At 44.8% G+C, this 54,577-nt stretch overlaps 1 protein-coding gene across 6 annotated transcripts; it reads left to right on the top strand.

Moving 5' to 3' along the window:
- Positions 1-12,805: 12,805 nt before the first annotated feature.
- Positions 12,806-51,347, top strand: PWWP2A (PWWP domain containing 2A). 6 transcript variants are annotated; one of them, XR_005884559.1, is made up of 4 exons: positions 12,834-13,420; positions 35,396-36,348; positions 40,215-40,319; positions 44,928-45,263. XR_005884559.1 is itself a non-coding variant. In XM_040986584.1 (3 exons), the coding sequence occupies exons 1-3, from the start codon at positions 12,834-12,836 to the stop codon at positions 49,198-49,200; spliced, it is 1,554 nt and encodes a 517-aa protein (XP_040842518.1). In that variant the 5' UTR covers positions 12,806-12,833; the 3' UTR covers positions 49,201-51,347. The 6 variants fall into 6 exon arrangements, 5 of the variants coding, with proteins under 5 accessions (XP_040842518.1, XP_040842227.1, XP_040842388.1 ...); XM_040986584.1 differs by lacking the exons at positions 40,215-40,319; positions 44,928-45,263 and adding an exon at positions 49,187-51,347 and having other exon boundaries at positions 12,806-13,420; XM_040986293.1 differs by lacking the exons at positions 40,215-40,319; positions 44,928-45,263 and adding an exon at positions 49,187-51,347 and having other exon boundaries at positions 35,396-37,066.
- The last annotated feature ends 3,230 nt before the right edge of the window (positions 51,348-54,577 follow it).

Below are 54,577 nucleotides of genomic sequence, written 5' to 3' on the forward strand. Positions count from 1 at the left end.
ATTAGAACCAGCACCCATATGGGATCCCAGTGCATTCAAGGCAAGGACTTTAACCTCCATGCTATCATGCCAGGCCCAGTATTGTAATTTTTTAATTAATTTTTTTTAATGATGTTAGTTGATTAGGGCACAAAGGGTCAAGGGCTTCAGGAAAGCAGGCAACAACATTGTTTCCACACTAATATCATTTTTTTCCCCTGTATCTGGGGTTAGGGGAGAAACAAAGGGAAAAGCCTCACCCAGTTTCCCACCCGTCTCAGTCTCAGGTCCCCAATGTGAGGCATGCTCTGAGGGTCCTGCTCAAGCAGTTTTGATAGTTCAACAGGTCTGAATTGTTGCCAATCTCTGCTCCCTTCAGTTAGACAACTGAAGCTGCATTAATCTGTGGTTGATGCTATTCGTGATCATGTTCCCTCTCTTGCCACACCTTTCTGAGACCAAAGCACACACATTGTTAAAGAAAAACACAAGTATATTTTGTTTGTAACACAAGCGCCCAGCTTTGGTTCATTCCTTCTGCCCCAAGTGGCTCCCGAGGGGCCCGAGCCAGGAGCTGGGAGCTCAGTCCAGGTCTCTCAATTGGAATGAACTCTCATGGACAGGAATGTAGTGATGAGCTTCTTTATGCCTAAAGTTTGTTCTGGTTACTTTCCTAAAAATAGAATTTAAAAAGTAATGTTTTTCTATGCTCACATATTGAATAGCTTCTCAAAAAGGAAATTGCCATGGCTTAAGAACCTTCAGGAATGCCCATCTCGCCAGATCTTGTCCCATATTTTCTATTTTCACCTTTTGTAATCTTTGCAGTTTGTCAGGGACATCATGGTGTTGTAGGAAGTTCCATGGGAAAACATGGCAGCAACATTGTTTCTTGTCGGACACGAAAGAATTTTGCTGCAGACAATTCCATGATTTATTTAGGGAAAAAGAGAGAGAGAGAGAAAGAAAGAGAAAGAGGGCTCCTGCTTGGTGGCAAGAGGTGGCTCCAAGAGTCCAGAGGGGAAAAAAAACCCCAGGGGTAGCAGGAGGAAGGAACGGAAAAACCAAGTTAATGGCGGAGATGGTGTCTTATGCACGATCTCAGGGGAGTTAATTTCAAGGACAAAATCTTTCACAGTGGCACCTGGTTTCCAAACAAACCCTAGAAGGGTGGGATTGGTTAACTTCCTCTTCCCATTCTAATGATAAACCGATCATCTAGGTACCATCTGCTTGACATTGACCCAGAGCTGAGATTAGGCAGGTCTTTTCTAGAAGGTAAATTGATATGTTAATTCTGCTCCTGTGGCTTTGAGGAAAGAGAGTGTTAAGACTTGGGGAAGAAAATACAGTTTTATATTTAAAAAAAAAAAAAAAACAGGGCCTGGTGTAGTGACCTAGCAGCTAAAGTCCTCACCTTGAACATACCGGGATCCCATATGGGTGCTGGTTCTAATCCCAGCAGCCCCACTTCCCATCCAGCTCCCTGCCTGTGGCCTGGGAAAGCAGTGGAGGACGGCTCAAAGCTTTGGAACTCTGTACCCAGGTGGGAGACCTGGAGGAAGTTCCTGGCTCTTGGCTTCAGATTGGTGCAGCACCGGCTGTTGTGGTCACTTGGGAAGTGAATCAATGGACAGAAGATCTCTCTCTCTCTTTGATTTTTAGAATGTATTTATTTTCATTTCATTTGAAAGAATTCTTCCCTCTGCTGGTCTGCTTTCCAAATGCCTGCAAAACATTTGCTGGGTAGGACTGGTCATGCCAAAGCCAGGAGCAAAGGACTGAGTTCAGATTTCCTGAATGAGTGACAGGGACCCAAATGTGCTGTCTCCTAGCATTAGCAAGAAGCTAGATCAGAAGCAGAGAAACCCCTGAATAACAGACTTGAACAAAGCACTGTGTTAGATATCTCGTTTTTGTTTCAGTTGAAATTTTGGCTTTACATTTATTAGCAATGATATGATCTTACATAAATGAAATCACAGTTCTAACTTCTGTAGTGTAACAGAGATGGCTTGAAGTTCTCATGCAGCTAATACTGTCCCATGAGCTTGGGCAGGTGCTTCACTCAGCCATAGTTTTCTCAGTTGTGTGATGAAGACTGACCTCACAGGTTGTTGTGGTGGCTTAATGAGAATGTATTTGCAGAAACCGACCCAGTAGTGGTTTCTTGCGAGAGGGTCCAGTATGACTCGGATATTATTATGATAATCTCTTTTATGGTTGTTGCTTTTTTAAAAAGCCAGTTTCCCTAACCCCCGACCCTGCAAATTTGCAGCCCCGGGCTTTGACCTTGAAGTTAGAAAAGGTTAATGCAGTGCAAGTTTCCCTCACTGATAGAAGTTCCCTTTGGTTGAACTTCTAAGAGCCAGCTAGGACATAGAGAAGCAGAAATCAATTGTAACTTAGGTATGGGAGTTCCATCTTAAATTCCCTCTCTGGTGGGACAGAGGCTGAAGTGCAGTGTTAGCCCCCTGGTAGCCCCTGGTCTTGCAGGCATCGGGCGCTGCCTGAAGGATGCACATGAAACGTAGTAGGTGGAGTGGCTCCAAGTCCACTCTGGACTCCACTGGGGGCAGCTTGCTGACTTTGGATGTCAGAGCTATCTGACATTTCCCATCAGAACTGAATATGAGAAGGGCTGGGTAGGCAGAAGTCCCTCTTCCATGTTCATGTCGAATAAAGGCAGATATTTTAATTTCCTTTTAAACATAGGTATCGCTTCAACTGTAATTACCTTTTCCCAAATTCAAGTATGCACTGAGGTGGCTGGGCTGGTTCTGTTTTCAGTCCCGACTTCCACTGGAACCAATGGGTGTTGCAGTCCAGCCTGGTTCTGCCCAGCACATACTCGGCCCTCACATAAACAAGTGGGAGCTGCAGCCTAGTTGGAGCGACCCACAATAACCCCCACCAGGCCTGCCCCCTGCCCTGGTTTGCCAGTATGTGCAGCAGACTAGACCAGTCTGTCCCACAACCCATTCCATCCCTGCTGATGTCCTAGTTTTCATGCCCTCCCGTGGAAGTGGTAACCCAAGAGGGAGGAGCCCACTATTTCCCTCCCAGGCCTCTCCCACTCCCAGATTATGCACTCTCCAGATTGTTCTGCGGTTTCTAGCCACAGGTCTTTAAGCATGCAGATGGTTGTATCAACCCAGCCCAGCATAACCCATCACCCAACTTGGCCCTTGCATTCAGATGCTGCAGCCTGCCCTGGTCTGGCCTGCCCCTAGACCCAGCTCTTACTGGTGGGTGCTGGAGCCTAGCCCTGCTCAACCTGTCCCAAATCCTGGCTTTCATGAAAACTGTTAGGTGTGATAGCCTAGCCTAGCTTAGCATGGCCTGCACCCCATCCTAGCTTTTGCACCAGGCAGTGTGCTATGGTTTGCTGCAGCCGTGCCCATTCTGCTCCCACTGAGCCAACCCACACACCTGCTAAGTGAAGCAGCCCTTCTTGAACTGACCAACATACTAAACAGTGGGAACTAAGTCCCATCCAGGGAAGTTCTACAAGTTACCTATCCAACCCACTCCCAGACCCAGATCTCACACATACCAGCAGGTACTAGGCCCTTATCCAGCAGTATGCTCCCCAGTGTCAGCCTTTGTGTGTGCTGGTGGCTGTTACAGCTTGATCAACCCTACACCGAATTCTTGGGTATGCCTGCAAATGCTACAGCCTGGACCAGCCTAGTCTGTTCCCAATCCTAGTACCCTTGAGTGTTACTGAGTTTCATGGTCATCCCTGGCTCAGCCCATCACCTGTCTAAGCCCCCCAGCTAACCAGGTGGTATGGTAGTCCTGCAGAGTTGAGCCTTCAAATTCCCCCACAGAATCTGCCACCAGACCCAATTTTCTCGTTAGTTGGTTAGTGTCATGGCCTAGCCTGATACGGTCAACTCTGTGCCCCAACACTTACATGGTAGATACTGTGGTTGAGTTCTGCCAGGCAGGCCTCCAACCATAGCTTTTGTGTACACAAGTAGGTGGTGGTGATTTCCAACAATCCCAGCTCAGATCCCACATGGGCCAGTGTATTGGTTTGGCTCCAAAATGTCCTCCGGTTTCCCTACTCTAAGCTACCTGCTTTCTCAGCAGTCCTCCCTTGCCATACATCTCTAGACCTGCTTCCCTGAACAATCCACAGCCCCCCTTGCCCAGCCCCCTGGTGGGGTCCTGTGCCAGCCTGGGGCCCTGCCTGCCTACCCAGTGCCCACGCATTTTACGCAAGTTCCCAGTCCTTGTCTGTTGGTGTGCCAGTGTCTGCCCCTGTGTTTAAAAAAGGGGAGAACCCAGCGCAGTAACCGAGCGGCTAAAGTCGTCTCCTTGCACACCCGGAGATCCCATATGGATGCCCTGCTTTCTATCCAGCTCCCTGTTTGTGGCCTAGGAAAAAAGTCAAGGATATACCCAAAAGCCTTGGGACCCTGTACCCACATGGGAGACCCAGAAGAAGCTCCTGGCTCCAGACTTTGGAATGGCTCAGCTCCAGCCGTTGTGGCCAACTGGGGAGTGAATCATCAAATGGAAGATTTATTTCCTTGTCTCTCCTCCTCTCTGTATATCTGACTTTCCAATAAAAATAAATCTTAAAAAAAGAAAAAGAATAGTTGCCCATGCTGGCACACCGGCATAATTAACACAAGTTTGGCATTAACCAGGCCTAGGATGCCTCTCAGCTATCAGCTGCTTTTCTCCCAGCAATGTAACACTTGACTAGGTATAATGTAACCTGGGTGGTTGCCTACAGCTGAGAGCCAAATATTTTTCTTTTTTTTTTTTTTTAAGATTTATTTATTTTTATTGCAAAGCTAGATATACAGAGAGGAAGAGAGACAGAGAAGAAGATCTTCTGTCCACTGATTCACTCTCCAAGTGACTGCAATGGCTGGTGCTGAGCCATTCCAAAGCCAGGAGCCAGGAACTTCCTCCAGGTCTCCCACACAGGTGCAGGATCCCAAGGCTTTGGGCTGTCCTCGACTGCTTTCCCAGGCCACAGACAGGGAGCTGGATGGGAAGTGGAGCTGCCGGGATTAGAATCGGTGCTCGTGTGGGATCCTGGCACATTCAAGGCAAGGAGTTTAGCCACAAGGCCACCACATTGTGCACAAAACACCACTCTTAACTCACCTCATCTTCCCTTGTTTGAGCCTTTTATTTTTTTACTTTTGTTTTCTTAAAATTAAACTTATTTATTTTATTTCATTTTTAAATGTTTGTTACATAGGTGGGGGATTTCAGATCCATGCAGGTCTTTGGGTGGGCTGGGAAGGGATAAAGAAGGGCAGGGGGAAAGGCTACACCTTCCTTCTTGATGGTGTGGGGAGATGTTATGCTGTCAGATCACATCAGTGGGGACAGGGATGGTCCCTTAGTTTCATCTCAGGGACCCTGATGGGGAGAAGAATGCTATGAAGGTGTTAATTGAATTCTAAGATGGTATTGGCTTCATTGAGCCAGGTGTGAAATACCACTTCCCATACTTGTTGGCTCTGTTCCAGCATATCCATAGGCTTAGATGCTTGGTAGAGAATTTGGTCTGAGATATTTTTCAGCAGGCTCTTCTTCTTCTTCTTCTTTTTTTTTTTTTTTTTTCTATTTTCTGGTGAGACACTTAAGTTCCTCCATTTGAATCAGACACCAGCTGTCCTTGTCTTTCACATTCATCACAGTATAGTTGCGTCCCATGATCAGCAATAGCATGGCCTAGTACCACAACATGTGCACCAAAGCCAGATAAGTTGTCTGTGGAGTGGACTCATCAGGATGACTCCCAAGAGCCCCTACTGAGTTGGTTCCCAGATCTGGCTCTCTGGTGGGCCAGGGTCTCGTGGGCTGGTTGTAGTGACCCCTAAGGACCCCAAACAGGCCAGCCCCACATAGGACCCTGTGCATGCCACAGGGGAACTGTGAAGCAGCCCAGCCTGCTGGAAGACCCTCACTTTCACTGGCAGTGCTGTGGCTCTGAAAAATCAGAATATTCAAAGTGACTTTCAAGTTCTCTCAATTCACCTTGCAATGTCTTTCCAGAACTAGGACTGAGAGAGAGGAAGGCCTGGGGTTTTGGGTGGCTCTGGCAATTGAGTTAGATTTTTTGTTATTTCTTTGACCCCAGTAGGAAACTACTTCTGCATCTCCTGAAAATGGAAAGCACTAATTAAGGGCCTGGTTGAATGCTCATTGATTTGCATACTTAGCTCTGCTTAATCTTTACAATAGACCTGGGGAGGAGGCTCTATTCACATGCTATTTTAGCAGAGGCTCTGGAAAGTTAAGGGATTTGTTGGTGGTCCTACAGCAAGGAAGTGACTGGGAGCGCTGTTCTTCCAGGCCCTTTAGCAGAGTTGAGATTTTACCTTCACCTTTTTTCCTCCTCTTTTTTTAAGATTTAGTTTGACAGGTAATGTTACAGACCAACATAGGATTGAATCTTCCATCTGCTGTTTTACTGCCCAAATGGTCACAAAGCCCAAGCCAAAAGCCTAGAAATTCCATCTGGGTCTCCCATGTCCTTAGGCCATTGTCTGTGCTGTCCCATGGTAATTAGCAGGGAGGAAGGGTTCGGAAATGGAGCAGCCAGGACTTGAAGCAGTGCTCACCTGGGAAGGCTGGGTTGCAGGTGGTAGGATGATTCTGGCCTGGTCACCTTCACTTCTGATTCTCAAGGTGAAACATTCAGCCGCGCTCTGAAGTTTAAGATTTTTCACTTTCAGAGTAATAGCTGTCAACTTGTTGGGTAATTTTGAGAATTAAATGAGCTAATTTACTTGCAAGTCTATCGGAAATGAAAGTCTTCTGATTGTTATACAAGAGTTCTAGCTCAGGTCTCTCACTAGGAGCTCTGGATGTAATTATCATAAATTGTGGTAACCTGCAGTGGCAATCCTAGGCAGAGTGACCCCAGTGCTTGGCTTGGCACAAAGGCCAGACGGTCAGTCAGTGTGTCCTGAGACCTTGCATCCTGAAGGAGCCTGCATGATGAAGTCCACTAGGCTCCTGCTCTCATCCCAGCTTCCACTGGGAAGGGTTATGAGACACTGAGGGTCATCTCTGCAACCTGTGTAGACAGGAGCAGCATCCATCCTCCCATTCAATTCCTGGAGGAAACACAGAGCTTAAGGTCCCAGTGTGTCAAGCTACTGGCTTCCAGTGCCTGTGGTGCTGGCTTACCCAATGGGCGGAAACTCAGGGGGTGGCCCTATTATGAATGAATGTCACTGAAAACTTCAGGGCTAAGGCTTCAGACAGAAGTCACTATGGTGACCAAAGCCGAATGAGAGACTGCTGGCTCCAAGAACCCTCCAGAGTCTCCTGCCTTTCATTTCAGAACTCTGTCAGGCCCCCTGCACAACAGGCTCTGCTGAGTTGAGTGCTTCAAGGTCAAGGGAATAAAGAAAAGACAACTACATCAGGCTTCTTCTGTTTCTTGTCCGGCAGCCTCTGCAGGCCTACATAGAGCGGGACTGAGTGTGGAAAGGATTCAGGCTTGGACACAGGTGTCTGTTCACACCCGAGGGGCTCACCCCTGGAGGTTCTGGAGGGCAGGAGGCATGCTGTTTCCTGTGAGTGCCACAGAGCCAGCAAGACCCAGGCCCTGCCTGTCTCCACTGCAGAGGAAACACTACTAATAACACATTCAGAGTTCTTAGTAAACTCACCTTGGAGTAGCATTGCTCCATGCAGCAAACATGCCAGAGCACAGGGTGATGCATTATGACCCGAAGAAGGACAGAAAGTGGCAGGACTCTCTGATGGGAACTCCGCCCCTCTAGTTACTGAGTCACTCATGCCCTGCATGCCCAGGCCACAGAACCCAGGTTTGGGATCCACCAGTGACAAGGCTAACCAAGCCACATTTCATTCCTTTATGTATGCAATTTATTTGTTTCGATAATTTTTAACACCATCTGTCTAACAGATATACATTTATTCAACTTTGTGGTGCAATGAGCTAAGGATATGGCTTGGAGAGTGCTGATTCCATACCTGAGTCCTGGCTCCTCTACTTCCCATTCAGGTTCCTGTTAATGCATCCTGGGAAGCAAGAGATGATAGCTCAAGTGCTTGCGGTCCTGCACTTGAGAGTGTGGGAAACTTGAATGGAGTTCCTGGCTCCTGGCTTGGACCTGGTCCAACCCAGATTATTGCAAGCATTTGAAGAGTGAACTAGTGGATGAAAGACCTTGGTTTCCCTGCCACTCTATCTCTCAAGTACATGAAAATCAACAAATAAAGCATTACAAATAATTTTTATATATGAAAACATACAATTCCTTAGAGAAAAGTTAGAAAGGGAAGATAATTAGGAAATGTGAGTGGGCAAAGGGCAAAGAAAGGCCACAGCGATGTACCTTCTAGAAATGAGCATTCCCTTGCTTAGCCTCTTGTTTATGAGTTCTATAGATATATATATTTTTAAAGATGTATTTTTATTGCAAAGTCAGATAAGTCAGATACATATAGAGAGAGGAGAGACAGAGAGGAAGATCTTCCACGCCGGGTCCAATCCACTGATTCACTCCCCAAATGGCTGCAACGGCCAGTATTGCACCGATCAGGAGCCAGGAGCCAGGAACTTCCTCCAGGTCTCCCACATGGACGCAGGGTCCCAAGGTCTTGGGCCATCCTCGACTGCTTTCCCAGGCCACAGCAGGGAGCTGGATAGGAACTGGAGCTGCCGGTACTAGAACCAGCACCCATATGGGATCCTGGCATGTTCAAGGTAAGGATCTTAGCCCCTAGGCCACCACGCCAGGCCCAACACTTTTTTTTCTTAAGAAGTGACTAGGATGCAATAGCAAATGTAAAAGCAGGTGCCCGCTAGGAGCTCTCAGTGAGAGCAGGCCTCCTTCATTTTGCATTTGTGGCATATGATGTATGATTTGGGTCCCCTTGTTCTTCCCTACCTCATCTTACCTACTCATCTTCTTGCTCTTTCGTTTCCTACCACACTTGTTTTCCTTGTGCTTCCTGAACAGAAGGTCTGTTTTGTCTAAGAACTTTTAGCAGTTACTCTGTTTTGACCCAAATGCCAATCTTGGCTAAAATGTCCTGTCCCCAGAGAGGGTTTTTCTCACCATCTTATCTAAGGTACCTGTTCCCCAGCTTCTCTGTCACCTCGCCTGGATCTTACTTGTGGCAGTCCCCCAAGCTGTCATCTTTTTATTTTCTTCATTGTTTGCTTCTTTTCTAGCTCTGCAACTAGACAAAGAGGCCCCTGAAGGGTAGTTGCTAAATCTCTGTTCTCTAGTGCATGCCTTCTGCATTGCCTAACTTAGGAACTGACACATGATACAGCTTCCATACTTGTTGAATGAGTGGGTGCTGGAAAAAGATCCCTCACCAGGGCTCACCAGTCTTAGTGGAGTAGTGGAAGAGAGACCTGGGAAACAGGGTAAAAACGTGGAGCGGGCTTTTCAAGGGAAACAGATATACACAAACTTGTAATTATTCACTCTTTTTTTTTTTTAAGATTTATTTATTTCATTGGAAAGGCAGACTTACAGAGAGAAGGAGATACAATTTTAGTATATGTGCTGCTGAAGTGAGCACGAGAAGGACATACAGAGAGAAAGATCTTCCATCTGCTGGTTCACTGCCCAAGTGGCCACAATGGCCAGAGTAGAGCAGATTTGAAACCAGGAGCCAGGAGCTTCTTACAGGTCCCCCACTAGGATGCAGAGTCCCAAGGCTTTGGGTCGTTTGGAACATGAATGAACTGGCTCTGCATAGGATCCTGGGATCCTGGGTGTGCAAGTCAAGGACTCTAGCTACTAGGCTACCATGAGGGGGCCCACTGTAGCATCTTAAAATGAATTACTGTGCAAGGCAGTCAGGTGCTAGGAGGGGTCTTCTTGCTTGGGAGAGATTACATAGGTTGGACACTCAGTCTAGGAGTGTTATAGACATTCTGTTCAATTCATTGATTATAGTCAACTAGAGACAAGTGTCACCATGAAGAGGCTGCCGAGCGGGACCTTGTCTGCCTGCTGCCTGCACCTAGCCTGCAGCAGCCTGGCTGCTGAATGGAAGAGTGAGTGACAAGGTTATGTACTCAGAAGGACTAAGGACTTGGTTTAGATGGCATCTGCTGTTAACTAGCTTGTGACCAGTCAGCCAGCCTGGTTAAGGTTCACTTTCCTTATCTATAAAAGTGATACAAGATTGAATTTACAAGATTTTAAAAGAGAGGGCCTGGCGCGGTTGCTTGGCTAAAAAGTCTTTGTCTTGCATATGCCAGGATCCCATACAGGAGCCAGTTCATGTCACTCACACAGGTGTGGGGTCCCAACACTTTGGGCCATTGTCCACTGCTTTCCCAGTCCATAAGCAGGTGGTGGGAGGGAGATGTATCACCAGGGACAAGAACCACTACTCCTATGGGATCCTGACAGAAGCAAGGTGAGGATTTAGCCATTAGGCTATCCTCCTGAGCCCTAGAATTCATTTTTTACTTTTTTTTTTTTAAAGATTTATTTTTATTATTATTTTTTTATTGGAAAGGCGGATATACAGAGAGGAGAGACAGAGAGGAAGATCTTCCGTCCGATGATTCACTCCCCAAGTGAGCGCAACGGGCCGATACTATGCCGATCCAAAGCCAGGAGCCTCTTCCGGGTCTCCCACGTGGGTGCAGGTTCCCAAAGCTTTGGGCCGTCCTCGACTGCTTTCCCAGGCCACAGGCAGGGAGCTGGAAGGGAAGCAGGGCTGCCGGGATTAGAACCGGCGCCCATATGGGATCCCGGGCATGCAAGGCGAGGACCTTTAACCACTTGCGCCACCGGGCCGGGCCCCATTTTTTACTTTTTTAAAAAAGATTTACTTAATTTTTATTGGAAAGTCAGATAGAGTGGAGGAGAGACAGAGAGAAGATCTTCCATCTGATAATTCACTCCCCAGATGGCTGCACTGGCTGGAGCTGAGCCAAACTGAAGCTGGAGCCAGGAGCTTATTCTGGGTTTCCCATGTGGGTACAAGGTCCCAAGGCTTTGTGCTATCCTCCACTGCTTTCCCAGGTCACAAGCAGGGAGCTGGATGGGAAGCGGGGCCACCAGGATTAGAACTGGCAGCCATGTGGGATCCCGGTGCGTGCAAGGTGAGGACTTTAGCCACTAGGCTACTGTGCCAGGTCTCTTTCTTTTCCTTTCTGCTGAAAGCATTCTCGGTGTCTGTAATGTATTTCTCAGAAAAAGCTAACACAGAGATGTAATTCGAAATAAATGGGCTTAGTAACTTCTTAGAGGCATAAGAAACTGAGATTTAAAGTAAGAAAAGTCAGGGTAACCGGACACTAAAGAAAGGCCTGTTTTGTTTTTGAAAGATGTATTTATTTAAGAGGCAGATATGGGGTCGGTGTTTTGACAAACTGGATTCAGCTGCTGCCTACAATGCCAGCAACTCCTGTGAGTGCTAGTTCGAGTCCAGGCTGCTCCACTTCGAGTCCCTGCTAATGTGCCTGGGAAAACAATAGAAGATGGCTCAAGTCCTTGCGACCTTTTACTCATGTGGAAGAGCTGGATGACGCTCTGGTCTCCTGGCTTCATGCTGGCCATGCTATTGTGGCCATTTGGGTGAATTGGCGCATGGAAGATCTTTTTTCTGTATCTCCCCCCTCCCCCCCAGCCCAATTCTGCCTTATAAATAAATGACAGGCTGGTGGTGGTTGTCTTTAAAACGCGGGAAGAGAAAGCCGCGTGTTTTCCACCTGCTGGCTCAGTTTTCACAGCAAGGAGGGTCGGTCCAGGTTCAAATCAGAAACCAAGAACTCCATCACAGGCTCAAGTACTAGTCATCTTCCACTGCCTTCCCCAGGCATGAGCAGCCAGATTCCAATTAGCCCTCTGAGTGGGAATGCATGTCCCACGTGTCCATCTTAACTTGCTACAGCTGCTGGCCTTTCCGAGAAGCCAGGAAGTAAGAAGGCTTAAGCAGGAAGGCAGGTGTGTCCATTGCACGGTGGATTTGTAAGGAACAAGTACCGTTCATACAGTAGCTCATCAGTGTGTGCCAGGAAACACATTGGCTTCTTGGTGGGGATGTGTCAGCTCTCCTATGAGCATTTTCCTTCTCTGAGATCGGTAGTTTCCTAGAAAGCTGGGAGAACTCAAGGGAAACAGTCATGTGCAGACTGGAGTTGCTGCCACGAGGTGATGGGGAATGTGTGTGCATCATCGCATCCTAGCACTTGGCATAGTATTCGTTCAGAGTGCTTGTGTAATTATTTTCAAACTTTAGCTGTCTTTCCCAAAGCTTGTCGTGCCCACACTCGGCCGCGGGCAGGTCCGCGCCTAGAAATAACATTTATTCTAAGGCTCTCTGAGAGCGGACACTTGGGAAGCCGTATCGCTCCTGCATTCTCTAGTTACTCCTCCCCTCGGTTTCCTTTGAAAGAACTGGCTCGCCACGTGATTCTTTTCCTTTCTCAAGACCCGGCTCATAATGGGCAGGAGCTTGGGCCAACCGTAAAACTTTATTTTGTCTTCCAACCAATAGAAAGCGCCGATAAGTAGAGGGCTAAGCTTCAGTGACTTTCCCCGCCCCCTCGGAGCCCGCCCTCTCCACGCCTCCTCTTGGCTACGACATTTGACAAGTCACCTGGCCAATGAGAAGTTGCTGCTCTGTGTGGGAGGGAGGGACTGATTGGATGATAGACGTCCGTTACTGGCCAATGGACTATCGCAGGCGCGGGATGGGTGTAGGCTGGGACCAATGGCGCGGTGCCAATAACGGGCATCGGGGAAAGGGCGGGACGAAAGTGTTCGCGGGAGGGAGGGGAAGGCCTAGGGAAGCAAGCAGCGCCGCCGCCGCCGCCGCAGCTGCAGCCGGAGTTGGAGGAGGGAGAAGCCAGGAAGAAAATGGCGGCTGTGGCTGCAGAGGCGGCAGCGACTGCAGCGTCCCCCGGGGAGGGGGGCGCCGGCGAGGCCGAGCCGGAGATGGAGCCCATCCCCGGCAGCGAGGCCGGCACGGACCCCCTCCCGGTCACTGCTACTGAAGCGTCCGTGCCGGACGGCGAGGCGGACGGGCAGCAGTCCGCTCCTCAGGCCGACGACCCACCTCTCCCGCCTCCGCCGCCGCCGCCAGGGGAGCTCGCCCGCAGCCCCGAGGCAGCGGGGCCAGAGCTGGAGGCTGAGGAGAAGCTGCCCGTCCGGGTGGCGGAGCCAGAGGCAGCTGCGCCTCGTGAGGGACCCGACCTTCTCCCTTCTCCCCCGGCACAGCCGCCGGAGCGGCCCCGGTCTCCGGAGGAGAGCGAGGAGACGCCGCTGTCCCAGCCTGCAGCCCCGGGGCTGCTGCCGCCGGCGGGCGGGGACTCGGCGGTGTCGCAACTGATTCCGGGCTCAGAGGTGCGGGTCACGCTGGACCACATCATTGAGGACGCGCTCGTGGTGTCGTTCCGCCTCGGGGAGAAGCTCTTCTCCGGGGTACTCATGGATCTGTCCAAAAGGTACCGCTCCCTCCCCCAGCGCGCCCCGGGGACGCCCGGGTCCCCAGGGAAAGGGAGCGAACCCGGGCAGCCCCCCTCGACCCTCCAGTCCTGCCCGGCGCGTGGCGCGCGCTCCGGGTGGGGCGGACACGAGAGACCCGGAGAGGGCGGCGCCTGCCCCAGGTGGACGCCAGGCAGGGCAGGTGTGCAGAGCTGTGCGGGCTTGGCGCGTTGTAGATGGGCGTGCGGATCTATTCTCCCACTCCCAGGCTCGTGCGACTTCATCCCGGCTCCTCCTTGTTGAGGCGGGTGGGTTATTGGGAAAGGCAGATGGATTTTTTTTTTTTACTTTCCCCCTTGTGAACAGGGTGCTAGCCGGCGGGGTGGGGTTGGGGAGGTTGTGAGATGCCACTTGTCGGTTAGTCCTGGTGTAAGCCTTTAACTTTAGCGAGGCTGGAGAAATGGGCTGTGTTAAGCTTTAGGGTGCCTGAAAGGCTGCCTGTCACGCGTTACAGGTGGAGGAGCCCGAGTTAAAATGAAGCTTTTGAATGTTCTCACTGTCATGGATTCCCCTCAACTGTTTCAGTAGAGAAATACGTTTTGTTCATTTGAATGATAGGGTTTAAAAAGAGATCATACGCTTCTAACCCTTACTGTCAAGGTCGTTTGCCTAAACAGCCTCAAATGAGTACTACAGGTACAGTTCTAAATGTACTCCAGGTGAAAAAAGTTGAGTTCACCTGAAAAGCGTCTTGACTACATTTTCATCGTTTGACGGTGTGAGAGGCCCCTCTTTAAGTAGGAAGAGAATCTGTTCCGAGTCTAGACTCGAGTTAACCTTTCTATTTTCTTCTTTTGCAGATATGAAGTGCAGAGACTCCCATTCACGGCTCTCCGTTCTGTTTCCTGCAACAGCACACACGCTGGTAGTTTCCACCTGTTCCGAAGTAGCTTGTTTAGTACCTTGTGCTCTTAGCTGCTGCCCCTGCCATCAAGATACACATCTTTTCCCGTCCAGGAAAAACACATTTAAAGAATGTTGTCTGGGCGGAAAAGATGGGAAGCCTTTAATGGTTACTTGATGTTTTATTTTAAGTTCGTTGTTTGAAATTTTGGGTTCAAACGTGTGCGCTTTGGTTTTTGTAGTTAGCAGAGTAACACGGGGTGGCAAGCTTGCTCAGTTGGTTAATTCTCCACCTCCAATTCCAGTTTATGTCCCGGCTGCTCCACTTCCCATCCAGCTCCCTGCTTGTGGCTTGGGAAAGCAGTGGAGAATGGCCCAAAGCCTTGGGACCCTGCACCCACGTGGGAGCCCCAGAAGAGGCTACTGGCTCCTGGCTTCGGATCTGCTCCGCCCCAGCCATTGCGGCCATTTGGGGAGTGAACCAGCGGATGGAAGACGTGTCTCTCTGTAGACCTCCCTTTCCAATAAAAATAAAAATAAATAGATCTTTAAAGAAAAGAGAGCAAGACTAGTATGCTTTCCCTTGCTGTGTTAGAGAGGGGCGTCAGTAGTGTGCTATTGGATCAAACAGAAAAGACTGCCAGTGACTGTAGGAGAATCTGGATTTCAAATCTGCAAAAGGAAGGTGCAAAAAGGTAAGTTGTTTTTGGAAATGGCATAAATGATAGTGATTTCCTGTTTTGAGGTTTTTTTTTTTTTATTTAAGATTTTCTTTGGCTGAGAATTGCAAGTTTGGGCTTTGGTCAGTTTTGCTAACAGTTCTTGCAGCACTAGGAGCTATTCCTGAGTGTCTTTTAGTGAAAGGCTGGTAAAGCGAGGCGCTGTGTCAACTCGTCATGGATGCAGTGACTACATCTGTACCGGGCGGCCTAGGTTTTGAGGGACATACTTCCTATCCTGTCCTGAGTGGGAGATGCACAGAAATGGGGAGGAAGGAAAACTTTGTGGCTCTAACATTTAGCTTTTCAAGGAAATGTTACTGGACCAATGATTAATTAGTTGAATTTCCCATTTTTGTAACATAATATGGAAAAATTTAAGTGCCTGTTGCTGTCTGCCTATTGATTACATTGTTTCATATTCAGGTTCAGGGTAAGAGATGGATCCAAAAGATACTTTTGGATACCATTCTATAGTACTCATGAGTTACTTTAAAAGTAATTTGTATCTTGATTGGACTGGTCCCTGAATTAAACCTGTAGGTAAAAATATGAAGAGCTTTCTATTGAATACCTGTAGTGTGTCAGGCATTGTACCAGAGCAATCTTTGTTAACTATGAAGGCATTTTCCTTCTCTATGGGAGGGAATTAAGTTTTATTTAATTTGTCCAGTTAGCTGTTCAAATGTGGGGTTATTCAATTCTTAAAAATATGTTTTCTATTTCCGTTAAAAAAAAGGTTGAATGCAAGATTTTAGTTTTTTCTCAAATTGAGTACCTATGTAGCACATATGTAGTAAAATACTGTATGGGCTATATGTATGTTGGAGTCAACACTGATTTATTCTTTTTTTATTTGGAAGGTAGATTTACAAAGGAGAGACAAAAAGATCTTCCTTCCACTGGTTCACTCCCCAGATCGCTGCAACAGCCAGAGCTGAGCCCATAGGGAGCCAGGAGCTTGTTTCATGTCTCCCACGTGGGTGCAGGAACCCAAGGCTTTGGGAATCCTCTACTGCTTTCCTAGTCCACAAGCAGGGAGCTGGATGGAAAGCGGAGCAGCTGGGATAGGAACCAGGCAACCACATGGGTTCCTGGCATTTGCAAGGGGAGGAGTAGCCAGTGGGTCCATTGTGCTGGGCTCTCATTCAGTTTTTCCCTCTGCAGATGCTAAGGAGAGCTTGGACTGGGGCTCAGTGGAAGCTGGGAGACAGGAACTCATTCCAGTGTGTGTGTGTCTCTCACTCTCTCTCTCAAAACCCCAGTTAACTTGAGCTATCACTGTGTTGAGGTGTAGACAGGCAGAAAGCTGGAATGAGGAACTAGAGCTGTTTCTCAAGCCCAGGTTGGCTGAGGTGGGATATGAGCAAACACCTGTTCCCAAACAGACTGTTTAAAAAATTGTTTGAAAGGGAGACCCTGGGAAGAAAGGAAGGAAGGCTAAAACAGGCAGCAGTCTCATTTGTACCCCTGCTGGGGCAGGGCCAGGCTGAAGCCTGGAGCCAGGAACTCATTCAGGGCTTGCCACCTGTGTGAAAGGGACTTAAGTACTAAAGCCATTATGTGCTGCTTCCCAGGGTGCACATTAGCAGGAAATTAGGATTGGAAGGATCCAGAACACAAATCCTGGCATAGGCATATCTCCTGAACTTCCTTTTAAGAACCACATCAAGTACCGGCCCTAACAGATTTTTTTTTTATAGTCAATACAGGGAAGCTTGTATTTGAAGAAGCCCCATTTCCTTCACTGAAGATTAGGGACACAGGAAGCTACAGCTCTGGTTCTTTTATCAATGAGATGGTCAGGAAGAAATTCACATTTGGGAAAATTTCAATGTGTGTAGTTTTTTGAAAGGAACTAGTTCTGACACTGTTTAATATCAATGCCTTTTTTTTAAAGATTTATTTATTTTTATTGGAAAGGTGGATATACATAGAGGGGGAGAGACAGAGGGGAAGATCTTCTGTCCACTGATTCACTCCCCAAGTGACTGCAACAGTCGGTGCTGCGCCAATCTGAAGCCAGGAACCAGGAACCTCCTCCAGGTCTCTAACATGGGTGCATGCTTTGAGCCATCCTCGACTGCTTTCCCAGGCCACAAGCAGGGAGCTGGATGGAAGTGGAGCTGCTAGGATTAGAACCGGCCCCCATATGGGATCTTGGTATGTTCAGGGCGAAGACTGTAGCTGCTAGGCCACGCCGCCAAGCCCTAATATCATTGCCTTTTGAAGTTAAAATGTTGTTAACTGTGTGAAAAAGATGCGTGATCTTACAGCATAGAGTTCAGTGTATATGTGGTTGATTAAGAAGCTGCTTTTGTAAACATTAAAATTCTTTATTCTCATTGGGTTGAAGAAATTTTTAAGATTTTTTTTGGTGAAAAGGAGCATGACACAAAAAGGAATAGAAACCAGGATTAAGAAAATTATTTAAAAATTTTTAATGTATTTTCATTATGTGAAGAGCAGAGAGAGACAAAGATCTTCCATTTGCTGGTTTATTCTCCAAATAGCCAAAAGCCAAGGTGTACTAGAGGCAAGCAGCAGCTGAGTAGTGGAGGTGTGCATTGGGCTAGGGATAGGGCCTTAACTGCTGTGTCACTGCCTGCCCCTGCATACTAAATAGGTTGTTGAGAGCGCCTGGCCTCTGTGAACGCCATCTTTGAGCCAGTCATTGTGCCCTTTTAGACTATTTGCTCCAGGTCTTAGGAAGCTCATTGGTCTGGCTTTGGTGAGTTGACTTAAACACAAAGAACACACTACATGCTATATATTTTTTGGGGGGGTGGGTGTCAGGGAAGATGATTGGATATACAGAGGGATTGTGTTGCCTAGTGATGATGATGTGGCCATCTTGGTTTGAGTTCACTCTGATTGCACAGCAACCGGATTGACTAATGATGCCCTTTTCAGAACAGTCCCTGTCCTTGAGCCGCACAGGGCTGTGTGTTAAGTGAATGGAGTGAGCACGTGGCTTGTTCCTGTACCATCCTGGTTTTCTTGTGCTACTTTCATCCCCTTACTTTGCCTCATAAGTGATGTGGTCACCTTAAAATGAGGATTTTTTTTTCAAGGTTTATTTATTTAGAAGTTGGAATTTCAGAGAGGAGAGACAGTGTGGGAGTGGGAGTCTTCCACTCACTGGTTCGCTCTCCTGGGGACTGCAAGGGCCAGAGTTGTCAGGGAAGCCAGGACCTTATTTCAGGTCTCCCACTCAGATGTCAGGGACCCCAGAGTTGGATTATCTTTCACTTTCTCCGGGCTGTTAGCAGGGAGCTGGATTGGAAGTGAAGCAGCTACATTTGCTGCACCACAACACTGGTGAAAACAAGAGTTCTCTGTTTAGCATTGCACTTGTTAGAAACTGAAAGTGTTTAGGTAAGGCATGCATGTATTTTTCCTTGCTCCTCCACTTTTTAAAGATATTTTTATTTTTGTTTAAGATTTATTTATTGTAATTGCAAAGACAGATATACAGAGAGGAGTAGAGATGGAGAGGAAGATCATCTGTCCACTGATTTACTCCCTAAACGGCTGCAAAAGCCGGTGCTATGCTGATCTGAAGCCAGGATCCTGGAGTTCATCCGGGCCTCCCTCGCGGGTGTATGGTCCCAAAGCCCTGGGCTGTCCTTGACTGCTTTTCCAGGTCACAAGCAGGGAGGGGAAGTAGGGCCGCTGGGATATGAACCTACACCTGTATGGGATCCTGGTGCATGCAAGGCAAGGACTTTAGCCACTAAGCCTTGGTGCCAGGCCCAGAGATTTTATTTTTATTGGAAGAGCAGTTAGAGGAAAGACAGATGGCTTCTCTCCACTGATTTGCTTCCCAAGTGGCTGCAATGGCTGGAGTTGGGGCAATCCAAAGCTAGGAGTTTCTTCTGGGTTCCCCACATGGGTGCAGGGGCCCAAGGACATGGCCCAGCTTCTGCTGCTTTCCTGGGCAGAGGCAGGGAGTTGGAACAGAAATGGAGCAGCTAGGACTCAAACTGGTGCCTATATGGGATGCTGGTGCTGCTGCGGGAGTATGGTGTGCTGGCCCTGACTGCTGTGCTTTTATACTTGCTTTAATAGACTTGGATACCCCCTCTCCAGTTTATTTGCTTATTCTCTAGCTCATGAACAGTGCCTAGTAATGGCATTAAATAAGTATAATCAGTCTTAAATTCATTTGCGGTTTTTTTATTCTCCTATACTCTTTTACTTTTTTTTTTTTTAAATGTGTGCTACTTCCTTTTACTTGAAAGGCAGAGGGGCTGGTGTCATGGCTGAACTGGCTAATCCTCTGCCTGTAAGTGCCAGAATCCCATATGGGTACCAGTACGTGTTTGGCTGCTCCATATCCTATCCAGCTGCCTGCTGTGGCCTGAGAAAACCATGAAGGATGGCCCAAAGCTGTGGGAGACAGCTCCTGCTGCCCACTAACCCAGCTCTGACATTTGTATCCATTTGGGGAGTGAACCTGTGGAAGAAGCTGTTACCCACTTTCCTCTCCGCAAATGTGCCTTTCCAATGTTGTTTTTTTAAAAGGGGAGAGATGAAGAAATAGAGCTTACTAACTCCCCAGATGTGCATAGCAGCCAGGCCTGGGTCCACTTGAAGCCAGGAGCTCTGATTCCGTGTAGGTCTGCCAGGTGAGTGGCACAGATACCATCTGCTGGCTCTTAGGATGCATTAACAGGGAGCTGCAAACGGCACTTTGGTGTCCCAAGTGCTGGCTTAACCCTCCTATACCTCCGTGCCTGCCGTATGCTTTTATGATTTGATACATAGTAAGCATCCCTTCAGGTTCCTAAGCCGTCTTAATGGTTATTGTGGGCAGAAATAATAAATCGGTGCTTGTATGATACTTTTTGTTGAATGTGTTATGGGAAATGAACATAAATGAGTATATGGGCTCTTTTCAACATCTGTCAACTATTGGCCAAACTTTACTACATCATGTAACTGCCTCTGTTAAATTGCCTTAAATCAGTTTATCTGTAAATATTTCAGTATAGATGTGTGAAAAGATGAGGACTTAAACTATATACTAAAATAGTAGGAACAATTCATGCATATAAGATTCCTGGTTGGTGTTAGCATTTAACATCACATACTGCCTCAGTTAACATCTCAAGAGATTTAACATGGGTAATTGGTTGATTTGTCTTCTAGAAATTTGGTTTATTGAAAGGCATAGTGACAGAAACTGAGCTGTCTCCAAGTGGCTGCACAGCCAGCACCAGGCAAGGCTGAAGCTGTGGCTGGGACGCAGTGGGAGTCCGAGTGTGGGCAGGGAGCCACATGCTTGGAGATGGGAGGCGCTATGGGCACGTTATTAGCAGGGGTCTGGATCGGAAGCAGGGGAGCTCGGACGTGAAGCCAGGACTCTGCTCTGAGATTCCTTGGCCCAGGTGGCAGCAGAAGTGCTGTGCCACAGTGCAATCTGCAATTGGATCTTAATTTTATTCCCTCACAGTTGTTTAGATGAAACTTCGCTGCTGCTTTTTTCTTTTCTTTTTTTTTTTTTTTAAATGAATGCTGTTTGCTGGATATTCCTCCCGTTTTCTCCAAGTACCATCCCAAACATTTCCGTATCATAAAATAGTTTCTTTTACCTTAGCTACAACTGTAGGCCTCTCAGGGCTTCTTTTGAAAGCTTCTCTTGTTTTGAGTTAGTAGAAATGATTATGGTTATATCTTTCTTGATTATGAACACTCAGACCTCTTCCTTAAATGTAATTCCAAGCCCAGAAAAGTTGAACCAGTCAAGCTTGTCTGTATAGCCATCAGCCCAGGGCTACTAAATTGATAGTGTCTCCGTCTTAATCCTTACCTGAGGGATGCTGTTGGCTGAGGGCCAGCAGTGTCTCCCTGTACAGGGGATTATGCAAATTTTCCATTCTCCACACCTTGACGAGCAGTTTTATAAGTTGAAATATTGAATATATTTCTGAATTATATTGTGATCTGAAGTAATGAATCTTAACATGGTTATATATAGAAAACACTTTTTGGAAATTTGGGGTATATGCATATTAAGGGATGGTACTATCTGGATTGAGCTTTTTAGAAATGCTGTATAATGTATGGATATGGGTAGTATTGTTAAGAATTGAGATTTCTGTGGGAAATTTACTTTTTTTTTTTTTTGAAGGAAATATAAACCGAGACAATGATTTCTTTTCTTTACAGAGACCATGAAACGTATGGTGAAATAGCTCTACTTTTGGTGGGAAAAAAATACAGCCATTCTGGTGAAGCAGTGAGTAGTGGTATCAGTAGTTTATACTACAGCAACCAGGTTGAGAATTTAGGCCTCCAAGTAGTATTCTTGAATGATTGTGCCGAGTTGTACATATTTAGAACAAATGTGTTTTGGTGATTATGGTGCTTATGAGCCAACATGTGTTAATAAGCGTTCTTATGTTAGAACAGCAAGGAGGCAAGGACCAGTCACTTTCTGGCCCTGACAACTGTAGGTGGCCCACAGCTGTACTGTATTGAGAGTAAGCATTTCTTCCGTGAATCACTAACCTGGTATTTATCTTTTAGGAAGGTTATTTGTTTATGAGCATAACAGCCTGGTTTAAATCTGAATGTAAGAATTCTGTAACATGGTTTTAAAAATAACGTGTATAAAGTAGGAATTATATGCTAGGTAAACTTGATGTGCAACAACTATGCATGGAAAGTTTCATTGGTCTTGGGGTTTGTGATGAGGTGAATTTTCAGCCTTTCACATTTTAGTCAGACCTGAGTCACTACAGTTTGAAATTAAAGACATGTTTACTTTTCTTAGAAAGGCATATTTACAGAGAGAAGAGACAGAAAGATCTTGTATATCTTGGTTCGCTCCCCAGATGGTTGCAACTGCTGGAGCTGAGCCAGTCAGGAGGCAGGAACCCCTTGGGTCTGCCATGCGGGTGCAGGATCCCAAGACTTTGGACCATCCTCTACTGCTTTCCCAGACCACAAGCAGAAAGCTGGATAGGAGGTTAAGTAGGCAGCACATGAATCTGTACCCATAAGGGATCCTGGCACTGGGAGATTGATGGCTATTAGAGCCATCGTGTCAGTCCTTAATTGAAACTGGTCTGATTTTCCCAAGATGGACTTTCTGTGGGAGAGATAGGTTTGTACGTTGTGTACTTGGTACAACTGCCATGGCCAGTTAAATGTGTACTTATACATGAACGATGTTCTTGATAATTTGGGCCTATGAAAGGCATGATCTTTTTCTTAATATTTATAACAGTTCTTCATAAATTCCTGAATTAATTTGGACACAGATAAATGGTAGAACGGAAATTTGCTGGCAGATCTTGATGTAAGTAGTGGCCAAATTTTATTCTGAATGGATTTGATATAGAATGTTTTATGTTTTTGCCAAATGTTTTTGGGCTGTGATCCTCAAAACATATGTACCTAAATTCCTGAGGTCCACCCCAATGTACATTTTAAATAGTAAAGAAGTGTGGATGATTCTGGTTCTCCTTTGGAGACCACTGATTTTTCTATAACAGAATGATAAAATTTCTTATTTCAAAAAGTATTTTTATCTATTTTGAAGGCAAAGTAGTGATTTTTCATTTAGTATTTACTTCCTAAATGCTTATATAGCAGGTGACCAGTCAGGAGCCTAGAATCCCATGTGGATTCCTCATTTTGGGGTCCCCCTCTAAGCTAACTGCTGGCTTACCTGCTGAGCCGAACGATGAGCTTGTCCCGCTTTATTGAGGTTTAGAATTGGATGTAATCGCAGACTCTGCAACATGTGGGCGACGGGCAGCTTGGGTGGCAGGTTTAGATTGTCACTGCAGAACTGGTAATTTAGCTTACAAATGTTTTCTTAAGTTTTTTGTGTGCTCCAGGTTTAAATAGTTAATTTTATCTCTTTCCTCTTGAATCAGTTTGACATAGTCCACTTAACTATAGCTTGGCTGGTTTTTAAAGTCTTTTAGGACTCATGTTCTTCATAGTGCTTGGTTTTGCCCTTCCTATGTTTCCGCTCAAAAGGCTTCCAAACTGTACTCCTCTCCCCCCGCCCCTTATGTTGGTAAGCACATTTATTGGAAGGTCTGGGGAAAAATGTCATTTTGTTTCTGCCAGCTCAATGGACGGGCAAGCAGCACAGTACCATCTGTCTGGACAAAGAGGACTGGAACATTCTGTTTCATTGATTTGTGTATCTTTTATTTATATATTTTTTTATTGGAAATGCGGATATACAGAGGAGGAGAGACAGAGAAGATGTTCTGTCCAATGATTCATTCCCCAAGTGGCCGCAATGGCTGGAGCTGAGCCAATCTGAAGCCAGGAGCTCTTCTGGGTCTCCCATGCAGATGCAGGGTCCCAAAGCCTTGGGCTGTCCTAAACTGTTTTCCCAGGCCACAAGCAGGGAGCAAGATGGGGAGCAGGGCCATCGGGATTAGAACCAGTGCCCATATGAGATCCTGGCACATGCAGAGCAAGGACGTTAAGCACTACGGTATCGCACCAGGCCCCAGATTTGGTATCTTTTTGTGTCTCTTCATCAGTGTAATTGTAGTCTAGTTTCCTCCATATCTCGCAGTATCATACTTACATGTGATATGTACTCAGCCTTTCTCTTCATTTTCATATCACCTTGCTCATCCAGCCTCAGCTTGGTGAGAATGCCCAGTGCTGGGAGTTTATTACTAATTTTAGTAGTCAATCATGCTTCCAAACTTTTCCCTTTTCATTTTCCTAATTATTTATTTATTTTTGCTTACATGTCAGAGAAAGGAGAGAAAGGAGAGAAAGGATGAGAGACAGATCTTCCATCTGCTGTTGGTTCACTCCTCAAGTGGCTGCAATTGCCAGTCTGGGAGCCCAGGCCTTGGGCTATCCTCTGCCATACCCGGAATGGATTGAAAGTGGAACAGTGGGGACATGAGCTGGTGCCCCTGTGGAATGCCTGTGCTGCAAGCGTGGATTGGTCAGTTCTGCTGCAGCCTTGACCCCAAACTTTACTTTGTATACTTAATGATGGCTGCTGTGTTTTCTGATTTCGGTGCTGTACCCAGTATCAACTAGCTTGTATACATTGTTTTACTTTACTGGATTTTCCAGAGTAAAATAATGATTTCCATTTCAGATTGACATTGGGGCTCAGAAATGAAGTAAATTGCCTAAAATTATATGGCAAATATTGGCAAGAATATTCTTTTTAAATTATTTTCTTCTAATATTGTTTATATAGTTGAGCATGGTGCATGCCCATATTGCCTCCAATTCAGGTAGAAAGGATTGAATTATGGATAAAGGTGGGTGGGACAAATGTTTCAGTGTTTTTTTTTTTTCTCCTATATCTACATTATGGGATGTGGTTTACCTATTGCTGTTTTTATCAGCACCCAGCGATGTTTCATGACCCCTTAGAGCAATTTGGAGAAGTGTTCCGAGGGTGTTACTTGAGTAACTTTGATAGTTCAGAGATGTTCTCAGCTTTGTTTTACTGAGGTCTGTTGGCTGACTGAGTCCACCTTAGTGCATCCACGGACCCAGGAACATGGTGCACAGTTTGGCTAAGAGAGTGGTCCAGCCTGTTCTGCTTCCTTCCTGTCTTCTGACAAGGAACTCCACGTCCTCTGCTGGCCTAGATGAGCTGGCTGTTACATCTCCTGTGTGTACCTGGACATGCATGCTGTCCCCTGCACAGAGATCAGCAAGTGAGGAGGCCCAGTCCCAACATGTGCATTCCAAGGTCGGACTACCTTTCCTGTGGCAAGGATTTGAGTTTAGTGGCCTAGTTGGGGAGTCCCCCAAGAAACCTAACCTGGGGTGCCAACACAGGGTCAGGTTTAGTCTGTTAGCTGCACCAGGCGATGCATTTACTAGTGGATTCAGCTGCCTGGTTAATTCTGTCCCCAGCCCAGCTCACATGAACTGATGGGTACGGTAGCCTAGCTCCGTCAAGCCTGACATGGGCTTGGTCTTCATGCATATCAGTGGGTACAACGGCCTAGTCAGGGTGACCCCCAGTATCCTCACCAGGCATGCTCCCAGCCCCAATTTTGGCATGTGCTGTGGCCTAACCTGGTCCATCTTGCATCTTTTTTGGCTCTTGTGCACAACCATGGCTGCTGCAGTTTAGATAAGCCCACCTAAACCATAGCCCTGGCCCCAGCCCTGGTTTTCCTGCTAACCACTTAGAGCTGCACCCATGCAGGGGAGTGCTCACATACAGTTCCGCTGCCAGGCTTCCTCCCAGGCCCAGATCTTTTTTTTTCCTAGTTATTTTTTTTTTTATGTTTTTATTTTGATGATTTTACATAGCTGATTAGGGGACAAAGGGTCAAGGGCTACGAGAAAGTGGGTAAGACCACTGTTCCTACATTTTTTTCTTCCAGTATCTGGGGGAAGGGGAAAGGATAAGGGAGAAGCCACGCCTACCCTCCCAACCATCCCAGGGTCCCAAATGTGGGGCGTGCTTCAAGGGCACTGCTTAAATGGTTCAGAACCCAGTGGCTGACAGAGTCCACCCTAGCATCTCCGCTTGCTCAGATCTTGTGCCTGTTGGGGTACTGCAGTGAAATATTGGCAGGCATATTCAGATTTCCTTTTTGTTCTGCCTGCCCTTCTCTGTTACAGTATCAGATGGCCTCCATAGGCTCCAATGGACTGCCATATCCTGCACTGTGCATCTGGGTTTGCCGTCCAGTGTTCTAAGCCACTGAGGCTCAGTTTTGACATTCACTTCATTGTCAGACCATTGTCATTGCCATTCTCCCCATGGTTGGAGTTCTGAGTCCAGTGGTTTAGTTGGACGCAGTTCCCACATAAACCCTGTCTGGTGATCTCAGACCTATCTCATGTGCACCTGCCTGTGCGGGATCTGGCTCATTCTCTCTCCCATATCAACCAACATCCACAGTGGTAGTTGCAATGGCTAGGTCAGATCTGTCTCCAGACCTGTCTCTTCTGCAAACCAGTGGGTGCTGCAGTCCAACCCAACCCTGCTGTCCACACACTCGGCCCTCACATACACCATCAGGAGATACAGTGCAGTCAGAGGAACCCCCCAGGAACTCAACTGGAGTGGCCTGGTTTTTGTGCCTGCCAGCATGTGCAGTGGATTGATCCAATCTGTCCCAAATCCTATTCAGCTCATGTACACATCATGGGGCCTTAAAGCCTAACTCATCCCAAGTAACTCCACCCGCTACCCCACACTTACACCAGTGGGTGCTAACACCTATCTAGCCAGTTGTTCCCCCAGACCTGGTTTTTTGCTCGCAGGTGGGAGTTACAGCCCAGAGAGAGGTGCCCACAGGTTTCCCTATGGACACACTCCCTTTCTTGAGTCTTGATACTCTCCAGGTTGTTCTGCGGTCCTGTTCAACGGGACTTGCCCCCAGTCCCATCTCTTGACCAGCTGATGCTGCAGCAAAGTTGGGCCATCTTTTCCTGCTGTCTCGGACAGGTTAAGAGCTGGATCAGAATTGGAGCAGCCAGGACTCAAGTGCTTCAAGTGGAGGTTTAACATACTATGCCATGTTGTTGACCCCTTATTACCAATGAGCTTATGGTTTTAGTGGGGAGTTGACCTTCTTGTTGGGAATAAGAGTTCTCTTTTGTGTACCCACACAGACAATAGCCATTTGTGGTTAAGTATTAATTGTTCTTCAGGTAGGTGAGTTCGTCATTATATGTTCACAAGGTTCTGGGCCTTAAATTACATGACGTTGCGTTTTGTCTTGGTTGACCTGGTCCTAGCAGTAATGAAATGCATGAGGAAGTACAGATTATCAGATTCAATTATTATTTTTAAAAAGATTTATTTATTAAAAATTTTTAAAAAGATTAACACAGAATAGAGACAGATCTTTCTGCTGGTTCACTCTGCAAACGGTGAAAATGGCCAGAGCTGAACCCATCCAAAGCAAGGGGCCTGGAGTTGCTTCTGGATGGATCTCCAATGTGGATGCAGGGTCCCAAGGAGCTGGATGGGAAGTGGAGCATCCGGAATACAAACTGGTGCCCATATGGAATCTGGGTGCATTCAAGGCAAGGACTTCAGCCACTAGGCTGCTGCACAGGCCCCCCTTTTTTTTTTTTTTTGAAAAATTTGTTACAAATTGGAGATCAGCGAGAAGTATCTTACATCCACTTGTTTATTCCCCAAATGACTGCAAAAGTCAGAGCTGAGCTGATCTGAATGAAGCCAGTAGCTTTTTCTGGGTCTTCCATGTGGGCATAGGGTTCTCAGACTTTGGGCCATCCTTCAGTGCTTTTGCATAAGCAGGGTGCTGGTTAGAGGTTGGGGCTGCCAGGTCAAGAACCTATGCTCCTGTGAAATGTCAGGGCTTGCAGGTAGAGGATTAACCAATTGAACCGTCCAACCGATTTTGAAAAGTGATTTTTTTGGGCTCGGGATGGTAGCCTATTAGTTAAAAGTCCTCGCCTTGCATCCCATATGGATCCCATATACACGCTGGTTCTAATCCCAGCGGGCCCGCTTCTCATTCAGCTCCCTGCTTGTGGCCTGGGAAAGCAGTCAATGAAAGCCCAAGGTCTTGGGACACTGCACCCACGTGGGAGACCCAGAAGAGGCTCCTGGCTTTGGATCAGCGAGTGGAAGATCTTCCTCTGTGTGTTTCCTGATTTTCCAATGAAAATAAATTTTAAAAATGATTTTTTTTAAGGATTATGTGTTTGAAAATTGAAGAGATGGCAAGGGTTGACAGGCTTATTCTCCATTAGCTGGATCACTTCCCAATGGCTGCAACAGCCACAGCTAGGCCAGGCTGAGGCCAGGAGGCAGGAACTGCAGCTAGGTCTCCCCCGTAGGAGTTGGAGACCGAGTGCTTGAGCCATCCTCTGCCTCCCAGTCATCTCCACAACGCTTACCCCTGATTGGAGTGCAGTCAAGCAGTTAGTCTGTTTCTGGTGAATTGGAAGTGGTGAAATAAATTGAATAAGTCGTCTTTTAAGAAAAATTCACCTGCCTAAGGTATACTTAGACCTTTGTGTGGTAGATTCCTTTGGCCATAATTAAAATTAAATATTAAAATTATATTTATCGAACTCAATGGTGTACAGCCAGGAGCAAGAAAATTCTGTGTAAGTGATGAATATTTACCTTAGTAATTTAAAGAACCCTTTTGATCCCAGCATTCATCTTTGTAAGAAAATGTCAAGTTTATTACCTTTAGTGATGTACAGAATAAAGTCAGGACTTTCCTGCTCTTAAACATGTGACTATTAAATCTTTCTGATTTTATTGGAAAGGCGGATATACAGAGAGGAGGAGGAGAGACAGGAAAATCTTCCATCCGATGATTCACTCCCCAAGTGAGCCGCAACGGCCGATGCTATGCCGATCTGAAGCCAGGAACCAGGAACCTCTTCCGGGTCTCCCATACGGGTGCAGGGTCCCAAAGCTTTGGCCCATCCTAAACTGCTTTCTCAGGCCACAAGCAGGGAGCTGGATGGGAAGCGGAACAACTGGGACATGAACTGGCACCCATATGGGTTCCTGGCGCATTCAAGGCGAGGACGTTAGCCTATAGGCCACGCCGTCGGGCCCTGATTTTTAAGTAATTTATTATAAGGAAGTTAAATAATTTGAGTACTGTCCAGATGATATTTTTCTAATCTGTTTTTGAAAATACTGAAGCATAAAATTTTTCCATGTAGTTTTTATTTCTGAACTGATAGGTAAGATGTTTTTAGAGGATTGCAAGATATGTAGTTAGGAGCTTAAAGTCTAAATTCTTATAGTTAAGCTGTTTGACCTTTCAGATTAACTGATTTCATAAAATTTAATGAATAAAGTTTTCACATGGCAAAGCAATCTTTTTTCCCTCAAATTGATTTACTTGAAAGACAGATCTGTTGACAGATGGACAGATGTCGTCTAAGCCAAGGTTGGTTCAGGATGATGTTGGAAGCGAGGGACTCTGGGTCTGCCATGGGGGAGGCAGTCACCCAGGAGCTTGAGTGAGCACTCATGCTTTCACCAGAGCATGCCTCAGTGGGAAGCTGGCACAGAGATTTGAATGTGGGTATGCCAACGCATGATTCTTGGGGTCCCCAGAGGTCTCTGAACTGCTATGCCAAACTGCTACCGTTGAGTGCAAATTTTGTGGTCAGAAAGGTGTTCTCCAGACTGCCCGTTAGTTATTAAATAATTTGAACAACAATTTATCATCTGTTTATTGGCTAGAGCTGGACCAGATCAAAGTGACAAGCCAGGAATTGTACTGGGTCTCCCATGTGGTAGCCAGGACCCAGGATCCTAGTTAGGTGGCATAAACACTTAAATACAAAGATGACCATTCTGTTGAGCTTGGTTTATATAAATCTAGAATCCAAAAATCTCTGAGAACTGACAGCTTGCTGTGTTTTTGATCTGAAGTGATATAAGTGATAAGTTATAAGTGATATAAGCAGGGCTGCCGGGAGTAGAACTGGCACCCATATGGGATCTCAGTGTGTGCAAGGCGAGGACTTTAGCTGCTAGGATATCCCACGGGGTCCCTGTGAATTATTTCATTGCTGAAATGCTAGAGAATGTGGTGCTTAGCATCTTCCTCTCTCTGATCCTGGGATGGTCACGCAGCTCCTAGTGCTTCAGTTCCGTCGACTGCAGAATAGACCTTATAACAGGAAGGCTGTGGCAAGTAACCAGTGTGAATAGGTGTTTCCAGCATACACTAAGTGCTCTAGTGCTTTGTGAAATGGTACTAATTAAGAAGAACTAGGATGAATGTGATAGCAGTTTTTATAGTTGCTTAATGCGGGTTTTCTTGAATATCCACTCACCCTGCTTGTAGAGTGGAGCCTGCAACTTTAAAATGCTGAAGGATCTATGGAAGCTTAGATAATAACGGTGACCTGTAACTTTGTCCTTTGAGCGAAGAAGGATGACATTTGTGTTTCAGTAAGGAATGAGATAGTTGGATACAAAAATGAAGGTTAGTTCTCGTTCTTTTCTTAATAGCACCTTAGGGAATTTCTTGTGACGAAATGAGTTTGTCGTGAAGACATGGTTATTAGGCGAATTTGGACCTTACATGTGTTTTTTGTTTGTTTTTTTAAGATCTTCCATCTACTGGTCCACTCCCCAAATGCTCACAATGGCCTAAGCTGAGTTGATCCGAAACCAGCAGCTAGGAGCTTCTTCCAGGTCTCCCACATGGGTGCAGGGTCCCAAGGATTTGGGCCATCCTTGACTGCTTTCCCAAGCCATAAGGAGGTAGCTGGATGGGAAGTGGAACAGCAAGACACAAATTAGCACCCATATGGGATACTGGTGCTTGGAAGTGGTGGATTAGCTAGTTGAGCCATTCATTGCACCAGCCCCTTAAATACTTACTTGTTTTAAAAGATTTGTGTAGTAATTTGAAAGGCAGAGTTGCAGAGTGAGGGAGAGACAGATCTTCCACCTGCCTGTTTGCTCTCCAAATGGCTACAACAGCCACAACTGGACCGGTTAGGACCTTAGTCTGGGCAACCCATGTGAGTCCAGGGACCCCAAGCATTTGAGCTGTTTTTTGCCTTCCCGCACGCATCAGAAGGGAGCCGAGCAGCTGGGACTTAAACTGGTATCAGATGGGTGCTGGTGATTTAGACAGGAGCTTTACTCACTGACCCAGTGAAGGAGACTGGCTGGAGCTCCTGGTTCATTCAGACTGGCCCAATTCCAGCTGTTGTAGTAACTTAGGGAGTGAACCAGTGGATGGAATTTAGTCAATCTCCTAACGCTACTCTGCTTTTCAAAAAAACTAAAAACAAAAAATATGACACAAGTATGCCATCTTACCCATTAAGTATATAGTTCACTGGTGTTCAGTTCAATGCATCTCCAGAATTTACTCATCTAGTAGAATTAGGTACAATACTCCTTGCACAGCCAGCCCCAGGGCAGCTTCCCTCAGTTTCTGGCAACCACTAGTTTTCTCCCGTTTTTGTGAGTTGGAGTACAGTAGCTCCCTTTCATTCATGGAGGAGATAGTCCAGGACCCCAGTGACAGTTGTGAATGGGTACTTGGCCTCTGGGATGAGGCACCAGTGGAGTGCCCCTGTTGGTTTCCTGGCTCCCGCCCCTGACCCCAGCTTTCTGCTCCTGCAGCCCCAGGGAAGCCATGCTGTTGCTCAAGGAACTGGGTAGGAAACCCGAATTTTGTCCTGCCTTTGCACCTCGGCCTGGCCCAGCCTGGCAATTGAGGACATTTGCAGAGCGCACCCACCAAAAAATGTGTTTTGTTTGTGTTCTTTCTCTCTCAGAGAAGTAATTAGTACATTTTTTTGAGATTCATATAGTTGCCTCAAAATATGCATTTTTCATGAGCTTGAGATTTTCTTTAAAGGTTTACTTTGATTTTAAAGGCGCAGAGTTGGAGCCCCTGCATTGGCTGGCTTGCTCTGCACATGCTGAAGGCAGCAGCTGAGAGCTTTTCTGGTTCTCCCACATCAGTTCCTGGGACCCCAAGCATCAGGGGTACCTTCCACTGCCTTCCCAGGCGTGTTAGTGAACTGGACCAGAAGTGTATCAGCTGGGGCTCAAATTGGCGCTATGCATGGGACATCAGAATTGCAGGCCAAGGACTAACACGCTGTGTCACAATCATTTATTTTCTTATTTGACGAATGTGGGATGCTGCTATTCCAACTGGGAACATGCCTGCCAGGCCAGGTGCTTGCCCTTTCCTGTGCGCTTGGAAAACCCTATGTCCATCTTTCTCTCTGTATTTCTGTACCTATATTGAAGTTTGTAAGTAACAGGTTTGTAGCTAATAGAGTACCATAATGATGATTGCTTAAAACTCTCAGATATTATTCCTGGAACTTTCTGTTGAATACTTTGGACTGTGATTGTCTGCATGCCCCCAAATACTTGGAATGTGAAGCACCAGCTCCGCTGTGACTATCTCTTCATGTAGTTGAATGCATACTGCCATAATGCTCTCAGCATTTGGAAAATGAGGTGTGGTTTTCTCTTATGCATTTTGTGTTTGCTCTGTATGCATCCAGCATTTTGTTTATTCTTTCATTTGTTGGCAAATGCCTGGGTTGTTGGCACCGGTTGGCATTTGTGAATATTGCTGCTGAGGATGGGGATGCACATAACTTTTAAAAAAAGTTTTATTTTTTTTTATTGGAAAACCAGATTTCCAGAAAGAAGAGACAGAAAAATATTCCATGTGCCGGTTCACTCCCCAAGTGGCCACGATGGCCAGAGCTGAGCTAAGCTGAGCTGAGTTGCAGGCAGGAGCCAGGAGCTTCTTCTGGTTCTCCCACACGGGTACAGGGTCCCAGGGTTTGGACTGTCCTTGACTGCTTTCCCAGGCCACAAGCAGGGAGTTGGAGAGGCAGTGGAGCAGGTGGGATACTAACTGATGCCCATGTGGGATCCTGTCAGATGCAAGGCAAGGACTCCAACTATTAGGCTACTGTGCTGGACCCTGTATGGAGCTTAAAAAAGAATTCCATCATCAGTTTAAGTTTGGAAGTAAATCGAATCAGTTCTGCATTATTAAATTTGTGTAAACATAGGAAGCAACAGATAATACTAAGATATGTTTGTTAATGCTGCACTTAAAACACGTAATGTGAGAGGAATTAATACATGTTTCCACTTTATTGTTTTTTTTAAAGATGCATAGTATTTGACACACAAGATGACAGGCAGGGAGCTGGATGGGAAGTGGGGCTGCCGGGATTAGAACCGGTGCCCATATGGGATCCCAGGCATGCAAGGCGAGGACCTTAACCACTGCGCCATCACGCCGGGCCCACATGATTTCTGTTTTTAAGATTTTTTTTTTGAAAGGCAGAGTTAGGAGAGACAGAAAGACCTTCCATCTGCTGGTTCACTCCCCAGATGGTGGCAGCGGCCCCAGCTGAGCCAATGCAAAGGCAGGAGCCAGCAGTCTCCCGTGTCTCCTCTGCTCCCAGGTTCACGCAAGGAGCAGGAGGGGAAGTACAGCAGCCAGCTCTTGAGGCAGCGCCTATATGGGATGCCAGGACCAAAAATCCCAGCCTTGGCACCAACCCCAAGTTTGTTATTTCTAGTATTTCTAGAGGAATATTTTCTTAGGCCCTGGAAACCTTGTGTGGTTTATGAATTAGAAAAATGTGCTGATAGAAGTAGTGACCTGACTTCAGATCAGTCATACAACTGTATGATAGTAAAACACAGAAACACTTTGAGCTTTTCATCTTGAAAAGATGTATACAAGAAAAGTTTGAATGATTATAATGCTATGTATTTAGGAAGCAAACTGTTAGCATGTGATGGTAAAATAAAGAGCAACTCTGCAGAGTCTGCATGAGGACGAAACCCATTCCTGCTTGAACTAAGCCGTACTCAACTGCTGTCTTCCTTTATTGTTCAGAAACATTAGCTGTAATTTGTTGAATTGGGAAAGCCACATTAACAGACTAGAAATCCAAGTATTAAGGCCTTAGAATCAGGCATACAGTGTATGTATGTAGAATCCTTTCTCCTCCTCTCCCTGTTGAGCTGTGTCTGTAAGTAAGTAATGTGAAAGCTCCTTCCGTCCTAACACAGGTATTCTGAACCTTTCTGGGAGCCCGAGGTTGAGAGGGGGTGCCAGCACCTAGAAGAGGAGCCATGGTGCCGGCCCAAACCCTTAGCTATTTATAAACCTAGTGAGGTTGATTGACCCCCTATTTCATTGGAATCTTACTCTTCTCTGTGTATTGTATAGGTGTGCTGGTTGTGTGCCATCGTGGGGTAAAGCTCCTGTCTTGTGGCAGCATTCCACATGCCAGCTGCTCCACTTCCTATGCAGCTCCCTGCTAATGTGCCTGGGGAAGCCGCACAAGATGGTCCAGATTCTTGAGCCCCTGCAGCTATGTGGGGGAACTGGAGGAAGCTCCGGGGTTCAGACAGGCCCATCTCCAGCAGTTAGTCGTGGGGGAGAGAACCCATCCCTCTTTTCTAACTCTGCCTTTAAAGACAGACAGATCATCACCAAAATCACCAAACTGTAGATCCGTAAGGGAGTTTTGTAATCAACTTCAGTGGTCTTTATTAGAATGAATGAAGTAGATTAGAAAGAAAAATCAACAAATATCATAAGGTTATGTATAGGATGTAACTTTTGGGCCATAACCTATTAGGATAAACTATGGATTTCAAAACTTTTGCACCAAAAATACGTTTTAGGTCCACTTTCTATCAGCTGTTTGAAGCATTTGGATCATAATGGGAAAAATTTCAATATATTCATTTGAACGGTGCTATTACAGTGAGAGAAGGGAGTAAGAGAGGTTGATTCTCCTGGGTCTCCCGTGTGCAGGCAGCCAAGCTCTTGGCCTGTCTACTGCTGCTTTCTCAGGCAGCTTAGCAAGCGGGGCGATCAGAAGTAGATTGGATTGATGTCCATATTGGATGTCGGCATCACAGGCAGCGGTTCTACCTGCTGTACCACAAAGCTGACCTCAAGATTTGTTTATTAGTTTGAAAGCCAGAGAAGGCAGACACAGATCTACCTCAAATGGCTTCAGTGGGTGGGACATTGGCAACTGAAATCAGGAGCCTGAAATTGCTTTTAGGCCTCCCTTATGTGTGATGCTTTCCCAGGCACATTAACAGGGTTGGGTATGAGGTGGAACAGTTGGGACTTCTAACTGGTACTTAACGGAATGCTGGCATTGCAAGCAGTGGCTCAACCCACTGTGCTGCAGCTCCAGTCCCCAGAGAATACTTTTATTTTTTTGACAGTATTTCTTAACAAGGAATATGATTTTGAAAGCTTTATAGTGTTTCTGCTTGGTGGCAATCTGAGGTTATTCAGTTGTGGCATTTTTAGTTTCTCCGTGGGAAAACTGAGGGTCCTGAGTTAGGATGCCAGAGGAAAGGAGCAACTTTTCATGGACTCTATGGCCATCTATCACTACAGGGAACATGGAATTCTACTCTGAATTAAAGTACTGATGGAGTCCAAGGAATAGGCGAATTTGAGTTGGAAATTTGGAAAGCAGTTAGAGGAGGGCCCTTGGTTATCTTATGCTTCACATTTTCTGAAAATGTTAAGTAATGTTAAGTATCCTTCAGTGAATGCTGTGTCGCGTGACATTAGCTGGTAAGCTGACCAAGCATCTTTTCAGAGCTAGAATGGTTGGTTTGTTTCAGGTAAAATTAGTTATTCTGGTATTGCTTAGAGTAAGCATTTGGAGTATTTGTGTTTTAACCTCAAATGAGAGAACAAAATAAGTGGAAGTGTGCGAATTTGCAGAGATTAGCCACAAGACTTTAATATTGCAGTTTTATTTAATATGAACTAGTTTTTTTTTTCTTGGAGGGGCGGGGAGAAGGTCATATACAGTAAGTGGTGTTTAATTTTAAACAATTACATTACTAACTTGATGACCTCTGTTTTATTTCCTTCAAAGGTTTGGGCCTCACGGGATCCCTGTGACAGTATTTCCCAAAAGGGAATATAAGGATAGACCGGAAGCCATGCAGCTCCACAGTAACACATTCCAGGAAGGGACAGAAATCAAGTGCGAGGTGAACGGTGCTGTTCCTGCGGGCCCCCTGCCCGTCCCAGCTGCGGAGCTGAGCTTGGCTGGCAGCCTGTGGACTTCCAAACCACCGCCTCTCTTCCACGAAGGAGCCCCTTACCCTCCCCCTTTGTTCATCAGGGACACATATAACCAATCAATACCTCAGCCACCTCCTCGGAAAATTAAGCGGCCCAAGCGAAAAATGTACAGGGAAGAACCCACTTCGATCATGAATGCTATTAAACTACGCCCCAGGCAAGTCCTCTGTGATAAGTGTAAAAACAGTGTTGTTGCTGAAAAAAAGGAGATTAGAAAAGGTAGTAGTGCAAGTGACTCTTCTAAATACGAGGACAAAAAGCGGAGACATGAAAGTGTAACTACTGTGAACAAAAAACTGAAAACTGACCATAAGGTGGATGGGAAAAACCAAAATGAAAGCCAGAAACGGAACGCTGTGGTTAAGGTTTCCAGTCTTGCACACAGCAGAGGCAGAGTAGTCAAGGTGTCTGCTCAGGCGAATACGTCAAAAGGTCAGTTAAATGCTAAGAAAGTGCTGCAGAGCAAGAACATGGACCACGCGAAGGCCCGGGAAGTGTTGAAAATGGCCAAAGAAAAGGCGCAGAAGAAGCAAAGTGAAACCTCCACTTCCAAAAATGCTCATTCAAAAGTCCACTTCACACGGCGCTATCAGAGCCCCAGCTCAGGTTCCCTTCCTCCCCGGGTTCGCTTGAAACCGCAGCGGTACAGGAATGAAGAAAATGACTCCTCTCTGAAGACGGGACTGGAGAAAATGCGGAGTGGCAAGCCCCAGTCCCGCTGCACCTCTACCCGCTCAGCAGGTGAGGCCCCTTCCGAAAATGCCAGGCCCTCGGCCGGCCCCCAAGAGGCCAGCAGGGAGGAGGTTCATGTACCTGGTGAGCAGGAGGAGCCACAGCCACTGGGCAAAAAGGGCAGCAAAAGCAATCTCTCTGTTTACATGACCCTAAATCAAACGAAATCCGACTCTTCCAGTGCTTCCGTGTGTAGCATTGATAGCACAGATGATCTGAAGTCTTCCAACTCTGAGTGTAGCTCTTCTGAAAGTTTTGATTTTCCTCCAGGCAGTGTGCACACACCTTCCACCTCCTCCACCACCTCCTCTTCAAAGGAAGAGAAAAAGCTCAGTAATTCCTTGAAAATGAAAATCTTTTCCAAAAACGTCTCTAAATGCGTCACACCAGATGGCAGGACCATATGTGTAGGGGACATTGTTTGGGCCAAGATATATGGCTTTCCTTGGTGGCCAGCCCGTATTCTCACTATAACTGTGAGCCGGAAAGATAATGGCCTGTTAGTCCGGCAGGAGGCCCGGATTTCCTGGTTTGGGTCTCCGACAACGTCCTTCCTTGCTCTTGCACAACTCTCTCCCTTCTTAGAGAACTTCCAGTCACGGTTTAATAAGAAGAGAAAGGGCCTGTACCGTAAGGCTATCACAGAGGCGGCCACGGCTGCCAAGCAGCTGACCCCCGAAGTGCGGGCTCTGCTGACACAGTTTGAAACGTGAGCATGGACAGTAAGGTAGGCAAGAACCACTGGAAGGCGCCACAGGTTTTCTGGTCTAGTTTGGAATAATTTCTGTGAGCTAGCTCGGCCAAATTGGAGAAATTAGACACAGTTGGCTGGATTTTTTTTTTAAACACTCACCTAATAGCCATTTTTAGACTGAGAAGCTTAAATTGAAAATGAGATCATAATTTTGTCGTGAGATCTTGGTAGTATTTTTCAGTTTTGAAATCTAAAACCATCCCAAGGCATAGGAGCCATAGCCTCAAATGAAATAGAATTTTTGCAGGGACTGTTAATTGCCATTTATACCTAATTTTCAATGTGTGTGTGCACGTCTAGACACACATGTGTATAGATATGTACACACACAAATCTATGAACTATATCCTGTCACTGTGTGACATGGGGTGCATACTTGGGAGTTTAGTCAGGGCTGCTGAACTGGGAGGACAGTGTGGGTATTTAATGACTACTTGTTTGTAAGTTAATGAACAGCCTTTTTATGCACAGAACGGTGTAAAAGTTTGATACCTAGGTTTTCAGACCGAGATGCTTGCTATTCATTTACGGACTGGGGACTCAGCCCACTGTTTGCGTCGAGACTGTAATGGATAGTTTTTACTTATCACTATTGGGAATTTCACAAAAACTTTCAAGCTTTTAGTTTGGGAGTTTAGATAGGTTTGATTTCTGGATATATAAATGGTTGGTTACTACATCTGGTCAGGTTTCTGCTGACTGGCTGTTCCTGAATTCGTAGGATCCGTCCTAGTGAATTACACTCTGTGAATTGTCATGTGTAATTGTTGCATTTTGGATGTACCTAATTTGATAATTTTTTAAAGAAACTATTTCCGTTTAAGGTATCTGTTTGCAGGTCAGAAAATGAAAAAATGTAATTGTGTAATGCTCTGAAATGTAAACAAAAAAGAAACAAAGCTGTAAATAAAATTAACTAAATCCAAATTATTTGTGTGTGTTTCTCAAAAAGCTTTGAAAAATTTCAAGATGGAAGAAATTATTCTTTGTAATAGTGTTGAGCAAATGAAAACTCAGTTACATTTATTGCCATTTACCCTATTGGGGAATATCAGATACATTCAGAGATGAATTGGTGTATTCTTAAAATGAGGTTTTGTAGCACGGAGGTCTGCTATGTTTCTGGATTTGATATCCTGCTCCTGCTAATTTCTCATAAATATGCGGATTTTACTTTATATACTTTTCATCTCAATATTCATGTTTTTTTTTTTTTTTTTTGCATTTGGGAAGTTCTAGCTCATTACTTCACTGTGTTTTTGTGGCTAATTATTCAGCCTGCTGTTTTTTCTGTATAATCCGTCCTGAAGTTTTGATAACTGACTCTATATTTAGTATTGTCTTGTTAGTAAAAAATGTATATGATCCTGTGTGGAGGCAAATTTATTACGAGTATTTTTTCTTTAAGATTTTCAAACGTTGTGTCTAACCTTTGATAATACTTTGACACTGAAAATTTAAATATTTAAGTAAATTGCCTTTTTTGTGAATTTTTAAATCCAATTTGAAATAATTGTGGTTACAAAGGAGTTAATAATGAAATAGATTAATGGAAGTTGGAAATTGATAGTCTATCATCTTCCCTAAAGCTATGGACTTGATAGTGACCAGTTTCTCTACGAGCACGATTTTGCTCCCCGAAACTCAATCAATGCTTTTTGATGATAATAAACACACAATTAAAAAAAATCCAACTGTTTCATTTGGAATAGCACATATTCTTTCCTGCAAACAGAAACAAATATCATTAAACTTAGTATTAAGAAAAATTTAAAACAGGTTAAATGAAGTTTTAATGGAGAGGTTATAAGTTAGAATCTACATGAATTTTGAGTAGAATAATAAGCTTGCTTAGGTATTTTTGATCATTCAAAATCTACATTTATATGAAGGTCAGAAGTGTAACTGTAGATGGTTTTGACAGTAGATGTTGCTCTACAATTGCTTTGGCAAGTGTGCTCTTGAAGCATAAAGCATACTTGGTTTTAAAAGACATGAAATCCTGACTATTGAGTGCACACGTAATATATGCAGTTTTATAGAACATACCTTTGTGCAAAGGACTGAGGTAGAATCACAAGTTTGTGGTCGCTTATAAACTCAAAGCTTGGCATGTTTCATTAGATATTTTCCCAAGAGAAGTTTTAAACATCTTGCTTCTCGGCCTTCTTGCTAGGATCTAAAGAATCTCTGTAGCTGTTTATTAAAGTTGTATTCAAGTAGAAGTTTCTTAAGGAAATAGATAAATTTGTTCAGTAAACTCTATAGTTGAGTAGCTACCAGAGTTTTACTTTGAAATGTATGGAGATACATCAAGTGGGTATTTTTTCCCATACTGGGAAGGAATTGGGCTTAGGCCAAATATTCAATTGTTTAAGTGACTAAAAAGATGATCAAGGGAGAAACCGAGTGGTGCTGCAGCAGTTGTGAATGTTAAGCATGTTTTTCGTTTTAGACATTTGAAGCTTTAGAAAGGCATCTGTTTTCTAGAATTGACAGTCGAGAAACCTGGCTCTTGATTTGAAAGGGACATGACTAATTTATGCACAGGAATCTAAAACTGTAAGATGTCTTTGAAGTACTAGGCTGTGCTAGCCTGAAGCGCATTCACAGGACGGTAACGCTAAGTGAGTACTATGTGCAAGGGGCGGGAATTTGTGAAGGATTGTAGACGGCGTGGCACCGAGACTAAGCAAGGAAGTGAACGTTAGTGGGGCTGCGATTCTTGAGTTGCACATCTATTTCAGTTTTGCCTTTCTAAAAACTGGCTCCATTGAGGAACATAGCCAGTTTTTCAAAAGGTTTATGTCAAAACAGAGGCAGAGGTCTTTCACTTGCTATTTTACTTCCCAAATGGCTGGGATTGGGCCAAGCTGAAGCCAGGAGCCTGAAACTCCATCTGGGTCTCCTTGAAGCCCCAGGGCACCAGCTGGAGCAGCCCACTGCTCACATGGGAAGCCAGTATCATAGGCTGCAGTTTAACTTGCTGTGCCACAATGCCTTCACTTTTCTGTAAACAGAGTAACTTGAGTTGGAAATTGAAAAAACCTAGTAAATACCTTAGGAAATCTACAATTGAATCTAAAATTTGTTTTCCCTTAAGTTGGTTTACTTTTATTAGTACTTAGGGAAGAGGTGAACAAATGTTGATCATGTTTTACTGGAAGGATCTGTGCTTGGTGCTGACCTTGAACAGGGAATTTTCCGGAAAGGATGAAGACAAATTGTAAGTTGGGGGAAATTTGTTTTACTGTACTTATTGCTATTGAAAGGTATAACGGAAATGGCAAATCTGTGGGAATTGGGAAGTAGGCAGAAGGCTGATAACATGCCAGCTGTCAGGAGAGAGGGAGTGTGCGTCGTTACTGTTCTGGGCTTTGACCCAGTAGGTGGAAGACTCCTGTGGTTACAGGTTGCCTACACTTCATAGATGTAGAAATTTTAAAACTGAAAGGATTATCAATTAGTATGCCTTATTATGCTATTTTTAAATAAAGAATAGGGAGTTTAGAAGTCAGAATCGTTTCCCAGCTTACTTCAGTGTCTATCATGTGTAGTTGAGAGTACAGTCCCAAGAAACAACTCTGCCTAATATTTATTCATTTAAGAAAATTAACATAGGTTCAAACAAGACTCAAATATTTTCTCCTTCCCTTATGGCATTAGGCGTTTCATAGTAATCCAGTAATTGTTGGGATAGTAATTTACCAATCTAAATAGACGTAAGTGCAGTCTTGTTTCATTAAGCATTTTCGCTGTATAGTCATTACCACTATGTGTAACTGGGTTGGAGTTGGGATAGAGCCCTTTTGGAGGGAGTTGGGAATTAAGGCACAGTTTCTTCCTTAGAATGGTAATTGGAACAAGGCTTGCCTTTGTTTCCTTTCTAATCAGCCTTCAGTACTGAGCATGCTCATAAGACCCCCATTTTTAAGTACTGTAATTGCCCTTTGGAAAAGATTTGTGAACTGGTGTGACTTTCTTCTAAGAATTTTAATGTAGGTTTTAGTTAGTAGTATTCTGTTCTTGTAACAATCAATTTTTTGGATTTTCGAAGTATAGAAATAACTATTTAAATGATTGTGGTGATAGGATTAATTTGTAAGGCTCAAGTTGCTTACGTACTGTTATCTATTGCCATTTTTACACTATTATCTGTTTGCATTTTTCATGATTTATTTTATTTGAAAGTCAGATTACAGAGATTGTCCACCTGCTGGTTCTATCCCCAAATGGCTCCAAAGGTCGGAGCTGGGCTACTCCCATCCTTGGGCCATCCTCTGCAGTGTTCCTAGGCCACAAGGTTGGAGCTGGGCTAGTCCCCACCTTGGGCGTCCTCTGCAGTGTTCCTAGGCCATAAGCAGGGAGATGGGTCTGAAGTAGAACAGCTTGGATGTGAATCAACACTCAAATGGTGCTGCAGATGCAGGACTAGCTTACTAAGTTACCATTCCAGCCCATATATAAACTATATTTTTGAGTCTTATTTTTTTTTTCTTGGAAAGTCAGATTTTACAAAGAGGAGAGACAAAGATCTTCCATCTACTGGTTCGCTCTCCAATGGCCAGAGCTGAGCCAATCTGAAGCCAGGAGCAAGGAGATTCTTCTTAGTCTCCCACGCGGGTGCAGGGTGGTCCTTGACTGCTCTTCCAGGGCACAGGCAGGGAGCTGGATGGGAGGTGGAGCAGCCAGGGCCCATATGGGATTGTGGCACTTAGAGGTGATAGATAAGCCATTGCACCAGTCACTTTCATGTTAAAACGACTAATAAAAAATGTCTTTTTAGAAAATTATTAATTATTTGGCAAACGTATAGAGAAAGGAGAGATAAAAATGACTTATTTGCTGATTTACTTCCTGTTAGCCACACTTCTGCAACTGGAGCCAAGAATTCCTTTCCAATCTCTCACATGGGTTCAGGGCCCCCAGGAACTAAGCCATCCTCCACTGCTTTTCCAGGCTATTAGGAGCTGGATAAGAAGTGGAGGATCTGGGATTGAAACCCCTGTTCTTACGGAAGTCTGATGTGACAGGTGGAGGCTAAGCTTGCTATCTCATGGCACTAGCTCCTCTAAACCAATGTCTTCATATAATGTGTGTATCATAGTAACATTCATTTTTTAAAGATTTTATTTTTATTGGAAAGTCAGATTAACAAAAGCAATGATCTTGCATGTGTTGATTCACTCCCCAGTTGCTGCGATAGCTGGCCAGAGTTGAGCCAATCCAAAGCCAGGAACTTCCTCTTGGTCTCCCAAGCAGGTGCAGGGTCCCAAGGCCTTGGGCCGTCCTCAACTGCTTTCCCAGGCCACAAGCTGGGAGCTGGATGGGAAGTGGAGCAGCCAGTTCATGTAATGGTACCCATATGGGATCCTGGTGGATGTAAGGTGAGGACATTAGCTACTAGGCTACTGTGCTGGGCCTCCCCAGTAACATTCTAATATTGTTTTGTATACAACACTTTGATGGGAAGTGCCAAGTTTGCTTGTTCATTTGTTTTTTGTAATTCATTTTTTTGAAAGGCAGATAGAAGAGAGGAGACACATGTTCCATTTGCTGGTGCATTACTCAAATAACTGCAGTAGTCAGAGCTGGGCTTGTCTGAATGAAGCTAGCAGCCTAGAGCTTCCCCTGGGTATCTCATGTGGTTCAGGTGCCCAAGAATTTGGAACATCTTGCAATGTTTCCCAAGCAATTAGCAGGGAGTTGGGTCAGAAGGGGTGCGCCAAGGACTACATGGGACAGGCGCTGCAGTGTCCTTAACCTACCCTGCCATGCTCCCTATTCATTTTTTGAGTCAAATTTCAAAATGCCTTTAATAGACTTGGGGAAAAAATTGATTTTTCAGTTTTATTCTTATGAATTCCTGTATTCTGGGACCAATTAAATACAGAATTTAAAGTGAAGGAACCATTTGATTGAAAAGTTAGCAATGAGGCTGGCACAGGAGCCTAAGAGCCAAAATCCACCTTGCAGGTACCGAGATCCCATATGGTTGCTGGTTCTAATCCCGGTGGCCCTGCTGCCCATCCAGCTCCCTGCTTGTGACCTGGGAAAGCAGTTGAGGACAGCCCAAGGCCTTGGCACCCTGCACTCACCTGGGAGATGTGCAAGAGGCTTCTGGCTCCTGATCAGCTCAGCTCTGGCTGTTGCAGCCCCTTGGGGAGTGAACCAGTAGATGGGAGATCTTTCTGTTTGTCCTCCTCTCTGCAAATGTGACTTTCCAATGCAAATAAATAAGTCTTTTAAAAAGTTAGCTGTGACGGAGCAAAATATTGAATCCATTTCTTATTTTTCAATTAAATAACTTAGATGGGTTTGGTGCTTATCTAAGTTAAGGAGCCTTTTACGGAACATAAGTTTTACAAAAGTACTTTAGAAAGCTTGACGCTAAGAAAGGTCAGGTTTTTTGTTGTTTTATATTTCTATAACTGTTGTAAGTTCGCATTCAGGAAGTTAAAGCCCAGAGGAATGGTCTGTGCCAGTTGCGTCTGGTATTGGTGGTACAGGAAATGTACAGAAACGAGGCCAGCGTTCCTGCATTCAGTTTGCACCGGTAGTGTTCCCCAGCAGGCTTTTATTGAGCAAAGCATCATCCCCTTCCTTGTTTAGGCATATAGTTGGAAGTACAACCTCCTCAACCATAGTTCCTAGATTGCTGCCACTTAAAAGGTAAGTTATCGTGGGCTGTTTGATAATCATCATCTGTGAAATGGGCAGAGCAGCGCCGCCTTAGGACACCGACGGTCAGCAGACTTCCTGACACAAGATGTATGCCAACATGCTGTCGCTACCATTCACGTGTGTTGGTGAAATGTCACTGCGAGCCTGCAGTCAGGACAGATGAAGATATCACAGCAGTGTAATGTCCTGAAGCTTGCATGGTGACAGCAGCAGTGGCCATGAGCACACCCACAGTGGCTTCCGCAGGCCTTGTTTGGGAAGCTGGCTGGCTGGGCTGGAGCTCGGGGTAAAGGCAGACCTCTCCCTTTGCTCTGCTGTTCACTTCTGTGACAAATTTCCTGGATGTGCTTTCCCGTTTCTACTACCTACTATGCCAAGCTCAGGACACAGAAATGGCTGTTTGTGAACAGATGAGGAAGAATAATTTTGCTTGGTGCTTGTTAAGTGCTACAAGGACAGCCTGAACACTGCAACATGTTCCCAAGGGCTGTGACAGGGAGCTGAGCTGGCAGGGCTCATCTGTTGGAAGTCACGGCTTAGGAGCGCCAGAGGAAGGTGTTAGAAGACCTCAAGTGAGGCTACGTGTGATTCCCTGAGCCTGTGGTGGTGTCCTGTTTTAATATTTATTGGTTTGTCAAATTGGTGAGAAAGTGAAATGTTAAAACTGCACAGTTGTTGGACGTTGTTTCCCCTTCTTGGAAGGGAAATGCCTTACATTCTATGGCCTTGATCTCTGTGTGTCATGACTATATTATTTTCTTTTTTTTCCCAAAGGTATCTTTATGTATTTGTTTTTAAGATTTATCATTTTATTGGAAAGGCAGATTTACAGAGAGAAGGAGAGACAGATCTTCCATACACTGGATCATTCCCCAAATGGCCACAATGGCCGGAACTGAGCCAAGCTGAAGCCAGGAGTCTCCTGTGGGTCTCCCACGCACGTGTAGGGTCCCAAGGCTTTGGGCCGTCCTCGGCTGTTTTCCCAGGCCACAAGCAGGGAGCTGGATGTGAAGTGGAGCAGCCAGAATAACCACCAGTGTCCATACGGGATCCCGGCACATGCAAGGAGAGGATTTAGCCACTAGGCTATCACAGGGGCACCCGTGGTTCATTTTTGTGGTTATTGCAAATCTGTTTTTTTCGCCTTCAGATTTCAATAGGGAGGCAGGCCGGGAATGGCACACCCTAGTGATAAAACCTGGTATGCTTGGAAGAACTATGTGCCTTTCTAATTTCTTGTCCTAAGAGTAGAAAAACACCTGCTTTGGAAAAAAGTCCTAAGGCTAGAAAATCCGGGATGCTTATTGTGTAAGTAGATACTATTTATGCATTTCCTGCTAATTAATGTGTATCACTGCTACATTGTATCAGAGAAACTTGCATTATGCACAAAGAAGTTACATTGTATATAACTTAAAGGTTTTGAGAATTTGTGTGTTTCATTGGAAAGGCAGATCAGATTTGTGGAGTGAGAGACAAAGCTTTTCTATCCACTGGTTCACTTCCAGTGGCTGTGCAATGGCTGCAGCCCAGGGGATCTGAAGCTAGGAGCTGCTTCTGGGTCTCCATGTTGGTGCAGGTGCCCAGGGGTTTGTGTCATCCTCTATTGCTTTGGAGGCCACAAGCAGGGAGCTGGATGGGAACTCCCTGCAGCAGGGATGCAAACCAGCGCCCACGTGGAATCCCCATGTGTTCAAGGCAAACATTTGGCTCCTGAGCCATTCATTGCTCTGGGCCCTAATTCAGTTTTCCGTTAAGTCTTGGGTTTGAACTAAACTAGGTTGTCTTCTCTCTTCTGTGCTCTTGGTCTGCTTGCGGACAATTTGCGTCATAGTGGCTGGTTTCCCGTTTCCAGTGCACCTGACCCCTTGTCTGGGGGTTCCTGTCCATGTGCTGTGTCAGAGCCACGACTCAACAGAGATCTTGTAAGATGCCCCAGCAACCTCTGTGAGCCTGAACACTCGAAGGAAGCCCTGTCTGAACACGAGCACAGAAGTAGCCAGCTGCTGTGATGGGAGACTGGTCTATTAATGTCTCCCATGGGTGCAGTTGAGGAGTTTACAAGGAATGATGAGGGTGTTCAGCATCTATCTCCTGTTGTAGAATCAAAAAGTAGGTTCTTTATTCAAAAGACAAATTGTTACGTATGCTCAGATTCCTCTTTCTGTCTGATTACATCATGGTTAACAGTGTTTCCAAAATAACCTCACTGACCTTCAATGAAAGAAATATTTTTTCTCAGTTAAAAATCAGAAGTAATTGTAGATCAGATATATACAAAAGTTTTCATTGTTAGAAAAGGCTTTAAAAAATTTTTTTCTACATGCTTCTGATTTAATAAGGTATGTTAAAACAGAGTGTTTAATTATTAAGAAGAATCGTCAATGTGGTTGATAGTCCTAAGATTACTGTGCTAATGTGATAAATGAATTTTTTCTTCACAGTTCAACTAAGGAAGTAAGTCTTAAAATAGCAATCCTTTGCATGAATTGTGCTTAGAATTTGAAAGCAGTTTTGAAAGCCTAGGAAAAAAGGTTATTCTGTTTCTCAAAAAAAATTTATTTTCACTTTTAGGCACAGATCTTCCATTTGCTCCCCAAATGTTGGCAGCAGCCAAGTCTGGACACGGCTGGAGTCAGGAAGTCTCTCTGCATCTTTTGTGGGTGGAAGGGACTCAAATATATTTCAGTTGTTAGCTACTGTTCGCCAGTGTCTAGATCAGAAATGGAGCGGTCAGGATTTGCCAGGGTCTCCATCATGGGTACAGTGCCCCACGTGGTGTAGTAATGCTGCGCCAAATGATGCTATTTCTCCTCGAAGTTTTAGGCACTATGCAAGGCTGGTCACTGGATAGTTTCTAGTTATTCTGCAAAACGGGCTCATTGAACTCCTAAGTTATTACAGTCAGTAATAACTCCTAAGTTATTACATAGTCCCAAGACAAGACTATTGTGGGTTACCCTACTCTTTGTTTACAAGTTTTGTCCTTTGTGAGTTTGCCTGAATGGTGGCATTTTGGTGGGGATTTGAGCTGGGCTGGAGAGTGCCCTCTTGTGGCCAGGGCTGGTGTGGTTACCAGGCTGCCAGGTCTTTTCCTGTGGTGTTAAACCTCAGCTTCCTTTGAGGTCAAGCAGACTATCTAGAAAATTTAGCTGAGTCTTATTTTGAAATTATTTAGATCTCTATTGGGTATCAGGAGGCAGCGTTCTCCCAGCAGCTGGGTCTCTGGGAATGTTGAATGCTGGATTTATCTTTTCACAAACTCAGTCTTTTTTCACTTATTGTATTATAAATGTATGGTAAACATCTGTATATCCTGAGTGAATTAACCAACACAGTTGTGATTTACTTAAGACATGTTAGAGTGTTGTAAAATGTAGTATGGAAATGTATTATAAGCTACTTCTTCAAGCACAGTCATTGATGACTTCCTGGATAATGCCGACATGTGGTGAGAAAGGTTTAAGGAGTTGTGCTGTACTGCTTTGGAAAGCCTAACACGAGCTGTTTGGCAGCTAAGGTGTAGTGCAAGGTGAGCTGCATATGAGCTCACCATCTCAGTGTGATAAAGGATCGGGGATGGAGGTTCAGTTCAAGGTTATTCTGTATAGGAATAGTTGTTGGCTGTCTTGATCTTTACTTTTTGTTTTAATTTTCATTGAAAGGCAGTTTTCACAGAGAGGTCTTCCACCCCATTGGTTCATTCCCTAAGTGGCTGCAACAACTGGAGCAGATCTGCTCAGGAGCCTCCTCTCGGTCTCCACTGTGGCTGCAGAGACCCAAGGACCTGAGCAGCCTTCTGCTGCTCTCCCAGGATACACGCAGGGAGCTGCGCCATGGGATGCGGGTGCCACAGGGTGGCGGGTTAATGTGCTGGTTTACCATGCCCCCTGCTCTATTCAACTGAATCTGAAAATATTTTCTTTTAGGTTGAAGTCCTAAATAGAATCACTGGAATTGGCATTCCAGAGTCAATCTAGCACATTTGTATTAGTTCAGAATGTAAGTTTTAGAAAGTAAAATATTCTCAGTGTTGAGCTGTTTCAGAAGGATACCCTTTATGTGTGCAACATTTATGGCTAAGATAATTTTTCATTGCTTGAAAAGAAATGATGGAATGCCCAGTGGTGTTTACTGTGTTAGGCCTAGATCCACTGAGTACAATGTGACAACACTGGCATGTTAACAAAGTTAAAATCTGTCAAATCACAGAGACATTTTGAAATGTTTGGAAGTTAAATATTGGGACAGATGTGGGGTTTTTTTTTTTTTGTACCTTTTTGCGTGCTGTGCTTGTTATTCCCACAGAAACACCACTTATTATTAGGTCTTAAGCAAATTTGGAAGTTCATCTTTCTTCCTATGGATCATCCCTTTCAGGATTTCAAGTCAGGTATATGGGCTCGCTTGGTTGGAAAGGCATAGGCATAAACAGGTATTGTTAAGTTTCTTGGGAGTCTTCCTACCGCATCGTGTGAGTGGCAGGTTGTAACTGTTGGGCTGCTGGGTGTGGTAGTTTAGAGTCATGTTTGGTTTGCAGGGGTGAAGGGTACCTGGGCATCTGCTTGCCCCATGTTTACAAGCCGTCTTCTGGTAGCAAGATGAAGTGCTCTATTCTTGCTTGTACAGCGGCTGTCTACCCCTGCACCCTTGCGGTCCCTTCTGGGTAGAGAGTATGGTCCATGGCTGATATTTCTTTAGGCTGTCCTGTGTTCTTCCCAGGGCCCCACAGCAAAGTTCAGTACCAGTGATGGCAGCATAAAGACCAAAGGTAAACATCTTCTGATACTAGGCACATATGTGTATGTAAGTCTTTGTAAAAAGCACTCAAGTACAGGGCCTGGGACGGTAGTCTAGTAGCTAAAATCCTCACCTTGTATGCACCAGGATCCCATATGGGTGTCAGTTCCCAGCCAGTTTCCAGCTTGTGACCTGAAAAACCAGTCAAGGATGGCCCAAAGCCTTGGGACCCTGCACTGCAGGTGTGGGAGACCCCAAAGAGGCTTCAGGGTTCCTGGCTTTGAATTAGCACAGATTTGACTATTGCTGCCACTTGGGGAGTGGATTCATCAGGTGGAAGATCTTCCTCTCTGCCTTTCCCCCTTTCTGTATATCCAACTTTCCAAGAAAAAAGCACTCAAATACAGACAGACTTGGTGAAAGCGATGGTGGTTTTGCTCATGTTGTAATCTGACCCAATACAGTTCGGGAATAACAGCAATGCTGTTGGTTTAGAGTGGCAGCAGTTGGTATTTTCCCCTCTAAAATGTTGGTCAACTGATGTAAAAAAAAATCCAGTTTGGTCCCACAGTTATGTTGGTTTTACTTTAAACAAGAAGGGCTTCCTTCCCCCCTCCGTAATTACTTGTGCTTAACTGCATTTTCTTCCTTTTCTCTACTATATTTCAGCACAAAGACATTAGCAGGCTGCTGGTTTCATGGACCTGTACCACAATGACAGAGAACATCACAGCATCAGGACTGAATGAAATTGGAGATTTTTAAAGCTGCACTAAGAAGTAAACATTAAGGCAGTTACTTAAACCGACAGTCTCTGAAGGGGCACTGGCAGACTGCTGTTATGCTGAGAAAAGGTATTAGGGACTATTTATAACAAACTATTGCAATAAGTAATGCATGAGATGAGGAGAAAAGTTATGTGAAATACACATACGAGAACTCACTTGAATTTTATGTATGAAGAATGTGAAGTTCCTGTTAGTACGATTTGGAAAGGCCTAAAAGGCATGGAATGATGTGGAAATGTTTAAGTATTTTTCATACTTAAATTGTGTGCTTTCTCCAAGGTTTTTCAGTTCAGATTTGAGCAAAGGTATTTCTGAAATGCTTGCCTGTGAAACAGCAATAGTCATGTGCTAAGGCCAATGTTTCCTTCACGGTGCCAGGACACACAGGCAGGAGTTACCATCCTGCAGCAAGGATGGCCAAGTGCCCCAGCCCCTCGAACCCACCCCACCAACACAATGTGGATCTTCTCTTGGACAAAGCAGGGCTGTATTTTGAATATATGTTTGCTTGTTAGAGCATATTAAGATATATTTATTTGCCACTAGTATTTAACATTTTGTGCACATTTGCATTATTACATTCTCATCTTTTCTCTTTTGACTCAAAGTGGATAGGCCAATGATCTTGGAGTAAAAATTAATACTCCAAGAACTACTGAGCTGGCAAACTTGTATTATTGTTTCTCTCCTTACCAACTGAGCTTGTTCAGAAAGCGTGACAACGTCTGAGTTTTGATGTGGACTGCTTCCCAGACAGCCCTTCTTCCAAAGGGATTCTCGAAGGTTTCTGGAAGGATGTGGGCCACTAGGGTGAGTAGCAGGAATAGATCCACAGGGGTAGTGTCACACGTTTTGTGCATGAAACAAATTCCTAGAGACCATAATTTTTTTTTTACATTTGGTAAATATATTATGGAATGTTTTCTTTTGGAATGAATGGAGAAAACATGAGAAAATCAGATGGACTTGTTAGTACATTTTTAAGGCTTTTTTATATTTGATGGTGCTGTACTTTTAATAAAAAAAACAGGTTTTTTAGTGGCAATACTGATTTATTTTTTAAACCAGAAAGATAATCCATATTGATTACTTATTACAAAAAAAGAAAAATGCCAAAAATAAAGCTCACAGAATTCATTTGAAACAACAGATCACTGAGCGTGTGGCTCAAGTGTTCAAACTTTCCATCCTATTGCTGTGTAACTTTGGAATTACCTAATTAAAGCCCCATGCTCAGAGCTCACAAAAGGTTGTGGGCCGGAGTTTTAGAGCATGTTGTGTATCTGAGTATAATTCGTTTTACCACTCAAGAAAGGCAGGAGTCTTATGTCCAGTCAGCTTAATGCAAATCCTAATTACACAGCAAAGAATTTAAAGTTTTGACTACATTGCAAATTTATCTTTTGGGCAAGTCCATAGCATGAAATCATTTTTATCACATTGGAAAAATAAGCTCAGGAACTGTAGCAGCAGGGAGTACTAAAATGAGATATCCTCCAGGGGTGCCCCACTCTGCCCAGGGCTTCGGCTCGGCCGGCCCTGTTCCTCCAGCTCTACAACACCAGCAGCATCTTTTAGCCTCACTTCAAGAACCAGGTAACTCCCAAGCCATGGTGGAATTAACAACACAGACCGGATGATCAGGATTTTAAAAATTAAGCTTTATATAAAATTTATCTGTGCAGAGGGATGGAAAAAAACAATAATATAATGGCAAAGAACTGGGAGAAATCAGACTTTAAGTATCTGTTTTCTCTCATGACCCATTCTCAAAGATGTTTTGTTATAAAGTGAATGTTTATAACAAAAAACTTGGTGTTTTTTAAGGTCTACACTTACCGTATTGCTATTTCACTTTCATTGCTTTAGTTGCTTAATATTTAAGCTTTGCTTCATGCTACCTGTTGTCTGTATTTCAAATCTTCACAAGCCTATTTTGTTTTGTAGACTTGAATGACAAAACTTGTTTCATTATAAGTATGCTCAGAGTTAAATGTCAAAGAACGTTGTGTAACATTTATTCAATAAAGTCTTTGATTTTTTTTTTAAGTTTAGTTATTTAAGAAATATTTAATTTTTAAGAGTTAGGTTATTTATTTTTAAATATGGAAAGTGGTGGTGCTAGTGCGCACAGGAGGGCCCAAGGGTTTGGGGTGCTACACTCACGTGCAAGTTCCAGGGTTTAGGAAGTGAACCAGTAGGTGGAAGGCATCTTCTCTCTTCCTCTGTAAATCTTCCTTTCAAATACATCTCAAGGAAATAAACAAACTTGAGAAACAGACATCATGCATTTGCTGGCTAATTCTCCAAATACCTGCAATACCAAGAGCTGGTCCAAGTTTCCCGGGCGGGTGGGTGGCAGGGACCTCCGTACCTGAGCTATCCAGAATGATATAATATACATATATTATATCATATATTATATATACATATGTATATATACATATATAATATATCATATATATTATATCATATAACATATAATATATAGATATATTAGTGACAAGCTGGATTGGGATCCAGTAGGTGGAACTCAAGCCAGCACTGTAATAGGATGCAGGTAACTCAAGTGATAGCTTAACTGATAGTGCCATAGCACCCCCCTTTCATGGTAGAAGACAAGCAACTGCCTATCTGATGGAAACAATCTGTTCTGTCCATTGAGGGCTTTTAGAGTCCTGCCTTTATGGATAAATGCATTCTGCATCACATTCTGACTTGAAAAAAACCCATCAGATGGTTGAAGGTTTTTGGGACTCGCCCAAAAACAGGTCAGTGTAGTGTTTTCTTTTTCCATTTCAGTAAAGCAATACTTGAAGTTTCCAAGTTAATCTACAGTACACATGGAATCTTCTTCCAAGCATTGTCCTGTTTAATTTTACCTGAGTACTCAAAGGCAGCCACCGGAATCTGGCTCCTGTCCAACCTGCAAGTTTCTAAGTAAAGAAAACTGCAATAGAGAAAACCAGGAAAGGTAGACACCCCGGGTATGTACCATGTGGGGAGGCCTACCCGAAACATGTACTATCCCATGTAAACATACAGACACAGACAGTGACAAAACACCAAGATAATACCACTTACAATCTTACCGACCTGGTCTTCTGATGAGGACGTATAAAGGTCAGGTTTGGGGGCTGCACCACTGCTACCCGCAGGCACCCTGGATGGATCGCCACAAACGCTGGCTCCCCAGCAAAGTAAGCGGTTTTCATGCTTTTATACCAAGTACTAACCGTTTGCTCTTCCAAGTAAAGATTCTTTTCTCAGTACTTTGGATAAAGTCATATTTCAGGTGTCTTTAAGCATACTTACATGATGTGTCCTTTCAAATCGTTGCCTATTCAGAATGAAATTCCATTGCATTAACAATTTACCCTAGCCTTAGACATCAACAGAGTAATAAATGGGATGGAGAATTGGATCTGAAAATTGCTGTGTCAGACTAAGAGCGAGCTGGCCAGGTGTTTCCTTGTGAGGGAACTTTGCAGAAGTAACCTTGTGATGTAAAGCAGGGAAAGTGAGTCGGAGAGGAGGCCTGCTTCAACACAAATAACTTGCTTTAGTCTAACAGGAAGGAGACGGTGGGTTCGCATGCAGCTAAGAATAGCCTACCCATCAGCGCAAGTCAGAGCCTCGCTAACAGAAAAGAGGTATGAAATTCAGTGTCGCCAAGCTTTTCCGTGCCTACTCATGTAAGCCCAAAAATACTAGAGACTGAGAATTTTTAACTGAAATTCTAGAATTTGTTGTTTCTGAATTCTGAGCTTAATAGCTCCTCTGGTTCCTGTGTAGGCAGATAAAACCTTATGTGATCTTCTAAGATCATTTAAGTTGGACTTCTAAATAAGGTGCACTCCAGTATGACTGAATTGCTCTGAAATGGAAGCAGAGCCCTAAAGTGCTTCTGGCACGAGCCACCAGTGTCTTTGTAAAGAAACAGATCAACCATGAAGACAGTGGTGGGTCTGCCTGTTTCAGTGCATCTTCTAGAATACCTGTAGAAAAGGAGGCAGTGTAAGACTGGAGCTATAATCCCCACATTTTGATGCTGCCATTGGCTGCCTTTAAAATACCACACTGTCCTAGGAAACTATCGCACCTTTATTCTTTAAGGAAATGAAGTAAAAGTGCAGTATTGGTGGCTGTCAAGCCATTTCCAACAAGTCTGTGTTGAGACCAACTGCCTCACACCACCATGCAAGCTGCCAACCTGTCACTCTCTTCTGCCCACTCCCGGACTCTGAGGACTCCTGCCTGCAGTTCGCAGTTTCAGCTTTGTGCACCACTGAGCTCGTGTGCACCTGTGCCTAGGCAGCAGCAGGTGCTTGTGGGTAAGCCCAGAGCAGGGATCACAGTGGACATCTGGCTGGAACTGCACCCCCTCGAGGAATAGTAAGAAACTGCAACTTCTTCCAATCTAGCGCAAAAAGCCTTTCGGTTGGTTCTTTTCATATGTCACAAGCAGCATGGACTGGGTCACTGCCACTAGCTGTTGGCTGTGGGCGTCCCTGGCAGTGGAGCAGCAGGTCTTGCCATGCTTCAGTGAAGTAGGAAAGCTGAGCTTTCAAAGTTTCCCCTTGGGTGAAAGGAAAAAGAAGGTAGGGAGTCCTATTTCTGGTTTTGGCTAATAGAGCTTAACTTTTGCATAAGAACACATTCCTAGCAAAAGACCTGAGACTTAGAAAATTAGAAAAAACTTTTGTTAGACTATTTATATCCCAAGAGGTTTGTAAAGGTACAGCACTACTAGTGACCAGTGCCCAACTACCCACTGCTAGCTTCGTTTCCATATTGAAAACTTTGAAGTATAAAAACAGAGCACATCCCCAGTAATTTTCTTAACGTTCTCACTCATGTCTCTGCCTCCTGAAGGATGTTTTAAGTAGTTACCTAAACACTAAGATTGTGTTGGCCCTGCCTTTGGGCAGGCTGGCAGCAACTAATTCACTCATTTTTAGGAGCATGGCGCTCTACACTCCACAGGAGTAACTGGAAACCATCACCTCCTTGCCCTGAGCACCTTTTAATTGTGCAGTTCACTGCTGGCCACTTCAGGTAGAAAGTGAACACACTTGCATTTAAAATGGTTTCCTCTTATTTGAAAGGCAATGATAAGACAGAAGGGGAGCTCTTCCATCAGCCAGACAGCCCCCAGTGCCTGGAACAGCTAATGCTGAGGCAGCTGGCAGGGACCCAAGTACTTGTGTCATGACCTGCTGCTTCAGGAAGCTGAATTAGGAGCACAGGAGCCACAGGATGTGGCTGTCCC

The sequence above is a fragment of the Ochotona curzoniae genome, unplaced genomic scaffold (assembly GCF_017591425.1).
Source record: "Ochotona curzoniae isolate NIBS_2020 unplaced genomic scaffold, NIBS_Ocur_1.0 contig_1, whole genome shotgun sequence".
NCBI lineage: Eukaryota > Metazoa > Chordata > Mammalia > Lagomorpha > Ochotonidae > Ochotona > Ochotona curzoniae.

Coding starts and splice junctions, on each gene's coding strand:
- PWWP2A (XM_040986293.1), top strand. CDS start 12,834: ATGGCGGCTGTGGCTGCAGAGGCGGCAGCGACTGCAGCGTCCCCCGGG. Junction 13,421..35,395: donor CTCATGGATCTGTCCAAAAG/GTACCGCTCCCT, acceptor TTTCCTTCAAAG/GTTTGGGCCTCACGGGATCC.